Below are 71310 nucleotides of genomic sequence, written 5' to 3' on the forward strand. Positions count from 1 at the left end.
ACTACTAACTGGTTAGTACTACTTGTTGTTGTTGTTTTTTTTAAATAGACCCCATAGCCAGTGTAGGGCTTGAACTCAGAACCCTGAGATCAAGAGTCACATACTCTTGAGACTGAGACAACCAGGCACCCCTCAAAGTTAGTTTTGACTTGGGGCACCTGGTTGGCTCAGTGGGTGGAATATGTGACTCGTTATCTCAGGGTTGTGAGTGCAAGGCCCATGTTAGGCGTAGAGCTTACTTTAAAAAAAAAGAAAAAGAAAAAAAGTAGTTTTGACTTGCTAAATGATTATGAGGCCTCCAAATGGAGATGTCACTCAGCTAGATGGAGTATGAAATCTGGCATGCAGGAAAGAGGTTAGGGCTGGAGATCTGCATGTGGGAGACACATATATGTTATTTAAAAGCATGGAACTGGATGAGATGATTGTGGAAGAGAGCTATAGGTGGAGAAGTGGTCTGAGTTAAGGAAGTAATGACCGCAACTACTGACAATGCTTTCAAGAAGTTTTGTTTAAAGAGGAACAGAGATAACACTATGAATAGCATTGCATGCCAGTTCCCATGTTTGACATTTAAAATATGCTGTTTCCTTTAAAAAAAAATACTCAATTTATTTATTTGAGAGAGAAAGAGAGCAAGCAAGGGGAGCAGTAGAGGGAAAGGGACAATCAGACTTCATGCCAAAGGCAGAGCCTGATGTGGAGCTCGACCTCACGACCTGAGCCGAAATCAAGAGTTGGACACTTAACCAACTGAGCCACTGAGGTGCCCCTAAAATACGATATTTCTAATCTTCATGTCTGTCTTGCCAGGTAAGTATTATTAGGCCCTTTTGTCTCAGATGAGAAAACTGAGGAGTGAAATGACTTATCTAAGTTCACACAGGTAGGAGGAAACCATAAAACTGAGATTCAAACTTTGCTCTATCTAGAGTGACCATGTTTTCTAAACCACAAGTCAGAACTTACAACCAGATGCAAGATTTTTAAAATTTTTATATTTATTTATATGGAAAGATGTGTAAGTTATAACAAAGTTAATTATACGTGGGATAAATCTTTGCCAACATTTTTTAAAATGCAATTAGAATAGTACCATCATTTCTGGGTTGTTTCATATTTATAAGCAGTACAACAGAGAGCTGGGGAAACACTTCTTTTTTAACTTGACAGGCATGTCTTTGTTTTAAATAGATGCTGCTGTTCTCAACAATGTAGCACATACATTTGGCCTAATGGACACGGTGAAGAAGGTATTGGACAACAGAAGGAACCAAGTAGAGCAGGGAGAAGAGCAGTTTCTCTATACTCTAACAGGTGTGTCTGACTTGTTTCCTCTTAGATGATATTATACTAATATCCTTGAGTCTTGCCATTTCTTTGTGGACTTCTTTTGGGACTGGCTTCTTTCCTTCCATCCTATTTTCCTTCCTTCCTTCCTTTCTACCTACCTACCTGCCTCCCTTCCTTCCTCATCATGGTCCTCCTTTCATATCTTGGAGGATTAAGATGTCTGCTCAGTTGCTCCATTTATCCAGTAATATCAGTGCCAGAAGAAACAAATTGGCCTTTGTTTTTGTTACATTATCTATATCGCATCTTTTGATAACTATAAATTTATCACCTTCTCCATTATTTGTGGTATTCAGAAATTATAAGCACACGAATAATTTAACTCTTTTTATCAAGTACTTAATTTATGCTGTCTCTGGAATGACCTGGGTGGCTCAGTCGTTAAGCGTCTGCCTTCCGCTCAGGTCATGATCCCAGGGTCCTGGGATCCAGTCCTGCATCAGGCTCCCCGCTGGCTTCTTCCTCTCCCTCTGCTGTTCCCCCTGCTTGTGTTCCCTTTCTCTCTCGCTGACAAATACATAAATAAAATCTTTAAAAAACAAATTTGCACTGTGTCCAAACTAGGTTGTGGAAATACAATGTTGACTAAGACAGCTTCACTCTCTTCATGGTGTTTAAAGAACTCAAGGGAAAGCAGACATAGAAATAAGTGCAAAAAGTAGTCAGCTTTGTAACTGAGGCATATAATGGGTATGGGGGGAAGAACAAAAGGAGTTGTCACTTATACCCAGAGAGAATCAAGAAAAGGTTTTGGGTAAGGTGGGTGAGAGATACAAAACAAGTCAGAGGTATGGACTATATCAATACCTTTGAATGATGCAGAATATATTACAGTTAGTCCTTAAGCCAAAAGGCAAGATTATTTGGTAAGAGAAGAACAATTTATGGTTTTTTTGTTTGTTTGTTTGTTTGTTAAGATTTTATTTATTTATCCGAGAGAGAGAGAGAGAGAGAGAGCAGGGGGTTGGGGCAGAGGGAGAAGCAGGCTCCCTGTTGAGCAAGGAGCCTGGCATGGGGCTGGATCCCAGTACCCTGGGATCAGGACCTGAGCTGAAAGCAGACACTCAACCAACTGAGCCACCCAGGTGCCCCAATTTATGTTGTCTTAAACTTAACCAGTATATATTTTAAACTCAGTTTACTGAGTACCATGAGACCCTTTTCATTTGATCCTCCTAAGAATGTTAGAAGCTATTATCTCTTTTATAGATGACCCAGTATAGGCACAAAGAGGATAAATATTTGCCTTGGGGCCACATCACTACTTGGCAGTGAAGCCTGAAATAGAACTTGGCTTTCTTACTCCTAATCCAATGCTTTCACCCTGAAACTTCACACCATTCAAAAAAATGGTTTTTGTTAAGAATGTGGGCTTCTGGCTCTTTGCCCATATATATATATATATATATATATATTTTTTTTTTTTTTTTCAGATAGGTTTAATCATAGTACCCATAAAGTTTTGTTTTCTGCTTTTTTCACTGTGACATAATAATATTTTTCCAAGTTGCTACACAGTACTTTACCTAGACATTCTTCTAAGGATGACATTTAAATTTTCAGGTTTTTCTTTAGTAGCTTATTTTGTTGCAGTGAACTTGTATGAATTTAACTTTTTCTTTTTATGTGCTTTTAAACTACTTCCCAGAACTAAGTTTCAAATTAAATGGTATTGAAAATTGTTTTATGGATATTTATGACTTGTTGCCAAATTTCCAAGAAGATTATGTCACCATTTTGAACATACCAACATTGGATGTCGTGATGTATAATAGTCTCTGATTTAACTTTTTAAAAAATTATAGATGTAATTGTTAACTTCTTCAAAGATTTAATTTATGAGAGAGAGAGTGCACAGCATGAGAACATGAGCAGGGGGTGGGGGCAAAAGGTGAAACAGATTCCCAGCTGAGCAGGGAGCCTGATATGGGACTTGATCCCAGAACCCGGGGATCATCACCCGAGCCAAAGGCAGATGCTTAACTGACTGAGCCACCCAGGTGCCCCATGTCATTGTTATCTTGTTGAGGTTTACATTTCTTTGACTACTACTGAAAATGGAAAAAAAAAATGCAGTATTTTGTAACGTATGAGGCAATATTTAAAAATTTTGAGTGAAAAAAAAATTTTTTTAATGTGCTCTTGATCTCTACGTACTCCATTGATTCCCAGCAAGGAATTGATTTGCTCTTGGTGTTCCATAGGAGCAAAGTGCTCTCCAGATGTAACTGATTATTTATTGAATGCTTCTCAGGTACTAAGCAGTAGAAGTAGTTCTGGTGTAGAACCAGACTCACCAGTGGTCACCAGGGTTGGATTGTACATTGGGGGAGGGATAGTGATAGGCATATTGTGATGGAAAAGCCAGCAATTTGGCCATCAGAAGACTTTTGTCTTGGCCCAAGCTCTGAGACTTTAAGTAACTCACTTTACTTCTCTGGGTCCCAGTTAAAAAAATGAATGTGTTAGTACTCTAAGACCTCTTTTAGTGTTTATAATTCTTAGGGACTTCCTCTGTAATTTTCTGTAGACTTCTCTGGGTGCTAATGGTAGACGAAGGCCATTTGGTAAACTAAGGTCACCAGCAAGGTGATCCTGCCTTAAAGGACAGTTTGGGAATCACTGTTTTTTTGGAGCGGCCATTGTAGCTCCTCTGTAGGTCCATGTTAGTTCCAAAAGGATTGTGCAGATATTCCTTATTATCATCTGGAGATCCAGGCAGGGCATCTATAAGCCACAAGATCAACAGCAGGCTTCTTTGGTTTGCATTTTGGTGACAGGTAACAAAATGCCACAGGAGCTTCTAGGGCTGGGCTGTAAGTAGGATCACAGCCTGAAAATGATTCTGAATCGTTGCCCTGCTTATAATCACACAATGAAATGTAGTTGCTGGAGGGATTTTAAAAATCATCCAGTTTGGTTTCTTGTTTTGAAAACAGTGAAGCCATATAGTGGCAAAACCAGGACAAGACCTCAGGTTTCCTGACTCCATTCACTGTTCCCAAGAATATACTTCTCTCCACACAAAGTCTGTCTTTTTTTTTCCAGAGTTGGAACGCCAGCTGGAAGAGCAGAAGAAGCAAGCTCAGGATCACAGGCTGAAATCCCAGACGGTTCAAAATGTGGTACTGATGCCTGTGAGCACTCCTAAGCCTCCAAAAAGGCCCCGGCTCCAGCGGCCAGCTTCCACCACAGTCCTGAGCCCTTCTCCTCCGGTCCAGCAGCCTCAGTTCACAGTCATCTCCCCCATCACCATCACCCCAGTGGGCCAGTCATTTTCCATGGGCAATATTCCAGTGGCCACCCTCAGCCAGGGCTCCAGTCCTGTGACTGTTCACACACTGCCTTCTGGCCCTCAGCTCTTCCGCTATGCCACAGTGGTCTCCTCTGCCAAGAGCAGCTCCCCAGACACAGTGACCATCCACCCTTCGTCTAGCTTGGCACTGCTAAGCTCCACCGCCATGCAGGATGGGAGTACCCTGGGCAACATGACCACTATGGTGAGCCCCGTGGAGCTGGTGGCCATGGAATCCGGCCTCACCTCAGCAATCCAGGCTGTTGAAAGCACCTCGGAGGATGGGCAGACCATCATTGAGATTGACCCAGCCCCAGACCCAGAGGCTGAGGATACTGAGGGCAAAGCAGTCATTTTGGAGACAGAGTTGAGGACTGAGGAGAAAGTTGTGGCTGAGATGGAAGACCACCAGCATCAAGTCCACAATGTGGAGATTGTGGTCTTAGAGGATTAACTGGGGATCTCGGGGCCAGGAGATACGTTTTGGTTTGGAATTTTAATTATTTGTTTATTTTTATCATTGTCCCACTCATTTCCACATAGGATCCTTTTTTTTAAACAAAATACCTTTGTTGTAACTGAAAATGTTGGGTACCTCCCACCCCCTTATTGAATAATGGACAAAAACAAGCTGTCCTTCCAGAAGTTGAGAGTAGGTCACTCAGTGTCCTAATCCTTTTACACCAAGAAAGTTATTTCTTTTAGGGGAGGCATCAGGATAATCAGAAACCCTGTCCAGAAAGCCCTTTCCAGGCTAGTCTGTCTGTGTACGCATGTGGTTTTAGTTTTGTAAAGATGCATTGACCAAACTCTGGAATGCAGATCTGACACTGGAAGGCAACCCACCCACACATGGAAGCAGAAGGATACTTTTTTTGTATCCTGGAAAGGACCCTCAGAGGCCGCTGCAAAACTCTGAAATGAAAGAAAGTTGAACTGTATTTGGAGGGGAAGGTGGCATACCAGCAGCAGCTTAAAAAGGGAAGTGCTTTGGCCAGGATGGGGCAAGGAAATTATCTTAGCTCCAGAAGTGCAACTGATGCCTCTTGATATCTCTAAGGGTTATTACCACGGGTGCCATTTTGAGGAGAGGCCAGAAATAAGTGGAAGGGTACATCTCCATGGACCAAGTGGCATCAGGGGCCCAGGGGCCTGTGGCTTTGCAGAAACAGAAATCCCTGGTTGTCACAGCTGTGCTTTGTGATTGAAGCTCACCTTCCCTCCCTTCCCAACTTTGTCAAAGCACTTAACCCTCCTAAATTAGGATCAGTCCATTCATTTGCAAATATGCGATGTGGTGTAAATTTCTCTGGCTCTTGGACTGTGGCTGTCCTGGGGGTGGGGCTCCAAGGCCATCATTTTTATTGCATGACTCCAGGCGCAGGGAGTTCCTCATCTAGACCAGCTGCCCTTTTTGGTGGGGCCCTTTTTTGGCTTTGGAACCAAAAGCAGCCACTCATTTGGTGCTTCCTCTTGTTCTACCCTCCATCCCTCAATTGTTAATGGCATCTGTCTCCTGGATCCCACGCTTTTCAGCTTTTTGGCTGATTTGGAGAACAGTGACAGGTGCCTGCCTGCCTTCATCCTCTTTTAGATTCATTTATACCATTTATACCACAGATGTTTCTGTGAGATATTAAGCTCATAAAAAAACCTTAGGCTTTGCAGGGAAGACTCAATAGCCCCAGCCTATCCTGAGGCACCGAGTAGATGTCTCCTCCTGAGCAAGCTGGACTCCCTGGGAAAGAAGCATTGTCTGCAACATTATATTATAGGAAATGTACCAGGAATGTCAATAATAATATCTTGGGGGGTTATTATTATTATTTTTTTAATGTTTGTATATTTAGAGCTGGGCCATTTTCCGTGCTGTGATTCCTGCTCTTTGACCATCTTCAGTGTTTGGGGCAAGAGTGGATCCTGGTTTTTATTTCTTTGATTGCATTGTTTACTGCACTAGGACAAATATAGGGAAACTGCAGACAATTTAAAGGAAAACGAGGTCAAAAAAGAAAGCACACACCTTAGTAGTGGGAAGCTTTTTTTTTTTTTTGGTTTTTGGTTTTTAATTAAAAGCAAAACTTTGACCTATAGTTTCCTTTTTTTTTTTTTTCTAAAGAGAAGGCACCCACCTGAAGCCATGCTTCTTCCAACAGATGTTGGAAACCCTATTGTCAAGCAAGTGAAAACTGTTCTGCCATCCCTCAGATGGCTTTAATAGCTAGAGAAGCCCCTCTAACTTGGGAGGGTCAATCTTAACAAGCCTTAAGGGTTAAATTTCTGAACCCCATATAGTTGTGGCTTTGAGCTTTAAAATTGTATGGGGTTTTACTTTTCTCTTCAAAATGTTTAATAGATGTAGCAATCAGCTTAGAACAAACCTTTGGCCCTTTAGTGAGGGAATTGGCTTTTATTATTACTTCTTTAGGTTTTCTGATGGTACATAAACAAACCCAGAGTTTCTATCTAAGCCTAAAACTGCTACTTGAACCTAGAATGGCACATGTCATGTGCTTATCATGGTTTTTAGGGACACTTTTCTCTTTCCCAGAGATGGGAGGTCCAATTCAGGACAGAGGAGGAGCCCTGGAGAACACCCACACACTAGCTCAGGTTCCTTACTTTCCTCCTTCAGCTGTCTGTAGTGTTGTAAAGTAGTGTGAGCATCATGGTTCCAAAGTCAAGAGATCTCCTCCTCCTGAAGACAGAACCTGTTTACTTTCACTATCTGAATATTCTGGCTGGTGGAAATACATGAGCTTTGTTGTTTTCCTGGTCTTCCAATAGCCTGTCGTTATTGCTAGCTGCTGTGTTCCCGGTTGTTGAGTGGGGGTTTCCTCAGAGCCCTGGTCTAAACAGTCTCAGTGTGAGAAATATGCAAGCCGTTGGTATGTGCACAAGCAGTTGCAATGAATCATTCCTCAGGCTGACTTGGCAATAGCCATCTATATTTCTGTTCATTCATTAAATAAACATTTATAAGTACCATCTACGTGCCAGGCTTTGTGCTAGGCACTGGCAGTACAGAGATGAAGACAGAGTTCCTGCACTCAAGGACTTCATACTTCAGAGGTTGTCTGGAGTGAAGAACTATGTTTCAATATAATTGGTTTCTTTTGTAACCCTATGTATTTTATTTCGTGCATTGAAAAACATTCTGAAAATTGTTCCATAGGTTTCAGCAGACTATAAAAGACACAAAAAAGTTAAGCCTTTTCTAGTGAGATACTGAAACATCATACTGGGGTTAGTGCAGCCAGGGAGCTACTGGCTGGGAGCTGAGAGAACAAAGGATCAGGCACCTAACCTGGCTTGGGGAAGGGGGCGTGGGTATGGGAATACTTCCTGGAGAAGGTGTACACTCAGGCTAGTCTAGGAGAGATCATTTTGGCTAGTTTTTTTGGTACTCCATTTTCAAGTAGTGGGGCTTGCTTATGTAAGAGGGGAAAAAAGTCCTTAGTCTCTTGCTGCTTCTGCCTCCAGAGCTAGGCAGAGTCAGCAGCATGGGCAGTCTCCCAAGAGTACCCCACTGGAAAAAGCCAAGTCATGTGTTAGCTTCTCTGAGTTTCCATCAGAGGAATCCAGTGCCCAACTGGAGTTTAGCTGGTAGAAGGTAAATGGCCCCAACCTTCCTGCCATGTGGTTTCCACAAAGGCCCTGGAGTCATCTGTGCAACTGTCTCACTGGTTATGTCCCTGCCTTGTTCTTTCCCTCCTTTCAATTTCCAGACTCCTTCCGTGCTCCCACCCCCAAAACAAAACAACTCCCAGTTATTCTAAAGTAAAAAATGGACAACGTACTTGAATATTCAAGATTCAAAGCCACTTCATGTGAAGTTTCTTTCCTACCTCTGTCTACATTAGGGAAGGAAGACCAATGTTAATACAAATACCTTGGAAATTGATACTCAGGTCAGGTGGTCTGACACTCTTTTTTAGTGGTGGCATTTTATCCCATTTCATGAAAGGCACTAAGGTAAGTGTGGTGGGAAATACTGGTATTGGTAACATCTGATTATAAAGACAGTATAATCAAGCATGAAATATGTAATTACTAGTTCACTGAATTACAACTGGTCCAGGTTTTAGTACTGTTAGGAGGTGGAAAGGATAAACGAAAGGTTGATATCTGAAAATAGGCATGAGGTTGTGATTCACTTTGGGCAATGCTCTTGAGCAAAGAGTCCTCTCCGAGAAGAATGTCACAAACTAGGCTAGTCCCTGCATTTTCAGACAACTTACCTAGTACAGTTCTTCACAGATTTCCTCTCCCTTAGGATACCTCTTGGGGGAAATTCCTGCATGGTCTAATGTATTACAGTACATTAGGCTGTTGCACTAGACAAGGTATCGGTTCTGTTAGATTTAGACTCTGCCCCTGGAATTTCTCTTAGGCAACCCTAATTGAACCCTTTTCAAGATTCCTTCCCAATCCAGGAACAACTTTCTTAGTCCTGATATCTATAATTTGACTTCCTCTAGAAGGTTCTACTTTCCTCTAACTTCCTTACCCATACTCCTCTTCCCTAGTCCTAGGTTTTGGGAGCCAAAGTTGATTTGCCTCCTAAATTCTGCCATGTCAGTGATTCTATCTTTCTACCATGTCAGTAACTCTTGAATCATTTTTGTCAAGGGACCCTCAAGACCCAAAGCTCAGTATACATCCATAGTCCGCAGTCTTCACTACCTAAAACAGTTTCCCCAACTCCATCAATCACCTGAATTGAAGCACCTTTGGGATGTTCTTGTGCAGTGACTATCTAAAACCTGTCTTTTTGGTGGGGGGTGGGGGGGAAGGCACCTGGGTGGCTCAGTAGGTTAAGCATCTGCCTTTGCCTCAGGTCATGATCCAAGAGTCCTGGGATCAAACCCTGCATTGGATTCCCTGCTCAGCAGGGAGCCTCCTCCCTCTCCCTCTGCCCCTCCCCCCAACTCATGCATGTGCTCTCTTTCTCTCTCACTCTCTCAAATAAAATCTTAAAAAAAGATTTTAGTCATTTATTTTTAAAGATTTTATTTATTTATTTGGAAGGGAGAGAATGAGAGAGAGGGCATGAAAGGGGGGAGGGCCAGAGGGAGAAGCAGACTCCCCATTGAACAGGAAACCTGATGCAGGACCAGATCCCAAGACTCCGGGACCATGACCTGAACCAAAGGCAGTTGCTTAACCAACTGAGTCACCCAGGTGCCCCAAGATTTTATTTTTAAGTCCTCTACATCCATCGTGGGTCTTGAACCCACAACCCTGAGATCAAGAGTCACATGCTCCACCAACTAAGCCAACCAGGTGCCCCTAAAGCCTATCTTTCATATCCAACTGATTCTCTACCTATGGGCACGGCCTAGGCTAAGACATCCCTGTTTCCTGGATAGATAATTTCAGTCCAGTATGATTCCTACTGCCTCTTCACAACTACCTGAAATTTCTGTTAGGTTTTATGAGCCTCTCAGCCTATAGGAGACTACAGCCTACTTGGAAATTGCCTCTGGGTTCTCCTCTTGCATCTATGGTTTCCAGTTCTGTACTTTTACTGATAGTTATGGCTAGCGATATGGTATATAGGAATTTGCTTTTCTAGTTTGAGAACAAGAATGAACAATAGTATTGTGTCACATCTAAGGGTAAATGTGAGCTGGGTAATGACCCAGAAGGAAAGACAAGTTCCTCAATGGACTCTATAGGAGCTTCTAAAGAAAGCATATACAGAGAGGGTTTAGTTGCATTCTGAAGTATATGTTTGTTTTTTAAAAACTACTCTGCTGTCTCCTCTAAAGAAATCTATGTATTACAGAGCAAACTGGAAGCCCAGAGCCCTGATTCTCTTGAGACTTTGGCCCACATTTTTGTTTTAACTTTTTATGAAATATAAATGAATACCGGAAAGTGCACAGATGACTGTACAATTCGATAAAGTTAAACTGAACACACCCATTAAATCAGCTACCAGATCAAGAAAAAAAAAAAATAAAAAAACTACAGCGCCTCACCCAACCAGGATAACCACCATTTGCTCTCCAACACCATATCTCGGTGTTACCTGTTTTTGAACTGCTCTGTGACTGGCCTATTCTTTTCTTTTCTTTCTTTTTTCTTTTCTCTCTTTCAGAGAGATAGTGCAGGCACCAGTGCACACATGGGGAAGGGGAGGGGCATAGGGAGAAGAAAAGGGGAAAGAAAATCTAAACCAGGCTCCAGGCCTAGCATGGAGCCTGACATAGGGCTCGACCTCAGGACCCTAAGATCATGACCTGAGCCAAAATCAAGAGTCAGACACTTAAAAGTAACTGAGCCACCCTGGCACTTCTAGCATTTTCTCATTCAATGTTACGTTGTGAGATTCACCCACGATGTTGTGCGAAGTCCTAGCTGGGTCCTTCTCTCGGCTGTGCAGAAACTAACTGTGCCATAGCTGATCCATTCTAATGATGGGCGTTTGGGGGGTTTCCAGTTTGGGGTTATTATAAATAGTGCCTCTGAACATTCTTGTCCACGAATTTGATGAACATACATATGTATTTATGCCTTTCAAACATTAGGACAGTTCACATGAAAAATTCAAGAGACAGTTTTTCTTAAAAAACAAAAACAACCAGGGTGCCTGGGTGGCTCAGGTGTTAAGCATCTGCCTTGGGCTCAGGTCATAATCCCAGGATCCTGGGATCAAACCCCTGCATCAGGCTCCCTGCTCAGCAGGAAGCCTGCTTCTCCCCCTCCCACTCTTCCTGCTTGTGTTCCCTCTTTCACTCTATCTCTGTCAGATAAATAAATAAAATCTTTCAAAAACAAAACAAAACAAAAAACAACCTAGAAGATCTGACAACACTGGGTCCACATTTCCTCATAACAAGCCTTATCTGGAACTCAGTCCTGTCTCTGGTGGAACATGGTGTCGTCACCACGTGACCCTGTCCCTGTCTGTCATTACAGACAGACCCAGACCTCTTCTTTGGGAGAGCCTGTTTTTTTGATTCAGTAATCTCTTAGGACACTCTTCCCCCAGATAACTGCAAAGCTTATTTCCTCACTTCCTTCAAGTCTCTGGTCACATGTTACCTTATCAGAGAGGACTTCCCTGACCACCCAGACCATGAAAAATGGCAACTTCCCCTGCCCTGTGCTTTCTAGTTTTCTTTACCCTCTTTTATTTTCCTCCGTTTTATGTGTCTGATTTTTTTTTTCCTCCCCAGACTAGAATGGAAGCTCCATAGGCAGGGGATCTTTCTTGTCTCTATGTCACTGCTGTAGGCCCTAGAACAGTGCCTGACTTGTAGTAGAAGCTGAATAGGTATTTGATGTATGAATACTAAGTAGCCAGTACTCATTGAAGGGGAGCTATGTATCAAGCATTGTTCCAAGCACTTTACATATGTTAACCCATTTGATCCTCCCAACTATCCTATGTGGTGGATAACATTATTTACTTCATCTACAATAAAGAAACATATTTATATTCTATCCTAAACAACAGATACTTTTTTGAGCCATTGTAACTCATCAAACTATTAAACAGAGTCTTTAAACTACTAGGGAAACTTTATACCTAAAAGGAGCCCTTCAATGAATCATTATATAATGGTGTTTTATTTGATAACATGTTTCATTACCACTTAAGTTAAAATTTTCAGCTTGATCAGGCTGCAGCTTCGATAGGATTGTGGAGATCTGGAGTAGTGGCAGCTGCTAAGATTTTGTGATCGTGCTGGGCAGTAAGTTCTGTTCCCCATCTCTCTAGGGTTCCTGAGAGGAAGTATTGGAGGGAGGGAAAGTTCATTTACTGGATGAAGGATTTTAGAATCCAGATCATCTGTACTTCACAGGAAGTACTGACTTACCACTTTGGTTTTCTTTTTTCTTTTACTTTTAATTTTTTTAAAGTAATCTCTATGCCCGGTATGGGACTCAAACTTACAACCCCAAGACTGAGTGGCACACTCTACTGACTGAGCCAGCCAGGTGCCCCTGATTTATCGCTTTGTTAATGGCCCTGTTTGAAGTGACGCTGGTGTCAGAGTCCTTGTTTAGAGCACCTTCATTTCTTTCTTTTCTTTTCTTTTTTTGAAGATTATCTTTCTTTATTTTTTTTTAAAGATTTTACTTATTTATTTGACAGACAGAGATCACAAGTAGGCAGAGAGACAGGCAGAGAGAGAGAGGAGGAAGCAGGCTCCCTGCTGAGCAGAGAGCCCGATGTAGGGCTCCATCCCAGGACCCTGGGATCATGTCCTGAGCTGAAGGCAGAGGCTTTAACCCACTGAGCCACCCAGGTGCCCCGAAGATTTTATTTCTTTGTCAGAGAGAAAGAGCACAAGCAGGGGAAGCGCAGGGGGAGCGGCAGGCAGAAGGAGAAGCAGGCTCCCTACTGAGCATGGAGCCTGATGCGGGACTCCATCCCAAGACCCTGGGATCATGACCTGAGCCAAAGGCAGATGCTTAACTGACTGAGCCACTCAGGCATCCCAGAACTCCTTCATTTCTTTGTTAGGGTCCTTCTGTGCAGAACCCAAGTCCATGTGCCAGTTGTTACACAGGGACCCTACTCCACAGAACATTAATAGCACTGTAAAGCCTTTGCTAACTGAGCAAAAAGCTAATACTCCTTTACTCTAGGAACTATGGGAACTACTTTGCTACAAAAATGCTAAGTTCACCCTGTCATTGACTGAGACACTGTGGGTAGCCTTTCTGAGCAAACTGAACACAACTTCTCATATATTTGCCTTATATATGTTCTCTGTTCCCATCCAAGAACCAGGGAAGGATTTATCTGTAAAACACTGTCACACATAGGGGCACCTGGGTGGCTCAATTGTTAAGCATTTGTCTTCGGCTCCAGTAATGATCCCAGGGTCCTGGGATTGAGCCCCCCCATCAGGATTCCACTTGCTTCACCTTCTCTCTCTCCCCTGGCTTGTGTTCCCTCTCTCAGTCTCTCTCTCTCTGTGTGTGTCAAATAAATACATAAAATCTTTAAACAAATAAACAAAACATTGTCACAAATAGTTCAGACCCATATTCATTGGTTTAATTATTCTTTCTTGGAAACTTATAATTGAATCAGCCCCTCCGGGGGTTCCCTGGCTTCATTTCCCTTTGGCATTATCTCCAAAAATCCTGTTTGCCCTTCATTTTTCTTTCTGATTGTCTTAGGTTGAGACCTTAAGCTATTCCCTAGCACACTGCTATTTGGACTTTTAGATCTCATGTATCAATAAAAGAAAAAAAAAGTCTTAGGAACCAACATGGGGTTCTCCACATTATATTTTACTGAATAAAGATTTTTAAAATATGGCCAACTCTTACCGGCACCATTTGAAAAGAAAGGGCATTTTTACATCAAAAAGATAGGAAATAATCTCAGAATAAAGAACAGTCCTTTACAGTGAATACATTAAGCTTTATGAAAAGCTCATTACATTATCATTACCTTTCTTACTTCCTGGAGGACTTGGCGAAAATTTCTACTCTTGCCTCTAGACTCTGAGTTGAATCTTCAAGACTCCTTTTGCAGGCCCTTTCTTGGTGCTGTTTTTCTCTGCCCTCCAGGTCTCTAACAGCTGCCTTTGGATTTGCACAGCTGTGAATTGCTAGTGTCCGGAGGCCACCTGGCCCAGCTGCAGGTCTTTTCTTCCTTTAGCCTTGTTCTCACATTGCTCTTTTCATGCTTCCATTCAGACCGTCATAAAACACACCTGCACATTACAAAGCCAATCATCCACCTACCCTGGGATTTCCACAGTGCCTTTCTTTTAACATTCAATTAAGCTAATTAAGTCTCTGTACATTTTTTTTTAAAGTTTATATTTTTAGTAATCTCTACACCAAATGTGGTGCTTGAACTCATGTCCAGGAGAACAAGAGTCACATGCTCTTCTGACCGAGCCAGCCAGATGCCCCCGCACATTTAACTTTTTAACACATATGTTGGCTCCACCAGATTTTCATTAGTAAAATGGGGATTGACAGTACCAGGGAGAATTTTGAAAATGAATGAGAACAAATTAATTCAATGAGTATTTACTTAGCTTGGGAATATAAAAATTCAATGAGTATTTACTTAGCTTTGGAATATAAAGATCAATAATAAAAATGCTCCTTGTCCTATTAAGCAGTCCTAGATTTACTGGAGAAGCAATATCTAAGCCCAAGGCTTGGTTCTCTTGACCTGGGGTCCGTGGGATAGATGGACTTGGGGAAGGGTCTGCTCAATGAGATTATTGGCAAAAACTTGGGTGCATGTACCTTTTTCCAAGGACAAAATTCATTATTCCCATTAGATTCTCAACTGAATCCCAAACTTCCAAAGGAAAAATAAATATTGATGTAAATGGTTTTAATGCACTAAAATGTTACAATAAGGAAATATGGCTAATATTACGGGTGAACAAAGAATAGAGCACCTTTCTGCTTGGGCGAAGAAATAAGGCATCATTTGATGAGGATCTCAAAGACAGATAGGAGCTGGGTAGGCGAGATGACAAGGGCATTTGAAGCAGAAAGAACTGCATGTGCAGAGTTCTGGGTTCCAGAAAAAAACATGTATTTGAGAAACAAGTTCAGCGTGGCTGGGCCACAAGGATATGGTGAGAAATTCACAGGGCTAGGGAGTGGCAAACTTTGTACATTGTATAGACTACAGAGAACCAGCAGAAATCTTTAAAAATAGGGTTTTACACTGTCAGTTATATGAAGGATGTAAACATTTCTCTATTCCTGCCTTACTAAGGGAGGTGACTTGGGCCTTGAGGTCTACTATTCCTGAAGGCTGGAAAGGTTTGAGGACCAGAGCCCAACAACCCAGCCCCAGCCTACAGCATAATTCTGAAGAGTATGCAAAAATCTGTACTCTTTATTACTTCTTTTTCTCTCTCATCCCCACTCCTCATTTCGTGTATCTGGAAGGACTGCTTTGGTTTCTACCCTCCAGAGATCTAAAACAATGGAACCAGAAGGGACCTTAGAATTTATTTTGGTCCAGTGTCCTTCTTTTATAGCCTTGGAAATAGATTCCGAGTGAGGGAATGATTTACTCTCCTTGTCTCCCCTTGTATCTCTCTGGTCTCTCTTTTGGTCCATTTCTAACCATATTCACTGCCACTATGTTAGAGCATGACCTTTTGCCTGGACTTCCTACAATCCTCTTCTAACTCCTCATCTACTGTCTTCTCCCTAGATCTATTTCCCACACTGCAACCAGAAGGAACTCCTTGAAGCATAAACCTGAGGGTGCCTGGGTGGCTCAGTGGGTTAAAGCCTCTGCCTTTGGCTCAGGTCGTGATCCCAGAGTCCTGGGATCAAGCCCCGCATCGCATCGCATCGGGCTCTCTGCTCAGCAGGGAGCCTGCTTCCCCCTCTCTCTCTGCCTGCTTCTCTGCCTACTTGTGATCTCTGTCAAATAAATAAATAAAATCTTAAAAAAAAAAAAAAGAAACATAAACCTGAGAATGCTATACTCCTGTCAACTCTCTCCTTGCTGATCGTCATTTGCAGCTAACGACTAAAGTCCCTGTTTCCCTTCTTTCTCCAGTCTCATCTGCTGCCACCCTCTCTCTCATTATGCGCCAGTCATGCTGGCCTCCTTTCCATTCCTCATCAGTGCCAAGCTCCTTCCCACATAGGGCCTTTGCACATATTGTTCCCACACTTCCCTTCCCTCCCTATCTGGTTAATTTCTGGTCATCCTTCAGGTTTTAGCTGAAGCTTATCACCCAGGGAAAACTTCCTTGCCCTCCCCCACTCCCACCCCCCCTGCATCTGGGCTAGATCCATAGGTGTTTTCTCGTTGCACTTTGCACAACTGTAATTGAATAACTATTTATTTACTGTCGTTTTCCCTGACTGTCTATAAGCTTCAGGGGTAAAGTGAACTCTTAAGGCTTTCTCTCCAGCACATCGCCTAGCCCTCAATACATACTTGTTGAAAGAGATCTCAAGAGCTTTTTCCACCCAGTGGCAGAGACGAAGCTAGAGAGGCCATTTCCAGTATAGTATTCCTTTCTCAAACCATGGCGGGGAGGGGGATTTATCCCGGTAAGATGACACACCACACTCCAGACTTCCTCACCCTTTTCCTGGTGATTAAATTTATTGGTCTTGTGTTTCTCTTCAGGGGTCTGTTACAACCAATCTGGAGAATGAATACAGGTTTAGAGATGACCCTTGCTCCAAGGATATCTGCATTTTAACTCCTGAGAACTTCTGGAGGACAGAAAGTAACCCCAAAGGAGCTACAGTAGTCCCCTTTTGTCCATAGGGCATGTGTTCCAAGATCTCCCAGTGGACGCCTGAAACTGCAGATAGAACTAACCCTATATATAGTTTTTTTTTCTATATATAAATACCCATGATAAAGTTTAATTCATAAAATACACACAAAAAGGGATTAACAACAATAATAAAATAATTATAACAATATATTGTAATAAAAGTTATGTGAAGGTGGCCTCTCAAAAATATCTTATCGTAGCTTTCTGTGCTCACAGTCCTGATGGTGGCAGCAGGCACACCTTGGACATGCAGTAGGACACCAGCAAGTTTGGGGACCTGCACCTGTTGCAGAAATGCTCTGCCTGCTACTGTGTCATTGGTGCTAAGGACCACACGTCCATCCAGATGCATGTGGCTGAGGTTGACAAGGTGACAGGCAGTTTCAAACGGCCAGCTTATTATTTTTTTCTAAAGATTTTATTTTATTTTATTTACTTGAGACAGAGAGAGAGAGAGAGAACATGAGCAGTGGGGAGGAGCAGAGGGAGAGGGAGATGTAGGGCTTCATCCCAAGACCCTGAGATCATGACCTGATCTGGAATCTGTGGTCCAGAGATGTTAGTGGCAGTGAAAGAAATCCATGCAATTTCCTCAGAAGAGAGGGAGAAGAGCAAAAGACCCCATAGCAAAGGCAGGCACCTAACCTACTGAGCTACCCAGGCGCCCCTCAAATGGCTAGTTTAAAACCTCTGCTACCTATGAGGCCATTCACAGGGTAGATGAGTCAGATGACTCCATCCTCTGACTGGCCGAGGCTGATGGCATTGTTTCAAAGAACTTCCAACAGGAGAGGATTATGGATGTGGGATATTTGTCATAAATAAATAGCAAGCCCCCCAAATATTATAATATACTCACCCCTCTTGTGATGATGTGAGATGATAAAATGTCTACGTGTTGAGATGATGTGACGTGAACGATGTAGGCATTGTAACCTGGCATTAGGCTACTGTTGGTCTTCTCACCACATGTCAGCACAATCATCTGATCTAGACCACAGTTGACCATGGGTAACTGAAACATAGAGTGAAACCTCAGATAAGGGGGAACTATTGTAAGAAAAATTTCAGGCACTAGAAATGTCATTGGAAGGAGGGAATTTTCACTATTATCCCTTAATGGGAGTACAGGAAAGGAACCAGCAATGTACCAGACTTGCTTCCGTGTTGTTGTATTTTTAAGCTTTTTCTTCACAACAAACCTGTTAGGTAATTATTTTCCCTTTATCGAATGGGGGGAAATCTCTGAAAGGTTCCAGTAATTTACTTAATGTTACAAATCTGGTGGTGAGGCCAGTATTTAGTCCCTACCCTTCCCAGGACATGATTCTTAGTCAATCCTCTTTTCATCCTATCATGCTGCTTTCAAGGGTAAGTGTAGGCAACTGCTTAGTTTATACAAAAATGTAGGCTAAGGGGTTAACTGGCTATCTTTAAAAAAAAAAAAAGGTTACTAAGTTTCTTTATTCTCTTGCTGGGATCTCTGCTCTGAGACTTGACATTTTACTGTCTTTTCCAGAAGTCCATTACATATCAGTGCCTGATCTTATTCCTTCCAACCATAAATATGATATAAATACGATTATGGGCAGAAAAAAAAATGCTTTCAGCACTTTGAGCAAAATTATAATGCAAAATCCAAGATGCTGTGTTATCATTTATTTTACTACTGAGTTCACCAAAGCCTCCTGTTTCCAGAGAGTGGATGGTATCAGGTTGACCTTTAATAGTGCATTATTTATCTGTTTACTACTATTTGCAATAATAAAAGCTATTAGGAGATGGGCTGTCCTAGGATCAAATATTCCTGCATGAGTTTGGGTGTGTTGCTGATTAAGGATGCTTTTGCCCATATTATGGATCTCCTCTGGATTTTGATTCCTGAATACAGGATTTCTCGTGGGGGTGGAGGGACACTATTATGTTTCTCTTAGTGTCAGGTACACATGACTATTTAATAGCTTTGCAACCTTGGGCACATTGCTTAACCTCTGTTTCCCCAGTTGTCAAACAGAGAGACTGAAGACCATTTGGAAGGTGCTGCTAGCTTTGAAATGTTTGCAAGCACCTATCAACAAAACGTAACTCACAGCAGATATTCAAATAGAGTTAATTTCTCTCCTTCCCCAGATAAGGACATTCTCTCTTCAAGTCCATAGATTTATAGATTCTTGGGAATTGTTGAAAGTACACGGAACATTTTGTGTAGATGTATGTGGTGTGCTTTTCTTGGAAATAAAGGCCACAGTTTAACAGATTCACGGTGGCCAACGACTTCCCTAAAAAAAGAGCTGTAGATTGTCCTCCCTGCAATGTCAAATCTCTTTTGCAGGGTACCGGATTTTTTTGTGGATGTTTTTGTTCTTTGGGCACTCTCTTTGTACTCCAACAGAGGATAACGTGGTCCCTGCTGGTAGTGGTGGTGGTGTGTATTTCTCGGGGGAGGGCCCCCAAGAAGTTTCCCTGGGGGCTGTGACCCCTCTCAGGATACCCCCCTCCATGGGGGTGGGGTGCTATTTGCAGCTTGGAGGCAGGTTTATTCTGAGGTCTCTCGCATTCCGGGGGTCACTTCTTCATTGAGAAAACGGCTTTTGTGGGTTTTCTCCAGCTAAAGCTACTCTCTCCAGGTGTTAGTCAAAACCTCGTGGCGCGACCCTGGCCGCCCCCACCTTCCTATAGGCCCCAATCCCGAGGCGATGGGGGCGGGGAGGCCGCACTCGCCGCTTCCGCTCCTCCAGCCCACCAGAGGGCACTGCGGCCTCGTCCCTTCCTTCCCGGAGTGCTTCGCGCCGGACCCCTTCCGCGTGGGTGAGTGAATGTGAGAGTCAGCGTCGCGCCGCGCGCGCCGTCCGCCTCCGCCGCTCGGCGCCCTTATTTCGGCTGCGAGGGGCGGGCGCGCGCGTAAAGACATAGAGACGGGCGTTGAGCTCTTGGGCTAGAGCGTCGCCGAGTCGGAGCCGGAGCCCGAGCCGCGCGCTGTGTCTCCGCTGCGTCCGCCGAGGCCCCCGAGTGTCAGGGACAAAAGCCGCCACCGCGCCGCCTGCTCCCGCCGCCAAGGCTCATCCGCCGCCGCCGCCGCCCTGACGAGAGTCCACCGCTGTCGCTACCCGCGAGGATCCGAGAGCCATGTCGGCCAGCAGCCTCTTGGAGCAGGTACAGGCCCGGCCCGCATGCCTCGGCCATTGTGTGAGGCGAGAGGGAGCCCGACTAGGCCCGGGCCCGCCGCCCCCGGTCGGGCCGAGCCGAGGCGGCGCCTCTCGCGGGCCAGCTTTCGGGCCTCTCAGGCCGGCCGCGCCCAGCGCCTCGCCCTCCGCCCGCTCTTCCCGCTTCTCTCCGGGCCTCGGAGCCCACCGGCCGCGCCGCCTTCCCTCTTCTCAGCGGGCCTCGTTTTCTTCCTTGTTTCCTTCCCCTTCCTTGAAACGCTAGTCCCCTCGCGTTGTTTCTGGCGCGTCCCCCGCTTTTTCTCCGCGGGCCCCGCCGGCCTGCGCTTTTCCCCGCCTCCCATTTTCAGCCTCCCCCTCACCATCATTCCTGACGCCTCCCTTCAGGCCTGCTCCTTTATTCCCTTCTCTGGCCCGGCTTTAATTTGTCTTTCCTTTTCCATTTCTTCCTCGGACGACTTGCTGCTCGGCGACGTTTTCTTCGCCCGCAGAGACCAAAAGGTCAAGGAAACAAAGGTGAGCCCAGCTCCGCCGGTGGCCCTGGGCCGGGAGGGGGACGCCGAGTAGTGGGGGCGGGGTCTCCGGGAAGCGCCCCAGGGAGAGGACCTTTCGGAAGCCGCTTAGTTCGCAGGTGCCTCACACTTAAGTATTTGACCCTTTCCGTGTGTTCTTGCAGCTGGCGAACAGCTTTTCAGTGAACAAGGAGTAATTCATTAAGGGTGGGGGTGGATTCGGTTTTGAAATGTCCCAGGTCCTTAGTTTCCTGTAGGTCTTAGAAGGCCTTTGTTTTTCATCCTCGTGGATCACACTCTGGAAGTACTCACATGTGATGGGGGAGGGGAAGCCGGAGGGAATTGAAATCTAGAGGAGCCAATAAAATGACCTTTTTAGATCAACTTGCTTCGGGTGGAGGGAGACATTTTCATTGACGAGTATTGCTCCGCGTTCATTCTCCTCTTTATCCGTTTTTCTGAAATTCAGACTTACTTGCTCTGTTTAGTGAGGTTTTTCTCCGGGTTAGAATAGATTTGCTTAATTTGGGAGATAGGTTGTGCGATTGAGACACTTCTAATGTATTTGAATCTTTTCCCCTTCAGTACAAAATGGATCTGTACATCAAAAGGATGGATTAAATGATGATGATTTTGAACCTTACTTGAGTCCACAGGCAAGGCCCGTGAGTAGTTAACCATTTACATGCCTGATCAGAGGGTGTAAAATACCGTATTTTTTCTCTGCCTTATCAATGAATCTCATTTTCAGGGGGTGACTTTCTTAATACCAGTCCGTGTGTTGTAAAAGAAGTTACTGCAGATGTTACAGACTTAAGATTCCCATCGTTGTTGACAGCAAACATATTCTGAGATTGGAAGTGATAGCATTTTATAGTATATGAGCAGCACCTGTTAGTAATTCTCCTTACCAAGAATGTAACAGTGCAAAACTGAAGAATACTTGCCACTTTAAGTATTCTGACTTTTTACCCCCAAACCTTTTTCTTTTAGGAAAATTGGATGCATATGTGATGGGAAAAAACTAATAAAAAATCACCTGAACTTTATTCAGTGCTGTAGAACTGGAATCTTCCTTTTCATCTGGTCACTAGTTAGTGGGTTGTTAGGTTATCCTAACTTTTGGACTTAGGTATTCCTTTTTCAAGTTGAGATGTGTTTATATCTGTAGAAACCAATTTTGTACACCTCCAGTTTCTCACTTGTGGGAGCTATAGAATTTATAAAATGGAATTAAAGGAAGATAAGATACTGTTTAGCACAAATGAAGATCAAAAATGATTGAGGATTTTTGCTTTGTAACCTGTTTTTCTAATTTCTTTTAGGTCTATATAGGTTTATATATTAACATGGTCTGTGTTTGTAGAAACTACTTTCATTTGTCAGTTCTTTTGTATTAATATCCTCGGTCCCAAAGATATAACTCACAAGGTTTTAGCTAATAAATACAAACCCACAGATTTAATAAACCAAAAGGAAAACTTACAGTAACTCACCGAAGATACCCTAAAAAATGAAAAAGCTTATGAGGTATCTATATAAGTTCTGAACAGATGCCATACACTAGATTTGAAAACTTGACATATTGGTGCATGCCCATATTTGGACCTAATTCTTGCATAAAACTTTTAGATCCCCCACGTAAAATTTTCTCCATTGAGAGTGTAGAAACCATTTAAGCAAGTGATTGGGAAAAGTTTTCAGAGAAGTCAACCAGTTAATCAGGAAAAGTAGGAAGGAAGTAGAGGAATGAACTATTTATAGGTTCCTGCTATTGAAGTAGTTTGCTTACATAATCTACAGGGAGAGTGGGAGCATTTGGAAACATAATTCTAGGTAGTTCTTGTGAAACATTGTGTAATTCAGATTTTTGAGCTCAGGGGCATGTGGGAACCTGCCATTCAGGTGTAGGCACTCAGCTATATGATGGCATAACCTGTGATATTAAGCATGTTTTTTTACTTCTCAAGCTAAAGCTTGAATGTCTTTAAAAAATTCCGGGGTGTGGGGGAGTAGAAATCATGGTTGAATAGATGGATAACTTGAGAATCTTTGTTCTTTGTAGTTTATCAAGAGTAATTCATCTGCTTTTTAACCATTATTTATTGCCTTATGTTGGAATAATCCTTAAGGCTTAATCCATTGATGTTAGACTGAATTTCTTATTCCTAATGGATTTGAGTCTTAAAATTTTAACACTATCTTCGAGAAACTGATTTCTCTTAAACCTAAGGGGATGTGTGAAAAGACTTAACTTTTTTTCCCCCTTTTTTTGGTAAGGAAAATATTGGCAGAGAAAAGGACCATTTTTATCAAACCGCATTAGTTGAAACATTTAATTTTCTTTTTTTTTTTTTTTTTAATATTTTATTTATTTGTCAGAGAGAGAGAGAGGGAGAGAGAGCGAGCGAGCACAGGCAGAGGCAGAGGGAGAAGCAGGCTCCCTGCTGAGCAAGGAGCCCGATGTGGGACTCGATCCCAGGACGCTGGGATCATGACCTGAGCCGAAGGCAGCCGCTTAACCAACTGAGCCACCCAGGCGTCCCTGAAACATTTAATTTTCAAGTGCTATGTTTGGCTAGGGAGAATAGTGTTGGCTTTGATAATATAGACTTAAGGCCTGACATACTTATGGTCATCCAGGTTTCTTAAGAACAAAATTCTTTATTCAGTAGTTAACGGGTTTTTATGTACCAGAGCTGCTATTTTAATTCCAGTGCAGTTAATACAGTGTTATATTAGTTTCAGGAGTGCGGTATAGTGATTCAACAATTTCGTGTATTACTCAGTGCTCATCCAGATAAGTGTACGCCTGTACCAGAGCTGTTTTGAAGTTAGGATACTCTATTTTGAGTTGAGCTGTATCCATACCTATATAGACCAATTTTTTATATCTACAGTTTCTCCCTTATGGGACTATTCTGTGAGTTATTGTATTTACTTAGGTCAAGGATGATTGAGGTTTTTGCAGTGCAGTCTTCCAATGTGTTGACTAGTTGAGTATAAGTTTATATTTTTGGTTATTCCTTAGAATAATTCTTAAAGATACAGACTTTCAGTGTTTTTGGAATCCCTAGTTTTAATGGAAAAGTCAGGTGTGCATTTGAAGCCATTAATTTTATAGGTGAAGTAGACCAGATAGCAACATTTTTCAGTTTTAAACTTTGGAAGCTATTGTGCCTTGCCTTTCCAGGTTATAATTAAATAGTGGTGTCTCCTAATGTTCCCAGATGGTTTGCCAAGAGGCTAATGATGTAAACTAGGTGTAATAAACCTTGGTTTATGGTTGAGGAATGGCTGCACAGATTTTTGGGATAGAACTTAAAATTTCCAGTTCTTTCTGTTGTTTTCTTATCTGTTATAGTATGGTTTTGATAGGAAACTCTTAGGAACACTCCTCTGATCTGCCAAAGTTCACACTCCTTGAATCTACAGAGAACTGGTTTTTAATAAAAAGCATCATCTCAACACTTCTATAGAGCGAAGACTTAATACTGTTGATGAGATGCTGGGTTTTCCCTTTCCTCAATTCTAGTACTAAAGTTAAGGCTTATATGTATGTTCTAAACTGTATACTGTTAAAGTTAAGGCTTAAATTGTATGTCAGTTTAACTTGAAATGTTTAAACATTTTAATTATGAAACCAAAATCTCTTTCAGTGTAAGAATTTCAGGAAGTTTAAGGGAAGAGATCACCTGAAATAGTTTCTTTCCTAGTTGAATTTGAATTGGGTGAATAGTTGGAAGAGGAAATGTCCTGATTGTTGTTTTATTAATTTTTGTGTTTAATTTTGATTTGCCTTTTTTTTTTCTTTTCCACAGAATAATGCATATACTGCCATGTCAGATTCCTATTTACCCAGTTACTACAGTCCCTCCATTGGCTTCTCCTATTCTTTGGGTGAAGCTGCTTGGTCTACTGGGGGTGATACAGCCATGCCCTATCTAACTTCTTATGGACAGCTGAGCAACGGAGAGCCTCACTTCCTACCAGATGCAATGTTTGGACAACCAGGAGCCCTGGGTAGCACTCCATTTCTTGGTCAGCATGGTTTTAATTTCTTTCCCAGTGGGATTGACTTCTCAGCTTGGGGAAATAACAGTTCTCAGGGACAGTCTACTCAGAGCTCTGGATATAGTAGCAATTATGCTTATGCACCTAGCTCCTTAGGTGGAGCCATGATTGATGGACAGTCAGCTTTTGCCAGTGAGACCCTCAATAAGGCTCCTGGCATGAATACTATAGACCAAGGGATGGCAGCACTGAAGTTGGGTAGCACAGAAGTGGCAAGCAATGTTCCAAAAGTTGTAGGTTCTGCAGTTGGTAGTGGGTCCATTACTGGTAACATCGTGGCTTCCAGTAGTTTGCCTCCAGCTACCATTGCTCCTCCAAAACCAGCATCTTGGGCTGATATTGCTAGCAAGCCGGCGAAACAGCAACCGAAGTTGAAGACCAAGAATGGCATTGCAGGGTCAAGTCTTCCACCACCCCCAATAAAGCATAACATGGATATTGGAACTTGGGATAATAAGGGTCCTGTGGCAAAAGCCCCCTCGCAGGCTTTGGTTCAGAACATAGGTCAGCAGCCAACCCAGGGGTCTCCCCAGCCTGTAGGTCAGCAGGCTAACAATAGCCCACCAGTGGCTCAGGCATCCGTGGGGCAACAAACACAGCCATTGCCCCCACCTCCACCACAGCCTGCCCAACTCTCAGTCCAGCAACAGGCAACTCAGCCAACCCGCTGGGTAGCACCTCGGAACCGTGGCAGTGGGTTCGGTCATAATGGGGTGGATGGTAATGGAGTAGGACAGTCTCAGGCTGGATCTGGATCTACTCCTTCAGAACCTCACCCAGTGTTGGAGAAGCTGCGGTCCATTAACAACTATAACCCCAAGGATTTTGACTGGAATCTGAAACATGGCCGGGTTTTCATCATTAAGAGCTACTCTGAGGACGATATCCACCGTTCCATTAAGTATAATATCTGGTGCAGCACAGAGCACGGTAACAAGAGACTGGATGCTGCTTATCGCTCCATGAACGGGAAAGGCCCCGTTTACTTACTTTTCAGTGTCAACGGCAGTGGACACTTCTGTGGCGTTGCAGAAATGAAATCCGCTGTGGACTACAACACATGTGCAGGTGTGTGGTCCCAGGACAAATGGAAGGGTCGTTTTGATGTCAGGTGGATTTTTGTGAAGGACGTTCCCAATAGCCAACTGCGACACATTCGCCTAGAGAACAACGAGAATAAACCAGTGACCAACTCCAGGGACACTCAGGAAGTGCCTCTGGAAAAGGCTAAGCAGGTGTTGAAAATCATAGCCAGCTACAAGCACACCACTTCGATTTTTGATGACTTCTCACACTATGAGAAACGCCAAGAGGAAGAAGAAAGTGTTAAAAAGGTAACCAGTTTACCATTCTTAAGAGTTATAAGGAAGGAGAAGGAACTAGAGAGAACAGGAGAGGTATTCTGAATGGTTAATAAAAGCTCTGTAAATAACAAACGTATCACTTAACAGTTTAAGCCTTTATGGAAGTATAATTGATGTTACTGTTTGGCTTAGTGTGTAGAAATGTGAGCTTAAGTTAACGGAAAGCAGAATTTAAATGATGCAAAAGAGGTGAAGAACAAGGCCAGAAGAAATGCAAAGGGAATAATTGAAGTGATAGCACCATGAAAATTCAAGTAGGAAAAGATTGAGGCCTTAATATGGCAGAGAAAAGGTTAAAGTTCTGTTACAATTAACTTTTGGCTTAACTCAGGTAAGGTGGTTAAGTCAGGAGTTGGTGTGCCACCAAGCCCTGACATCGCTTTCTGCTTGCCTTTGATTACTGGAAGTATTAGGGAATGTTTTGGAACTTTTTCCTTGTTTCTGTTCTTCTTAATGTTCTGCTTAGTTACTTTTTCCAAAAGCCTTTTCCCATTTGGAAACATAGTATGTATTATATAAAACTTGGAAATAGATAATCATAAAAAGCTGATCTCTTGCTCTTAAAATTCTGTTGTATTCCTGAAGAGTAACCTCTTGTTCCCCCTCTTTAACAAGTGACAATCTTGGGCAGAGTGATGGGGAATAGGTCCAAACTAAAGAATTGGAATTTATTGGAAAGTGTTGGTAATGCTTGGTCTGTGTCTGTGGAGTGAATGTAAACTTTAAGACCATAGAGAATGGTAAAATACGAGTTGGGGCAGAGCTTATGTTATCTAGGACTTTGACATCTTTAAATGTAGGAAGTAGGTGAAAAGATTATTATGGGTAAGACGACTTTTTTTTTTTAAAGGTACATTAATGATTGAGAGAATCCTAAGTGGTTAGCTTCAAATGTAAAATAAAGTTTATTAAACTTATGTAAATATATTTTTCTTAGTTTGTCATGAATTCATACAGGTTTTATATATTTGATATGCACTTGTTATGCCTCTATAAAAGCTTATTTTTTGAGCAGTAGAAGGAGGAGGGCTGTATGATTAGATTCTCCACCTGGATAACACAAACTCAGAGGTGCATAGTTGTCCAGCTAAAGCAGGATGGTTGCCTTCTAGTGTGGGCAGATGAATAAAAAATGGAGATACGTTTGTCAGTGATGCTAGAAGTATAGAGCCACATTATGAAAAGTTCACTCAGAAAAAACCTTTTCTTCAAATTCCTCTTTTCCCTTCCCCAAAGTTTACCGGTTTAACTTAAAATCTGCCATAATCTTGAGGAAATAGTTTACTGATTATTTTCACCAGACATCTGAAAGGCTCTAAAGATGTTTTAAAAGTCTCCGGTATCTAGAGGAACTCAAGGGGGTGCTTGCGTGGCTCAGTGGGTTAAGCCTTTGCCATCGGCTCAGGTCATGACCTCAGGGTCCTGGGATGGAGCCCTCTGTTCAGCCGCCCCCCCATCTCTATGTCTACTTGTGATCTATCTCTCTCTCTCTCTGTCAAATACATAAATAAAATCTTAAAAAAAAAATAGAGGAACTCAAGGATGGGAGGCCATGACCTTTTAAGCGTCATGTAGTTTCACAGTAGATTGTTAAAGTGTGTGAGGGGCATCCAGGTGCTTAGTTTAACCACTTGAAACATGCGTAATGTCAATCCCATATTATGAATCTGCTTGCTTTCCTCTGCAAAGTTCTGTCCTACATGTTGTGATTAAAAATAGGAAGGCGAAACCAAAATAAAAATAGGGCAAAGACAGGAATGTACAGCATAAATGATAAGATTGACTTGTATGTATTGGAAATAGTGGGGAAACTTGGATTTAAAATGAAGTAGCAGATTTGAGTGCTGTTAATTTATGTAGACTTTTAATCAAGTTTGTACTAAATTCACTGGAGCAGTTCAGTGAATAATAATTCAACTTCATAAGGAGGTGTAAGAGTCATGTTGGAAGTGTAGGTGTGATTGTTTTCATAGTGAGTGGTATAATAATCAAGGTTTTAGGGTCTTTGTTAAGCTAACTAAATGGATCTTCTTAAAACCATTCCATAAAGACTTCTGATGAATGAGTATATGAAATTGTTCTCAGGCTGGTGAACAAATTACCAAAAAAAAAAAAAAAAAAAAAAGAAAACCTTTGACCCATAGTTGTGTCAGATTACTTTTTAGTTTACCTTCTGTTAGAAGAGATTGCTAAGGTTTCAGGAAGGTCCTTGTGATTGCTTCTAAACCCAGTTAACATTTCAGTCAGTATGCCTTACTTGCCTACTGTTACTCTTAACATTCTTACATAACTGATATAAAGCTAATCTTTTTTAGGCTTCCAAGATAAAACAAGTTTCATGAGAGTCAAACAGCTCATTGAGGCAGTAGACTCCTTTAGGTGGGGTGTTTGTATGTGCATTCTTGTGTTATTTACAAGATTCCAAAAAATTGTGCCAAGTGGCATAGTAACTCAAGTGGGAAAATACATAAGCTTCATCCTGAAAATGATGTCACAGCTATTCTAAAGTTCCATGATAGGGTATGTATCTTGGCAGAACACATGGAAGCAGATCTATAGCCATTTTAGCCTACTATTAGCAACTTGTTCTGTTCCGTGTTGTAATTCAGTATCATAGAAGCTTCAAGCATTGGATCTATCTGGCTTGAAACTTCAGCGAATTTTAGGGTTATCTTCCGTATGTGGTTTACTCTGTTGCGTACTTCAGATACTATTTTGTAACCCGCTTTCTGCATTTATTTAGAACCTTTGCCTAATTGTTAAATATCTTCTGTGATGTCACTTTTGATGGCTTCATAGTATTCTTCCATAGATTTGTTATAATTTACCAATCCTTAATTTTTAGATTTGTCATCTGCTTTATGTTTTTTTTCCAGCTGACATAACATTGCAGTGAACATGCATTGATTAAAAATACCTATTCACATCTGTCCTATAGTGTTTTTTTTTTTAAAGGTTTTATTTATTTATTTGACAAAGAGAGATCACATAGGCGGAAAGGCAGGCAGAGAGAGAGGACGAAGCAGGCTTCTGCTGAGCAGAGAGCCGGATTCGGGACTTGATCCCAGGAGGGATTATGACCTGAGCCAAAAGCAGAGGCTTTAACCCACTGAGCCACCCACCAGGTGCCCCCCCCCCACCCTTTTTTAAAAAAGATTTTATTTATGGCGGCTCCTAGGTGGCTCAGTTGGGCGTCTGCCTTCGGCTCGGGTCATGATCCCAGGGTCCTGGGATTGAGCCCCACATTGGGCTCTGTGCTCAGCAGGGAGCCTGCTTCTCCCTCTGTCTGCTGCCCCCTGCTTGTGATGTCTGTCATCATAAATAAAATCTTAAAAAAGATTTTATTCGTAATTTGTATATTTGAGACGGAGAGGGAATACAGCATGGTCCTCATATATCTATATTTATCTTTTTTTTTTTTTAAGATTTTATTTATTAATTTGACAGAGACATAGAGAGGGAACACAAGCAGGGGGAATGGGAGAGGGAGCGACAAGCTTCCCACAGAGCAGGGAGCCTGATGTGGGGCTCAATCTCAGGACCCTGGGGTCATGACCTCACCCGAAGGCAGAACTTAAAGACAGAACCACCCAAGCACCCCGTATTTTTTCTTTGCTGTATGCTAGATACTACTGAGAAATCTGGAGTGTATTGTCAGGGAGTCGTACATTAGTGACAGGTAAGCATACAAAACAAAGCAGTTTCTCAAGATACGTACAGGGTGCCAGTTTGAAAGTGAGGACTGCCTAAACCAGCCGGGGTTGTGGGTGAATTGGTCACAGAAGAAATTCTGAAAGAGGTGATCTTTTGAGCTGAGCCTTGAAAGATGTATAGAAGGTAGCCAGAGGTGTTTGGGGAAAGAATAAACAGATCAGGGCAGTCCACATCTGTGACTATAGATAATTTGGAACAAGAAGTTCTGTACAGTTTAAGAGCAAGTCTAATTGGTATTTGTGGAGTAGGTTTCTCCACAATGGAAGCTTGTTGGAGGTGGGCTTAGGAAAAGGGAGTTGAATGAAATGTTCATGCAGTTAGTTTGATATAGAAGGAAACTGAGAAAGGCACAGAATTGGTTTAAAAAAATTCTAGAGTTTAAAAGAAAGAGGAAGGTTTCATTTGAATCAGGATGGAGGAGCTCCTTGATGTTACCTTTTTTTAAGTTTTTATTTTAATTCTAGTTAACATACAGTGTTATAGTTTCAGGTGTGCGATATAGCAGGGATTAAACAATTCCATAATTCATCCGGTACTCCTTGTCATTACCTTTGCATGGAAAACAGTGAGAAGCTTGTAGAAGTAAAGGTGAACCAGTACATGGTAATTACAGTTACCATTACTGAATACATAACAGCTCACTTCTTCCAGTGATGTGTTTCATACACATTATCTGTTTCTCATCATATCCCTTGTGTTCGTCAGAATGTTTAGCTTAGATGATTTGGAAGAGGAATATGATAGCTGGTATCAAATGCCTTTAAGACTGGTAGGTTTAGGGGGTGTCTGGCTGGCTCAGAACATGTGATGTTCTGATCTCAGGGTCATGAGTTCAACCCCCATGCTGAGCATAGGTTTTACTTAAAAACAAAAGACTAACGGGTTTATTCTCCTTGTCAGAAGATAGCACCAGAACCAATGAATAGAGGTTGTAGGGAGGAAGATTTTTGTAAATAGAAGGGAGAACTTTCCAGAAATGGAGTTCTTAGTCATGGGAGGGTTTCCAAGAAGAGACCAAAAGAACTTTTATTAGATATGTTGTCGAGAAGATTTATACATGGAATAGCCTAGACCCGAGAGATCAAGAATAAGAGGGTTAGCTAGCCCAAGATTAACATTTGAAATTTATGAAAGGAATGTATGCTACTGAACAGGTCTTTTTAGGAAGGTTATTTCTGTTGCGTAATTTCTGACCTATTACATATAAGAAATAAAAGACTTGAGGCTAGAAGGACATGGATGACAGAAAGGACTGATAGAGACCCAGTAAATCTTAGTACAGATAAGATACATGGATTTTTAAAAAATATTTACTGCATTAGTATTAATGAAAAAATGATTACCTAGAACATACTGAAGAGGGGGTCCCTTGAGTGGCTCACTCAGTGCTTGCCTTGGTTCAGGTCATAATCCTGGGATCCAGCCCAGCAACAGGCTCCCTGCTCATCAGAGGGCCTGCTTCTCCCTCTCCACGTGCTCACATGCTTGTGCGCGCGCGCTCTCTCTCTCTCTTTCTCTCATGCTCTCTTCCAAATAAAAGCTTAAAAAATATAAAAATAAAACATATTGAAGATTTATCAGAGGAACATAGAAATGATTATTTAAGAGAAGTGTTGCCTTTTTCTTAAAATCCAGTTTTCCTATGGTGTTGGTGCAAGTAATGTTTCTCTCTCTCTCTCTCTCTTTTTTTTTTTTTTTAAAGAGAAAGCAAGAAGGGACGGGGCAGAGGGAGAGGGAGAATCTCAGGCAGGAGAAATCTCACACACTGGGGTCATGACCTGAGCCGAAATCAAGAACTGGACACTTAACTGCCTGAGCCACCTAGGTGCCCCAGTGTTTCTCTTTATAAGGAGGTTTTGTGGGTTTTTTCGTTTTTTGGTTTTTGTTTTTCCTTTATGACCATCTTCCTAACCCTTTGATTTGGACCTTTAATCCGTTGTTGGGAAATACTTGAAGCTGTCAACCTTGGCTCCATTTTCTTTTTCTTTTTTCTTTGACTAAGTTCTGTGCCCAGTGTGGGGCTTTAACTCGTGAGCCCGAGATCGGGATCGAGTCCCACATCAGGCTCCTTGCTCCCCGCCGAGCAAGGAGCCTGCTTCTCCCTCTGCCTCTGCTGCCACCTCTGCCTGCCTGTTCTCTCTCTCTCTCTCTCTGACAAATAAATAAATAAAATCTTTAAAAAAATTTTTTTAGCAAGCTGGCTGTTAATAAACTTTATTATTTTGACATTAAAATTAAATACATTGTATTCAAGGATGTTTTAAATGCCTTTGTATTTATATTAAATACATTATAAACTAGTTTGTAAGAAAATTACAATTAAACTACATAAACTTATTATTACTACCATTAAACCATAATAAATACTCCAGTTTATCCCTTGAGGTTATTTACATGTGTTTTATCAATGTGTAATACTGTATATAAACTATGTAATTTAATACATAGCTCTGCCATGTTATTTGCACCATGAAAATTGGCAAATGCTGTGACGCCTGGGTGGCCCAGTCAGTTAAAGTCTGTCTTCTGCTCAGGTCACTATCCCAGGGTCCTGGGATTGAGTCCTGCCTTGGGCTCCTTTCTCAGCGGGGAGCCTGCTTCTCCCTCTGCCTGCCACTCCCTCTGCTTGTGCACTAGTGTTCTCTTGCTCTCGAGCTCACTTGTGCATGCATGCTCACCTGCGTGCTCTGTCTCTGACAGATAAATAAAATCTTTTTAAAAAATTGACAAATGCTTTGTATGTAAATCAGGACTTGGTTTTTGTTAATTGTCTACCCTTAAAGTGATAGAGAAAATAATGCAGATTAAGTGTGTCATGTCTGTGGCTCTGCATATTTTGAATAGCACAGAAATCTGAGGAAATAGTCTTCCAGAATTTGAAAATTACCCGGTTTAGCAAAGAAGTTGCTCAAATCATGGATGAAGTAGTGAAGTTCTGACATATGCTTTTTTTCAGTTTTGTCTTGATAAATGATAAATGAAAATATGTTGGAGCTACATCTGAATAGAAACAAGTCTCATTGGCCCCAAAACCCATGGACCATTATATGGAATTTGCCCGGTAGAAAAGTGGGGAGGGCGTTCTAGGAAGGTGAGACAAGACAGAGCGTATTCATAAACATGATCTCGTGAATGATTAGGTTGTTTTCAGAATAATGAGAAGTAGAAAGAATGGTAATTGGTAAAGCTGGAGAGGTTGGTTGGGCCCAGCAGTATATGAACAGTTTTGGTTTTGGTTCCCTCACCACCATTTTTTTTTTTTTCTTAAAGTAGGCTCTGCGCTCAGCGTGGAGCCTGGTCCTGGGCTCCATCTCCTGTCCGTGAGACCATGACCTGAGCCGAAACCGAGAGTCAGATGCTTAATCAACTGAGCCACCCAGGGCCACCCCCCCCCCACCTTCTTACAGTTTTTATAAGATTGTGTTCATTTTACAGTTAGGGAACTACAATTTAGAAGGTATAACTTTCTCAGGATCACTAGCTAAGTTGTAGATGAGCTGGAATTTGTCTTGCCCCAAAGCTGTTTTTGTTCTTAGGCTTTGCTGCATCTTCTCATTTATCTTTTTTTTTTTTTTTTTTTTAAAGATTTTATCTTTAATCTCTGCACCGGTGTGGGCTGTAGCTCACAACCCTGAGGTTGAGTCACATGCTGTACTGACTGAGCCAGCCAGGTGCCCCCACATTTATCATTCAAAACAGTTAACAACAATGTTCTGTTATCTACTGATGCCATTCACCTCTTTGAAGGTATATGAGGAGAGTATAATTAATTGAAAATTTAAACCTTTGTTTAAGCGCTCAGGATATACTTCCCTCATCACAGGCATCAAAATGGAGCTAATTGGATCCACTCTGCCCAACCTTGTGAAAGCTGCTGCTAATGACAGGCAGCAGGAATAAGGGGAAACACAAATGGCTCTGGATGTAATGTACTCTGAAAGGTTCTAAAATTGAGTGGGAAGGTTCTAGTCTATCTCACTCTCATTTTTTACACAAATTTGCAAGATTATTTCTGTTTAGTGGTGAGCCAGAACTAGAACCCAGACAAATTCTTGGGTAATTTCAAATCATTTATAGCAAGTGTTGCTTTACTTGGAATCCATAAGCCTGCAGAGGGATGGGGAGGGGAGCCCGGTGGACCTAGATGAGTGTTTCAGAGTATAAACAAAAAGATGGTAACAATGATATAAAATAAGCTTTGAGTCATCTGGAAAGTATTTACAGAAATGCTGGTAACTTAGGCTCTACACCCAGACTTATTAGTAATTTAGTGAGCTCCAAAGACATTTTTTAATGGGATTACAAGTTGATGGAGAAGTTTCTCAGTTTACATAAGTTACCATCAGTGAATACTTACTGCAGATTCTTGTCCTCTCTCACCTACTCAAGGAGCATCTGTGGAGACAAGGCCTTGGAATCTGCATTTTATCAGCTCTTATCTATAGGTGATTGTCTTGTATTTTTCAAGTTTGATAACTCCTGGATTATATATATCATTAGTAGGTGTTTTGTGTGCCTCTTACCTCAAATTGCTCATGCTTATTTTTCCTGTACATTTGGTTTCTAGTTTCTTTCTTTGTACTGTAGTCCTGTCTTTTCCCCCAAAAGTCTGTTATCTGTTCATCTCAAGACTTCATCTTTAAAAGCAGTGTTAGAATTCACATGTGTTTGATAAACCTGGCAGTACTTTTTAGAATTGTGGTATTTTGAGCAGTTTGCCTATTTTTAATTAGCTGTCAATATTGTGAGTCTCTAATTATTTGCCTGTACTTTTTTTTGTCCATTAAAATGTGGCAGTCTCTTTGGCTAATATCCTGTACCTGTAACTTGATGTTATTTATTTAAGGAAAAAAAAGTTTTAAGTGAAGGGAGGGCCAGAGGGAGATAGAGAATCTTAAGCAGGCTCCATGTCCATTGTGGAACCCAACATGGGTCCGGATCTCATGACTCTGAGATCACGACCTTAGCCGAAATTGAGAGTCAGACACTTAACTGACCAAGCCACCTAGGAGCCCCTGTGGCTTGATGTTATAATCTACTTTTTAAGAGACATTGTGGCTGTTTCTAAGAGACACTAATGTTTTTAAGTTTTACATTATTTAAAGATTGATTTGTTTTAGAGGGGGAGTGAGAGCACAAGTGGAAGGGGCAGAGGGAGAGGGGGAAAGAGTAAGCAGACTCCTCACTGAGCAGAGCCCTATGTGGGGCTTGATCCCAGGACCCTGAGATAATGATTAGCCAAAACCAAGAATCAGATGCTTAACAGACTGCACCACCTAGGCACCTCCGATTCCTCAGAATCTTTACATACTTCTCTGGATCTCTATTTGATCAGGTGCCCGAAGTTTTGCATTATTTAGTTCCTTTTATTGTATCTTCCTTTCTATGAGCATGTTAATTTTTTTAGAGAGTTGTTAATTTTAAGCTGTAATACTTAGTGGCCACTAGCCATCTTGAAGTTGCCCAAGCTAAGATTTTAAAGGCTGATTTTTAAAGGTAATCCATTTTTTGGGGCACCTGGGTGGATCAGTGGGTTAAAGCCTCTGTCTTCGGCTCAGGTCATGATCCCAGGGTCCTGGGTTCAAGCCCCACGTCGGGCTCTCTGCTCAGCGGGGAGCCTGTGTCCACCCCACCCCCCCACCCCCCGCCCCGCCTGCCTCTCTCCCTACTTGTGATCTCTGTCTGCCCAAAAAAAAGTAATCCATTTTTTCAGAGGGGGAAAGGATTCTATAAAGTATGTTACATATGATAGGCCTTAATTTATTATACTGGTTGATAATTATAGAGAGCATGAATTCTAGATTCTGTGGTCTTAACATATCATATTTATAGTAGCAGGAAGTCTAAGCACTCTAGAAAACCTAACATCATATCTACCACTATGACTGATTAGAGCAAGTAAACTTCTTAGAGTTTTAGTAGTTTTTTTTTTTTTTTTAAGATTTTATTTATTTATTTGACACAGAGAGATCACAAGTAGGCAGACAGGCAGGCAGAGAGAGAGGAGGAAGCAGGCTCCGTATTGAGCAGAGAGCCCGATGCGGGGCTCGATCCCAGGACCCTGGGATCACGACCTGAGCCGAAAGCAGAGGCTTTAACCCACTGAGCCACCCAGGTGCCCTGAGTTTTAGTAGTTTCTTTTAAGGTTTTACTTATTTATTTGATACATAGAGATGGAGAAAACATAAGCAGGGGGAGCTGCAGGGAGAGGCAGAAGCAGTCTCTCTGCCAAGCAAGGAGCCCAGTATGGGGCTCAATCCCAGGACTCTCAGATCACGACCTGAGCCAAAGGCAGACGCCTAACCATCTGAGCCACCCAGCCCATCCTGCTTTCGCATTTTTTGTAAATCAGAAAAATACCTTATTGTGGGTATTAGAATTAAGTTACATACAAATTCTTTGCATACTGGTTTCACACAGGTTTTTTATGAATGATTATGATCTACATAAATATGTACTGGTTTATTTTGGATCGTCAGATTCTTCAGTAACTTTTGGCATGGTACTTAAAAGTGCTAATGAGTTTCATTTTGGGGTCCAACCCTTAGAATACACTGAAGAGGGCAAAAGAGTGAAAGGGAGGTCTTTTAAGAGTCTGGCACATTCCCGATGAGAGATGACAGTAGCTTGGACTAGAAAGATATTGAAGGAGTTGTTAATGGTTCTACAAGATATTTTTGGAGTTAGAGCTGGAGAGTATCATCAGATGTCCGGAAAGCTTATTCTAGTGATTACTTCATTCTGAATTTGTCTGTCAAATGCGAAATATGTTTGTACTGGGAATGGAGGGGATTTGAGAAGGTATTAAAAATCTTATTTGTTGAATTATATTCTGCAGTGTTTAGAGAAATTGGTTTTATTGTGAAATTAGTTTTGGTTCAAATGTTTTTACTGGAAAGCCAATCAGTGATTTAGAGAATAGTCAAGACTGTCACACCATTTCATTTGATTTGGAGCTAGTGTTTTCTCATTATCTTAGTTAAGCTAAAAAATGTTAATGTGTGATTTATCTTATCCTTGTTCTTTTTTTAAGATTTTATTTATTTATTTGACAGAGAGATCACAAGTAGGCAGAGAGGCAGGCAGAGAGAGAGGGGGAAGCAGGCTCCCTGCTGAGCAGAGATCCCAATGCGGGGCTCGATCCCAGGACCCTGAGATCATGACCTGAGCCGAAGGTAGAGGCTTTAACCCACTGAGCCACCCAGGTGCCCCTCTTATCCTTGTTCTGTTCATAGATTTATTATTCAGGTACTGAAAATAGTGGATTATTTAGGCTTTTTACTTCTAACCGTTTTGGTAAAATGTGTATAGGAGTTCAGCTTCTAATTAGCAGTCTTGGAAAGAATTTGATGATAGGAAATGTGAATGCATTAACTTTGTCTTGTTGCTCCTACTTCAGTTCCCAGAAATTCATTCAAACTAAGTGTCCATTTCTGCACCTAGAAAAACTTAAAAGGGGATATGAAGGTAGAAGATTTTTTAAAAAGATTTTATTTATTTATTAGAGAACAATGAGCAGGGTGGGGAGGGGCAGAGGGAGAGGGAAAATTGGACCCCTGCTGAGCAGGGAGCCAGACAGGGTATTTGATCTCAGGACCCTGAGATCATGGCCTGAGCTGAAGTCAGACACTTAACTGACTGAGCCACTGAGGCACCCTCAAATATATATGAATATAAATATAAATATATATATATAATTTTTTTAAAGATTTTATTTATTTATTTGACAGAGATCACAAGTAGGCAGAGAGGCAGGCAGAGAGAGGAGTAAGCAGGCTCCCCACTGGGCAGAGAGCCTGATGTGGGGCTCAATCCCAGGATCCTGGGATCATGACCCGAGCCGAAGGCAGAGGCTTTAACCCATTGAGCCACCCAGGCACCTCAAGATATATATTTTTTAAGATATATTTATTTTAGAGAGGGACAGCTAGGGAGGGGCAGAGGGAGAGCGTGAGAGGGTCTTAAGCAGACTCTGTGCTGAGTGGGGAGCCCCACGTGGGGCTCAATCCCGTGACCCTGAGGCGACGACGACTGGAGCCAAAATCAAGAGGTGGACGCCCAACCAACTGAGCCACACAGGTGTCCAAGTACAACATAGTAATTTCACTGGACGAGTTAATATGTTATATTCGGCTCACCACAAATGTAGCTACCAACTCTTGCCATGTTAAGGCTATGTCATAATACAGTACCATTGACTATATTTTGCTGTATGTTTTATCCTCTTACTCATTCCATACCTTGAAGACTATCTCCCACTCTCCTTCACCAATTTGCCTATCCCTCCCACCTCCCCTCTGGCAACCATCAGTTTTTCTCTGTATTTATGAGTTTGTTTCTGCTTTGTTTATTCATATGTATTGTTTTTTAGATTTCACTCTATGAAAGTGATTTTAGTATAATCACATTTTATCATGTTAGCCCATCCACTTCTCTTAACGTTCAGTCAGGGACACTGAAATTTCTGTTTCCTTTCTCTCAAGGCCCCTGGGGACATAGGAAGAATTAGTTGAGGGGTATAGAAGTAAATTTAATTTTAGGGGTGAATATCAGTTTTTAAGGTCAGTAAAATTATAGCCGGAAAATAAATATATGCCTCGGTTGTATTTAAGGGCTTCTTAAAAGTGGAGAGAGTAGGATGGTAGTAGAAACAAGGGGATATTAAGTTTAGAGGAAAAAAATAAATCTGCAGAAAGACAAATATGTATTACAGGAAGAGGTTTCAAATGTGCAGATTTTAGGTAACATTGCCACCTTGTGGTTCTTGGGATATTTCCTAGAGATGAAGTTTTGTATTTTATAATCATGGATATAAACTGGGTAAGGGCTCAGGTGGAATGGATGATTAGTATGGGTATTACCTCTAGTTTTTTAAGTGGCAGACCAGATACTGAAGGCTAGAAACTTTTTCCCTTGGTTTACACTTTCTTAATATCTTTATTTATTTCTTAAAATTTTATTTATTTATTTGACAGAGAGACAGACAGCAAGAGAGGGAACACAAGCAGGGGGAGTGTGAGAGGGAGAAGCAGGCTTCCCAAAGAGCTGGAAGCCTGATGGCTTCCTGGGATGACCCTGGGATCATAAACCTGAGCCAAAGGCAGACACTTAACGACTGAGCTACCCAGGCGCCTATCTCAATGACTTTAAATTTATCTTTATTTCTTAAGATTGTTTCTTTAGACTCGTTATTGTTCTTGTTGAGATTTTGGGTTGATTTAAAGATTAGGATGAATGTGTCCTAATGGGAAATTTGGGGGTGGGGTGTGAATTCAGTAAGATCTTGGCTGTGATTTTCCTCTATTCTTAATTACCAGTACAAGATCCTTAAGCTCTAGGAATGCATGCATCTTCCCTTCTAGCATTTGGTTGTTTTCTGGTTAACTGGGACTTTGTAGTTAATTTTGTGTTTGTTCTTCAGGATCTTATGTTTACCTTATTGCAGACAGCAAATCCATGGCGGGAGCTTAACCTTGACTGACCACTTCAGCCTGTTCTTACCACACATCTCACTGTAACTGTCTGGCCTGTGGCTCTAGATTTTATTTTATTTATTTTATATTACATTATGTTATGTTATTTTATTTTAATTTGACAAGAGAGTGAGAGAGCACAAGCAGGGTGAAAAGTGGGGAGAAAGAGGGGTAGAAGCAGACTCCCTGCCGAGCAGGGAGACGGATGCAGAGCTCAGTCCCAGGACCCTGGAATCATGACCTGAGCTGAAGGCAGATGCCTAAACATCTGAACCACTCAGGTGTCCCATGGAAGCACTAGATTTAAAAAAGGGATGGGCTGGTTCCACATGACAGCACCATGGGAAAAAAAAACTTGATATACCACTTGCCCTGCTATGATGAGTCAGTAGCATCTTCGTGTATAAAAGCTGGAGTGTTCAACAAGACATGAATAAATGTATGTTTTGCTCACGGCAATTCTGTCTGGGACTTGTACCCATTGGAGATCTGATTTTGCTTTTATGTGCTCTTCTGCTCTCTTCCCTTTATTATATATCCATCATCATTCTGGTTCCTCCACCTCCTTACTTTTTGTTTATTAAATATATTTTTTTAAGATTTTATTTGTTTATTTGACAGAGAGATCACAAGTAGGGAGGCAGGCAGAGAGAGGGGGAAGCAGGCTCCCTCCCGAGCAGAGAGCCTGATTTGGGGCTCGATCCTGGGACTCCGGGATCATGACCTGAGCAGAAGGCAGAGGCTTTAACCCACTGAGCCACCCAGGCGTCCTTTGTTTATTAAATATTACTAGGGTAGACTGGTTGCTTAGGAATATCAGCAGATACAGCTGATCTACAGGTGAAGCCCTTTGGCCATAAATTGTCGGAGCATTTAGTGGAATTGTTCTCGGTGGTTATAGGAAGTAGTCACAAAAGTGAAAGAAAGCTGCTGTAAGAAGTCTTTTATAGAACCTTAAAACCTAAAAGGTTTTAATGTTCCAAAGTGTCTAAAAATAATGGCCCTTGTGTTAGAACATTCTCTTTGTCATCTTTTCTCATTCTAAAAGACTTGTAAGGGGTGCCAAGCAGAGAGCCTGCTTCTCCCTCTCTCTCTGCCTGCCTCTCTGCCTACTTGTGATCTCTGTCTGTCAAATAAATAAATAAATCTTAAAAAAAAAAAAAAAGACTTGTAAAAAAAACCCGCTAGGTAACTTTTTAAGAAAATATATATATATATTTTTTAAGATTTTATTTATTTATTTGGCAGAGAGACCCTGAGAGAGGGAACAGGAGTGGGAGAGGGAGAAGCAGACTCCCTGCCTAGCAGGGAGCCCAATGCAGGACTCAATCCCAGCACCCTGGGATCATGACCTGAGCTGAAAGCAGATGCCCAACGACTGAGCCACCCAGGTGGCCCTTTTTAAAATATACTTAAAAATTTTTTTCAAAAAATTTTAAAAGTGTGGGGCTTAAACTCACAACCCAGAGATCAAGAGTTGCACACTCTACCAACCTAGCCAGCCAGGAGCCTCTATTTTCTTTTTTGCTAAAATACTCTATTTGGGGCTCCTGGGTGGCTCAGTTAAGCATCTGCCTTCAGCTTTAGGTCATGATCTCAGGGTCTTGGGTTTGAGCCCTGCATTGAGCTCCCTGCGCAGCCAGGAGCCTGCTTCTCCCTCTCCCCTCTGCTTTTTTGCTCTCTCAAATAAATACATAAAAATCTTAAAAAAAAAAATGCTCTGTGTTTAAGGACTTTTAGTGTAGGTCTGAGGAAATAAACTAATTTCATTATTTTATTTATTTATTTAGAGTGGGAGAAGGGGTAGAGGGAAGAGAATCTTCAGCAGACTCCCTGCTGAGCATGGACTGGATCTCATAACTCTTGAGTTCAAGACCTGAGCCAAAATCAAGAGTCACTTAACTGAGCCACTCAGGTGCCCCAGAAATAAACTCATTTCAAAGTTTTATGATTTGTTGCACAAAAGTTTTAGTGTAGCTAGTATTTGCAGAAGAATTAAATGAAAACTGTAATTTTCTCCCCATTTTTATTAACTTTATTTTGAAATATCAAACTTAAGAGAAATTTCAAGAATAGTTCACAGAATGTATGTATACTTTTCATCCAGATTTGCCACTGTACTGTTTTGCCACATTTATTACTTTATTTTTCTTTTTGGAGATGGGTGATTTTCTGACCATTTGAAAGCAGGTTTCAGATAGGTCCTTTTCTCCTCAATATTTTGCTGTTAATCCCTAAAAATAAGAACATGCACTATAACCACAGTGTAGTTAATCAGCATCAGGAAATTTAACATTGACATACAGAACCGTTATCTACAAATCTTATTTGTTTTTTACCAGTAGGTCTTAATGTCCTTGATAGCCATTTTTTAATAATCCAGGTTCCAGTCCAGGATCTTGTAGTTTTCATGTCTTTTTGGTCTCTTTTAATCTGCAGCATTTTCATATGCATACCACACCCCACCCACCCAGGTGCTTTGTTTATGACATTACCTTTCTGAAGAGTATATGCTGTTTATTTTTGTAGAATGCACCTCAGTTTGTCTAAGGTTTCCTCATTATGTACTTTCTGATTGTGTTTCTCTGGTGGGAATACTATAGAAGCGACTTTGTGTCCTCAGTGCCTCACATTAGGAGGCTGTTTATGCCATTATTGGGAATGTTATTTTGATCACTTATTTAAAGTGTTCACTATGTTCTCCGTTGTAAAGCTATTTTCCTTTCCTACTTAAAAAAATAAAATCTGTTTTTTTTTTTATTGGTGCCAAATCTATTTTACTTTTCAAGATAGTATGGAAGTGCTTAAATACCTTTATACTGAGAAGGTGGATGTTATCTTTATTATTTGTAATTATAGAAGCTTATTTTTTGTGTACACGTCAAAACTATCTGGAAATAGAACAACAGTTAATCGAACTTGCTTAATTGTATCAATGTGATGTTTTCTTGATGTTGATCAGGAGATTAAGACAGCTAATGCCATTTATTTGTATGTAATTTGCGTAATTTAAAATAAACCTATGAGGCGCCTGGCTGGCTCAGTTGGAAGAGCACGCGATGACTCTAGATCTCCTGCTTGTGAGTTCGAACCCCATGTTGGGTGTAGAGACTACTTAAATAAATGAAACTTAAAAAAAAAAAAGGCAAAAAGAACCAGAATTTTATTTAAAAGTCAGTTGTAGCATGTTACCTACATGTAGCTTGTGAGTGAGATTAGTTGAAGACATCATCTTTACTTTCTAAGAGTTTTTTGATTGAGTTGGGACTAACTTTACATATAACAAGATAGTGCAATTTAATTTTTAATTGTGGATGCAAGTTTAAAAAGACATTGAAAGCTGTGGTGTTTAAAGAAGTTTCAAAGAAGGGGTATACCTTGAGGGACAGAAGGCCACATGTTCCTGGCTTAAAGAATAAAAAAAGCATGGGGACACCTGCGTGGCTCAGTGGGTTGAAGCCTCTGCCTTCGGCTCAGGTTATGGTCCCAGGGTCCTGGGATCGAGCCCCACATCGGGCTCTCTGCTCAGCGGGAAGCCTGCTTCCCCCTCTGTCTCTCTGCCTGCCTCTCTGCCTATTTGTGATCTCTGTCAAATAAACAAATAAAATCTTAAAAAAAAAAAAAAAGCATGGGAATGAGATTGAATCAAGAAACACTGAAGAGTCCAGATTTTCTTTAGCCAAGTGTAGGTTATTTCGGTCCTATTAATACAAGAGACGTTAGGTAAATGGTATCCATCCAAAATATGAAAGACAAAACAGGTAGATAGTTTAAAATTGATGAGAAGCAAGGTGCTGTTTAAAGTTTGACTTTGGGGGACGCCTGGGTGGCTCAGTTGGTTAAGCGGCTGCCTTCAGCTCAGGTCATGATCCCAGCGTCCTGGGATCGAGTACCACATCGGGCTCCTTGCTTGGCAGGGAGCCTGCTTCTCCCTCTGCCTCTGCCTACCACTCTGTCTGCATGTGCTCGCTCTCTCTCTCTCTCTCTCTAACAAATAAATAAATTAAAAAAAAAATTTTTAAAGTTTGACTTTGGTCCACTGCAGAAATTTATTTTTTAAATTACAATTTTCCTATTAGAAGCAGGACATTTATTATCAAAACTTTGGAAGAGTATGTAGGAAGGGCAAAAAAGTAAGGAGATTGAAAACTTTTGAGGTCTTTTTTTTTTTTAAAGATTTTTTTATTTTATTTATTTGACAAACAGATCACAAGTAGGCAGAGAGGCAGGCAGAGAGAGAAGGGAGGAAGCAGGCTCCCCGCTGAGCAGCAGAGCCCGATGTGGGGCTCGATCCCAGGACGCTGGGATCATGACCTGAGCCGAAGGCTGCGGCTTTAACCCACTGAGCCACCCAGGCGCCCCTTGATGTCTTTTTTTGAATTTCTTGTTCTTGAGTTTGATTTCAAGAGGTAGGAGTGTATGGTGAGTTATTTCATTAAATTTGAAATTTCAAAATGACTTAATAATATCCCAGATCTTGGTATGTTGGTGAGTTTATCCCTGAATTCCAGATACGTGAAATGGGACATTAGAAAAAGATAACTGCCTGGGTCGCCTGGGTGGCTCCAGCTCTTAGTTTTGGCTCCGCTGGGCTCAGCTCAGCTCGGCTCGGGTCATGACCCTGTTGGTGTCAGGGTTATTATGGATTGAGCCCTTGATGGGGCTCTGGGCTCAGCACAGAGTGCTGGTCCTTCTCCCTCCCCCTCTGTTCCTTCTCCCACTCACGAGTGTGTCTGTACTTTCTCTCAAATAAATAAAATCTTTAAAAAAGGAGTACTGTTTTTATATCTATGGATTAATTTAGCCATAGGGGTAGTCAGTTCATTACAGTTTTACTTTGTTGACTTTTACATAAGCATTTGTAATAACATGGTATTGAGAAAGAGCCTATATATGGCCCTAGGTTTGAATCCTGATTTTTTTTTTTTTTAAGATTTTTAAAATTTATTTGACAGATCACAAGTAGGTAGAGAGGCAGGCAAAGAGATAGGGGAAGCAGGCTCCCCGCTGAGCAGAGAGCCCGACAACTCGGGGCTCGATCCCAGGACCCTGAGATCATGACCTGAGCCGAAGGCAGAGGCCCAACCCACTGAGCCACCCAGGCGCCACTGAATCCTGATTCTTATTAGGTAATACTGGTCAAGGAAATTTTTTGAGCTTTAGTTTTCTTAGGAATAATACAGTCTGTGCAGCGTGGTTATGAAGATCATTATTATGTACAGTGTCTGGAACATGGAAACCCATAAATGGTAGTTGCTCTTCTTTTTAGTAGGAATCATATTTTACCATGGATAAATGAGAGCAGATGACTCTACTCAAGCAGATTGATGAATCAAGTCTAAGTTCAGGCCTGTGTGCTCCTAACCACTTAATGTTTTTGCTTTTATTTATTTATTTTTAAAAGATTTTATTTATTTATTTGACAGGGAGCACAAGCAGGGGGGGAACAGGAAAGGGAGAACCAATTTCCCTGCTGAGCAGGGAGCTCAGTGCGGGGCTTGATCCCAGGACCCTGAGATCATGACCTGAGCCAAAGGCAGAGGCTTTAACCAACTGAGCTACCCAGGCTTTTGCTTTTATTTTATTTATTTACTGTTTTAAACGATTTTATTTACTTGAGAGAGACAGAGATAGTGAGAGAGCACAAATGGGGAGAAGAGGGAGAAGCAGTCTCCCCGCCAAGAAAGGAGCTAGATGCAGGGCTCGATCCTAGGATCCCAGGATTACGATCTGAGCTGAAGGCAGGCAGACGCACAGCCTACTGAGCCACCCAGGCACCCCCTCTCCCAATGTTTTTGTTTTTAAAAGACATGGGGCGTCTGGGTGGCTTAGTTAAGTAGCTGACTCTTGATTTTGGCTCAGGTCATGATTTCAGGGTGGTTAAGTGGAACCCTCTGATTCCCTCTCCCTCTGCCCCCTTAACTCCCTCCCTCTCAAAAAAAACAACAAAAAGACATGTAGATTGAGTCACAGTTTAAAAGATTCTAAGGGTATTTAGGATAAACTTACGAAAGGTACATGAAGAATGATTTTTACTAAGAAATGAGCATTTAGATTTATTTCAGGGAAAACTTAAGTATGGAAGTCAGTTTTCAAAATGCATGTTTACGTGGATTTTAAACTGTCCCTAGGAGAAGAGGATAATTTTCTTTTTTGCTGTGGATTAAGAGCTTTCTATATGTCAGCCCATTAATTCTCACACAGCTCTGTGAGTTGTGTTTCCTCACTTTACAAAAAAGGGAAATTTGAGGCCTATGAGTATGCCTAAGGCCTTAGGACTAGTATGGGATGACTCTAGTACTATGAGAGGTTTTTTTTTTTTTTTCTTTTTAAAGATTTTATTTATTTATTTGACAGAGCACAAGCAGGGGGAGAGGCTGAGGGAGAGGGAGAAGCAGGCTCCCTACAGAGCAGGGGAAGAAGCCCCATATGGGACTCAATCCCAGGACTCTGGGATCATGACCTGAGCTAAAGGCAGTGGCTTAACCAGCTGAGCCACCCAGATGCCCCTTAAGAGTTTTTTTTTTAGTATACTTTATATGCTGCTTCCCTTCCTTAGGCTTTTGATGAATTGTTTGAGTTACTTCCATTAGGCCCATATTTGGGAGGATTGACAAGTATTAACCTAAGCCAACTGTAATTGGAAAACAGATCTGTTTAAGTCATGCAAGAAATTTTAAAGTCAAGGAAAAACAATTTTGTATTAATTGGGATGATTGTTTACTACTTTGGTTTAAAATACAGGAAGTAAAAGTTTTTATTTGTGAGGTATATTCTATTCAGCACAAAGAACTAAATTTTTATTGAGTTATTTATAAAGTTTTAATTCTTAAGCATGTTCAGATAAGTTTTAACTAACCATTTCAATTTTTTTTGTTTTTTAACCTCTGTAGGAACGTCAAGGTCGTGGCAAATAAAAAGCAGTTCTGCACAGACTGCAGCAACGGTTGCATCTGCATATCCTAAGAGGAAAAAAATGACCTTCAAGAGAATTAGGACTTTTTTCTTAATTTCATTGACTTCAGAGACGATTGCAGACTTGCAGTTTAAGTATTGGAATTTCACAAAAGACATAGGACTTAACTGGAAAATGAAAAAAAAAAGAAAAAGAAAAAACTAAACAAAAAATCCCTCTAGGTAGTTTAGGTGAAAAATGTCCCTTTTATTTTGGCTTTGGTTGTGATTTCAGAGCATAATGCTTTGTTTTTTTGTCTTTTTACTATGTTTTTCGGATTTTAAAGTCCGTAAGTGCATACAGTTTTCTCTAATTTTTAAACCCTTTCCTCTCCCCATTTTGACATTTGCACTTGGAGAACACTTGAGTTTCGAAGATTTTGGGCCTCCACCCCAGAAAGTGGGAATTTGGTTTTTCCCTTCCGAACTGGAAGAACATTTTTATGAAGAATTTTTGTCTTGGAGAATTTAACAGTGTTACCCAAGGTTGTGTCTTTAAGGGTGGTTCATTTTCTCTGACCCTTTGTTACTCAAAGTAAAGTACTAGGAGTCCTAAGAAATTTTCTGTTCTTGTACATTATACTGATTAAGTCAGGATTAATTTGATTTCAAAGCTAAGAACAGTCGTAAAAACTTGTTTACAGAAATGCATTTTGGAAGAGAAAAATATTGTAAAACGTGTAGTGAATGTTTCTTCAGTTTATTGTTCAGCCAATGAGGAAAGGGCATTGCCTTTCTTTTTACCATTAATCACTTCTCAATAAACGTGAGATCCTGTTGAGCATCACTTCTAGTGCTATTTATTAGTACGATTTGAATCTTCTGTGTTTTATGAAAGATTTGGAGTGTAAGGAGTTGTATGAGGTGAGATGACAACTGGTTTTAGAAAGTTTGCTGGAATGAGATAGTTCAGGCTTGCTTTTGTATCCAGGGCCCGACAACCATGACCTCTGTAAAGAAAAAGGTGGGCCGGAATTCATAATGCTTCCCAGAGAAGGTTGAGCCACTGTTAAATCATTCAGCAGATATTTGATTATCAGTGCTTATTAGGTGCCAGGCACTGTGCTAACCCTTTAGAAACCTGGCCAAATAGTGCATAATTTTATTTGCAAAGAAGGTAGAGCCCAATATCAGGGATGTAAGTGTTTAATTTGAAATGCCACTTATTTAGAGAGTATTCCATGTGGGTGCAGATCTAAGAATAAATTCCAGTGGGGCTTGGATCTTTGTGAACCATATAACCATAACAATATTTGATCTACCCTTGTTTATTTCTCAAGGTTTGGGGCTTCTCTGCCTTAAAGATTTTTAGCCCATGGGGTTCCTGGCTGGCTTAGTCCATAGAGCATGGGACTCCTACTTTTTTTTTTTTTTTTTTAAGGTTGGGGAGGAGAGTGATGGGGAGAGGGAAAGAGAGACTCTTAAGCAGGCTCCACACCCAGCATGTAACCTGCTGGGCTCAGTCTCAACCCTGCGATCATGACCTGAATCAAAATCACGAGTCCAGTCCCAACTGATTGAGCCACCCAGGTTCTCCAAGCCTGGGACTCTGGATCTCAAGGTTGTGAGTTTGAACCCCATGTTGGGTGTAGAGATTACTTAAAGATTTTTAGTTCTTAAGATGCCCCAAATTTGTAAAGTTGGTCAAATGAGTGAAAACTTTATAAGAAAGGGTTTTGAAAATGGTTTTTTTTTTCTTCAATATTTTATTTATTTGACAGAAATCACAACTAGGCAGAGAGGCAGGCAGAGAGAGAGGAGGAAGCAGGCTCCCTGCGGAGCAGAGAGCCCCATGCGGGACTTGATCCCAGGACCCTGAGATCATGACCTGAGCTGAAGGCAGAGGCTTTAACCCACTGAGCCACCCAGGTGTCCCTTGAAAATGGGTTTTAATGATGTTTTTGTCCTCAGATGACTATTCATTTGGCCAGTCTACGTAGCCCAGGCTACTGAATCAAATAATGCTGATTTGTAATTAACATTGTAGTCTTCCCTTTGAGTTGAGAACTTTTCTCTGCCTGAGGCACAGTACAATATACCTAGATACTCCTCTGTTTGCCAAGCTCATTTTGAAATACTTTCCCCCGCAAATTGGGAGTCCTTTGCTTCATCAGTTTGAAGATGCTCAGGTTCTGAATTAGAAATGTGACATTCACCGTTTTTAGTATTAGTGGAACTTCTGTGATTTGTAGAGAATTCCCATGAGCTTAGTTGTCCAGTATTTCACCTTCAAAAGGGAAAACGTACTGAGATAAGCTAATTCAAAAGCAATTTTTCCTAGACTTTTCCACATGTATTCAAGTTGGATATGAGATTATTCAAGATGCTTTTTTTGCGATTTGAAATGTTAGTTTAGTTTAAGCCAGTGCTTCCCAGTTTTTTCTTTTCACATCACAGAAAATACTGGTATGGCTTTGGGGGCAGATTGAAAGGAATTTGGAGCCCCTAACAAGGCTGTTCACCTAGCTCTTCCTGAGTGTTGGGGTCAGGATGTTGGAGTTCTGTGTTATTTTTTAAAGATTTTATTTATTTGGTAGAGAAAGGGAGAGAACACAAGTGGGAGTGGGGGTGACAGGCAGAGGGAGATGGAAAGACAGGCTCCCACTGAGGTTGAGGGGGGGCTCCATCCCAGGACCCTGGGATCATGACCTGAACCTAAGGCAGCCGCTTAACCGACTGAGCTAGCCAGGCACCCCACGATTTCTGTGTTAAAAATACACAGAGGCATTTTTGTAGTATAAAAAATTAGATTATGTTCTAAGAGTTTGGTCCAAAATTTGGTTTGGTGAAGATCTCCTAATGCAGCTAAAATTAGTTTTATTTGCCAGTGACTGCTTTGCCAGTAGAAATTGTTGACTTGATTATTTGCCCTCCATACTTCTGTTGTTTCTGAATGTAAGATTTTGGATAGCCATGTTTGTGTGCTTTTTTCCTTTGTTGAGGGGAAACTGAACACTCTGACTACATATCATCAGTGTCAATTCAAAGCATTCTAAAACTTTAAGATGGATAAAATGTATAAATCTTAAATTCACTCTATTTAATTTTAGTCACATTTGATTGGCTGTTGTCCCCTAACATGTTTCTTCCTTTCCTTTCCTGTCCTGTCCTGTCCTGTCCTTTCCTGTCCTGTCCTTTCCTGTCCTGTCCTTTCCTGTCCTTTCCTTTCCTGTCCTGTCCTGTCCTGTCCTGTCCTTTCCTTTCCTTTCCTTTCCTGTCCTGTCCTTTCCTGTCCTGTCCTGTCCTGTCCTTTCCTGTCCTGTCCTGTCCTGTCCTTTCCTGTCCTTTCCTTTCCTTTCCTGTCCTCCCTCCCTCCCTTCCTTCCTTCCTTCCTTCCTTCCTTTCTTTCTTTCTTTCTACATGTTTCATTTTTTAAAAACTTATATTGGAATAATTTTAGACTTTTGTGAAAATAGTAGAGTTTTCATATACTGGTTCACTTTGCTTTCCTCAAATGTCAACATTTTATATAACCATAGTACGATTATCAAAAACACTAAATATTGGGGCGCCTGGGTGGCTCAGTGGGTTAAAGCCTCTGCCTTTGGCTCAGGTCATGATCTCAGGGTTCTGGGATCGAGCCCCACATTGGGCTCTCTGCTCAGTGGGGAGCTTGCTCTGTCCTCTCTCTCTGCCTGCCTCTCTGCCTACTTGTGATCTCTCTCTCTCTATCAAATAAAATCTTTATTTTAAAAACCCCACTAAATATTGATACAGTACCATTAATCTGTGGATTGTGCCAGTTGTTCCAGGAATATCCTTTTTTCTCTGGCTCTGCCTCCAGTCCAGGATCCCATATTGCATTTAGTTGTCTTTAGGCCTCTAGCCTGTGAGTTCTTCAGTCTTCGTTTTTTATGATTAACACTTTGGGAGAATATTGGCCAAGTATTTTATAGAATGCTTCTTGAATTTTATTTGTCTCCTATTTTCTCACTGTTAGATTGAGATTACCAATCTCTTTGAATACCAAAGAGTCCAGGGCCCTTCTCAGTGCATTGTATAAGGATACATAATGTCCATATGTCTTAAGTACTGGTGATGTGGACTTTGATCACGTGGTGTTAAGGTAGTGTTTGCCAGATTTCTCCATTGTATAGTTACTTTGCTGATTTTCCCTTTGTAAATAATAAGTAACTCGTGCAGGGGTATACTTTCACACTATCAGTCTTCAGTTCATTAATTTTGACATCTGGATTGTTAGTGCCTATGACAAATACTACTATGACGTTTGCCAAATGTTTATTTGCTAGGTCTATTCTATATTTATGCTAATTAGAGTCCTGTAAGGAGGAGCTGTGCCTTCTCCCCATTTTTTAACATTTGTGTCAGTGTGGACTCAGGGATATTTAATTCCTTGGGTCAGTGTTATCATTTATTTTTTGTTGCTCAAATTGTCCCAGCTCTGGCAATTGGGAACTCCTTTAAGTTGGCTCTTGTGTTTTTTTGACATGTCCTCAAGGGTTTTTTGGAGCCTTTCCTTAATTTCTGGCACGATATACCTAGGTAGATGTTCCCAGCTTGTCTTGTATTTTCTCTGCCCCAGCCCCATTTTTCCAAGGAATAAAGGTTCCTTTTATTGGAGAATATTTAGAAACCTCTCTTGATTTTTTTTAAAGCAATTCTTTATTTTTAAATATTTTATTTCTTTATTTGAGAGAGAGTGAGTAAGCACAAGCAGGGGAAGCAGTGGGCAGAGGGAGAGGGAGAACTGCGCTCCCCACTGAGCAGAGAGCCTGAGGTGGGGCTTGATATCAGGACCCTGGGATCATGACCTGAACTGAAGGCAGGTGCTTGACTTAGCCAACAATGTGCCCCTAAAAGCAATTCTTTAAATTGCACAAGATTATTAAAGTCAAGTTTTTCTTACTGATGTAGGTGGAGAATGATTTAGTCTAACCAAACACCTAACCATTCATTTCTTCTACTCTTGTCTCAAAGCACTATATATGAATCTTCTGGAGTTACGGAGAGGTCCAATGAATGGGTTGGCTTGTGCCTTTCCATAATTTCTTCTTTTAGTCTTATAGAGACCCAAAATGTTAGAAGATCTGGTTTTCACCCCAGCTAAACTACTTTTGGGGTTCAGAGGTTTTTCTACCTGTAAGAAAATAAATGGTCATAAACTGAAGTTTTCAGTTTTTCATTAGAGTTAATATGGCACTTGGATATTGTTGATTATTTTGACTTTTTATTTGAAAAAATGATTTACAGGCAGTCCTGATTTACGATGGTTGGGCTTAAGATTTTTCAACTTTATGATGGTGCGGAAATGATATGCATTCAGTAGAAACTGAACTTTGAATTTTGATCTTTTCCCAGGCTAGCGATATGCCTGAAGATATTTTCTCATAATGCTTGGGCAGGGCTGTGGCGACTGCCAGCCCCATCACATTATCAGAAGGGTAAACAACAGATACACTTACAACCATTTAGTGCCCACACAACCATTTCGTTTTTCACTTTCAGTAAGGTATTCAATAAATTGTATGCGGTCTCCATCACTTTATTATATAATAGGCTTTATGTTGGATGGTTTTGCCCAACTGTAGGCTAATGTAAGTGTTCTGAGCACATTTAAGATAGGCAAGGCAAGATGATGGTGGTTGGTAGGTTTTGTGTACACACACACACACACACACACACACACACATATTTTTAAGTTATCTCCACACCCAAGGTGGGGCTTAAACTCAATCCCAAGATCAAGAGTTGCATGCTACACAGCCTGAGCCAGCCAGATGCCCCAGGTTATGTGTATTAAATGCATTTTCAACTTAAGGATTTTTTTAAAGACTTTATTTATTTACTCCACAGAGATCACAAGTAGGCAGAGAGCCAGGCAGAGAGAGTGAGAGGGAAGCAGGCTCCCTGCTGAGCAGAGAGCCCGATGCAGGACTCGATCCCAGGATCCTGAGATCATGACCTGAGCCAAAGGCAGAGGCTTTAACCCACTGAGCCACCCAGGAGCCCCTCAACTTAAGGATATTTTTAACTTAACAATGGATTTATCAGGACCCAACTCCATCTTACCTTTTTTTTTTTTTTAAATTTTTATTTATTTGAGAGGACACAAGCAGGAAGGAGGGGAAGAAGCTGACTCCTTTCTGAGGAGGGAGCCTGGTGGGCTCCATCCCAGGATTCTGAGATCATGACCTGAGCCAAAGGCAGACACTCAACTGACTGAGCCACCCAGGCATCGCATGGACCCAAACCCATCTTAAATTAAAGTTTGTCTATTTGAAATGTGGTTTGTATCATGAGTGTAGGACCCTTGAGTAATAGTGTTGGTAGGATTTTTTTTTTTTTTTTAAACAACTTGATTGTTTATCCCTCCCCTCCCCCGGCCCCCGCTCTGGAAGTAATGCCACATACAACAGTGTGCCTTATTCTTACCTCTGAGAAGCCTTTCTTAAGAACTGTAATATTTATTACATCTGCTGGGCTTTTGCATATGGAGGCCAGACTGTGGTTGTGGGTAGGATATCCACAGCGAGATGAAGTGGATTGGAGAAGGTCTCAAAAACCTGCATGGCTCTGCTCCCAGGTGTCCTGGGCTGGCTCTGCTGCCAGGCCTGGGCGGGGAGCTGAGCACCAGACTTCATGGCCCATGGGAGGCCAACCTAGGTCCTAATAGCCTGATTCTCATATTCCGGTGACCTGGCTTACTCTAGCCCCCTGCAGCTGCTCTGCATAACCTCGTTTTTGTACGCTCTTCCCCTTGCCCTGATGGAAGAGCTATTTTACTGCCAGAAACTGGGTTTGAGATGGTGTCTGTCCCCCTGAGCTAAATCCCTTCCTTTCACAGATGAGCTAGGTAGCCTGAAGGACGGGGAAATGGTATTTCGTGCTACCCTGCTAACAGCGCAAAGATGACCTTAGTGTCACATAGTTTATTGTTTCCTTTTACCTTTTAAAATAATGCTCAAACGTATGGCTGGCTAGCTGAAGGTTGGAAAGCTGTTACTCTGGACCCACCTGCTGGCCGTAAGAGCTGTTCCCCTGATCAAAAAAGAAAAAAGCTAAAAATTGCTCTCCCCAAAAAATTGCCCTTTAAGGGAAGCTCCTTGAAGAAACTATCAATTTTGCTGCTTTGTCCAGTTTTTTGCCTGAGTGTACTCTGTTTTTTCCATCTATTCAGCCTGTTTTTTGTGAGCCCCTCTGGGATGCTATTGTTGGGTATTGGGAAGGGGAAATGAGTAAGATTCTTGTCCTCACAGAATTCAGTTTAAGGATTACGCTGTAGTATTGTTTGGAGTTGTGGGAGATACAGGGTTCTCCAAGAAGAGAAGAGCCAGCATCTACCCAGAAGATTGCCCTTTCTGTATTGGATTTTCCTGCTTTCCTTTTTCTTACTTGGTGGAAACCACAGGAGCCCTTTTCCTCTTCATCTTGCTTTACAGTGGCAGCTCTCACTCACTCCTAGCTAGGCAGTCTCCTCCAACATTAGTGCTCTGGGATATTTGGCAAGTCAGCGAATTGCTCTGCACACATTTCCTCATTGGAAAGAGGAAGCTTGTTGATACATGATTTCTGCAGAGATTTAAATTCATTTTAACTAGTAGTGCTTTTCTGATGAAAGAAACAAAATAAACCAGATAGTTACATATATAGCATAAAAAGGTGTATATGTTGGTGTAGTAGTTTCCTGTTTACCCTTCTAAACATCTAAAAAATTTTGCTTTATGACATATAAAGACTCAATATATATGTAGAATGTGTATATCCTTAAGTATATATAATCCCCGTAATTTTAACTTATTTTACAAAAATGGAATAATATCAAATCATCTGCAGTGTCCTCCTTTAACCCCTGCCCATCACATTTCCATGGATTTTCTATTTTGGTCTGCTAAAGAAGGACACAGGTCTTCTATGACAATCCAATTTGAATGGCTTCTAGCATCCTGGGATGAGCAGCAGCCCAAGGGCCTACATCTGTGTCATCAAAAGCAACTTGGGGGGCGCCTGGGTGGCTCCCTGGGTTAAAGCCTCTGCCTTCAGCTCAGGTCATGATCCCAGGGTCCTGGGATCGAGCCCACATCAGGCTCTCTGCTTAGTGGGGGGCCTGCTTCCTTCCGTCCTCTGCCTGCCTCTCTGCCTACGTGTGATCTCTCTGTGTCAAATAAATAAATAAAATCTTAAAAAAAAAAAAAAGCAACTTGGCAGAAGCCTGTTCTAAACTTGTTTTTCTGGAATCCAAATTTTTCCAGATTTCTTCTCCCCTAAAGCCTTTCAACCTGAAGAGTTAGGCATTCCATTTTTAGATGACAGCATTCTAAATCAAGGGAAGTATAGGGCATGATCTGGTCAGGTGGGTGAAGAGGAAGCCGCCCAGGGCTGGATAAGGGGGGTAGTGTGGGGAGGGCTGGCACTTGGGGGGGCAGCAGAAAATGAAAAGCTCCTGCCTTCAGTGGGACTCCAGTTCTGGTGCAGAGACAAATTCGTCATGCATTGATGAGTGCTCCAGAGAACAGAACACAAGATAAGCGTCTGAGGCTGGAAGAGCACCCAGCAAAAGTCCAGAGAAGTGAGGAGGAAAAACAGGTTGGGTAAGACTTTGAGAAGAAAGCAACCACTTTGGACAAAAGTGTATCCACTTTTCATTTTACCTCACCTTGCCTCATGTCTCTCCTATCCCATGCTTGGCCATAATCCGCCTCCACCTTGTAGTCACCATCAACTCCCTGCCCCTTTCTCTCATCGCATCCATTTTAACTGACAAACCGCAATCCGGGTTACATACAACTCTTTACTACCTACCTGCTCCTGTGCCGTTTAGAGTGGTTGGGGAGAAACACGCAACTTGGGTCCTATTTTCAATTCACGATCATCAGTCTCAGGAGGGGAATCACCAACATTTTCCCGCTATTCACTTTCCCACTCATGAGATTAATCATTTCATACCTTTTTCTCCCTTTCCTGAAACCTCCAGCACCTCAGATCCCACATTTACTCTCAGTTAAGACTTTACTTCCCGGGGTGCCTGGGTGGCTCCGTTGTTACACGTCTGCCTTCAGCTTGGGTCATGATCCCAGGGTCCTTGGATAGAGCCCCACATCGGGCTCCTTGCTCAGAAGCAGGCTTTCTCCCTCTCCCACTCTCCCTGCTTGTGTTCCCTCTCTCACTGTCTCAGTCTCTGTCAAATAAATAAAATCTTTTTAAAAAAAAAAAAAGAAGCCTTCCTACTGGACTGAGGAAGTTGAAGCAATAGAATGAAACACCACAGACTCCCTTCACTACATCTACTCACACATTGTAGATCAGTGTTTCCCGAAGCCTGGTCTGTGGGCCAGCAGCATCAGCACCATTGGGAGCTTGTCAGAGTGGGCCCCACCTCAGACCTACTGAATCGCAAGTTCAGGGGGTAGGGCCCAGTATGCTGTGCTTTAATCCGTGCTCCCGGTGATTCTGATGAACCTTCTAGTTCATGCATGCTTCTGCCCTAGAAAAATCCCTTCAGCCCTACGACAGAACTTCCACCTCTCACCAACCCAACAACATGGCTCCATCCAATCTCCCCTCTTCCATATGCCAACCTCACTTCTTTCTATTAGATCATTCCTGTCAGAATACAAACATGCTGTTGTTTCTCCTCTTTCTTCCGTCAGTTACCACCCATTTCTCTATTCTTTGCAACAAAACCCCAAAGAGGAAGCTGTTCCCCACTAGCTCCATTTCTTCTTCCATTCTCTCTAATCCCCTCCAGTCAGGCTTTCATCCTCTTCATCCCAGTGAACTGGTCTCGTCAAGGTCATGAATGACCTCACGTTGTTAATTTTCAGTCCTCATGACCTATAAACAGCATGTGGCGTTGTTTCCTCCTTGACACACTTTCTTCACTTGGATTCTAGCACAGCGGACCTCCTTTGATTTTCCTCCTGTTTCATTGTGTGTTCCTGACTTAGTCTCCTTGACTGGTTCCTTTTCTGCTTTTTGTCCTCTCCATACCAGAGTGACCCAGAGCTTAGTGCCTGGCCCTCTGCACTCACTAGATTTCACCCAGTCCTGTGGCCCTGAACACCAGGCATCAGTTCAAACGTGTCTCCTGAACTCTGGTATATTCGACTGCCAGCTCAGCCTCTCCACTGGTGATGTCTCACCAGCAGTTCAAACCCAACACTTCCAAACCCAAACCCCTTCCTTCCTCATCTGTCCCAACTCCTTTAGTAACAAATTCATCTCTTCCGTTTCTTGGACCAAATCCTGGGAGTAATGTTTGACTCCCTTTCTCACATCCTGTATCATGTTTGTCAGCAAGTCTTATTGGTTGACCACTTCTTGTCACATCTACGGGCCAAGTCTCTATCCTCTCCCACCTTGATTGCCACCATCTTGAAGCGGGTCTCACTTCCACTTTTGCTTCCCACAGTCTGTCCTCCACATGGCAGCTCAGAGCTCCTGTGAACATGCACGTCAGATCATCTCACCTCTCAGCTTACACCCTCTCATGGCTCCCATCTCAGAGTAAAGGCCAGAGCCTTCTGTGGCTCACAAAGCCTATGCCATCTGACCTCCATTCCCACATTCATCTCACCATTCTCCAGGCCTGCATCTGCACTCTTCTCCTCTGTTCCGCTCACCTTGGCCTCCCCGAGACCCTTAAAACATGCCAGGTTCCTGTCAGAGGGGCTTCACCCAGCTGTGTCTTCCACCTGGAACACCTTTCCTCATACATCTGCAAGGCCCACTCACTCCTTCACCTCCTTTGGGTTTCTCAGCAGGGTTGTCTTATTGGCGAGGTCTCTCCTGACTACCCTGGTTACCTTCGCTGTCCCCGTCCCCACACTGCCTGTCCCCCTTGCTCTAGGCTTGCAGTAGGCAGTGGTGGGCCTGAAATGATCTTCATCCCAAATCTGTCTCTTGCCATTCTGGGGTGGAGAGTCAAGAAAGCTAACAGAAAGAAAGAAAGAAAAGAAAAGAAAGGAAAGAATGAAACAGAAAGAAAGGAAGAAAGAAACAGAGAAAGGAAAAAAGAAGAAAAGAAGGAAGGAAGGAGGAGAAGAAAGGGGAAAAGACAAGCTAATAAAAAATTGTCAAGCAGTTTTTTTTTTTTTAAAGATTTTATTTATTTATTTATTTATTTGACAGAGATCACAAGTAGGCAGAGAGGCAGGCGGGGGGGGGGGGGGGAAGCAGGCTCCCCGCCGAGCAGAGAGCCCGATGCGGGGCTTGATCCCAGACCACGACCCAAGCGAAGGCAGAGGCCCAACCCACCAAGCCACCCAGGTGCCCCATCAAGCAGTTTTTTTTTTTTTTAAGATTTTATTTATTTATTTGACAGAGAGAGAGAGATCACAGTAGGCAGGCAGAAAGAGAAGGGGAAGCAGGCTCTCCGCTGAGCAGAGAGCCCGATGCGGGGCTTGATCCCAGGACCCCGAGATCATGACCTGAGCCAAAGGCAGAGGCTCAACCCACTGAGCCACCCAGGCGCCCCTCATCAAGCAGTTTTAAAAACTGAATGTGTCACTAATTTCTGGTTAACAGAAATTTAAAGATAAAATTTCTATCCTTAAATTTTAAAGATTTTATTTATTTATTTGTCAGAGAGAGAGAGAGAGCGAGCACTGGCAGACGGAGGAAGAGGGAGAAGCAGGCTTCCTGCCGAGCAAGGAGCCCGATGTGGGACTCGATCCCAGGATGCTGGGATCATGACCTGAGCCGAAGGCAGCTGCTTAACCAACTGAGCCACCCAGGTGTCCCTCTATCCTTAAATTTTAAAATTATCCCCTAAAATATCCCTAAATTTCTATCCAACTCCTGCTTTCCTAGAGTGATAGGAGCACTGACCTGGGAGCCAGAAACCTTGGATTCTCAGCCTGGACCTGTCACTAAGGAGCTCTGTGACCTGTGGCCAGCCAGGCATTAGGCTTGGTCAGCTTGGAAAAGGAGGGAGCTGGGCACAGTGACTTAGGAGGTCCACCCACCCACGTCCAATCCCCTGAACCCTACGCCAAGATAAGGCCAGCGCTATCAGTGTTTCTCATGCCCTCCCCTCTCTCCAGGCTGTTGCTCTCCCCTGCTCACTCTTGCCTTTGAATCCCTCCCTTTCACATAGCTGCCTAAGTGAAGTATTTTTACAAATATAAATGCCCATTTCTTTCTTGAGCCCTCCACTTGCTTCCTGTTGCGCTTGGAATCCCTCCCCCACCCCATGCTCCTTACCCTGGTTTACCGTCCCCCCCCCCTCCCTGGTTCTGTGCTTCCTCTAGCTCAGCTGGTTGTGGTCACAGTGGTTTCCAGCCACTCCAATAACCAAGCTCTCTGCTGCCTCTATAATCCTCTGTTTTGTGTGCACGTTCCTCTACCTCCCACCTGGTCCCCTGGTGGATTCCCTCTTATATTTAAGGACTCAGCATCAATGTCATTTCCTAAGTGCGAACTTCCTTTCCTGACTAACTTCTCTAAAGCCAGATCTCCCTTATTACTTTAAAATTCAGCTCACTACTTATTTTCTGTTTGCATCTTAACATTTATCACCATGTAATGTTATTTTCAGTCATGCGATACTCACAGTGGGATCCTATACCACTGTAAAAGAGATGGAAATCTGTGTATTGATATAGAATGGTGTCTTAAGATAAATTGTTAAGTGAAAAAATCCCAAGGCACAGTACAGAGAGTGTCGGAAACCACCATTTGTATAATAAAGGCGGGGGGAGAATATATTTGCTTGTATACACATATGTTATCTCTGGATGGGTGCAGAAGGAACTGATAAACATTGCTTGCCTCTGTGGAGGGGACTAGGTGGCTAGAGGAGGAATGGGAGGCTTTTCATTGTGCATCTTTTTGTATTTTGAGTCACACTAAAGACTACCTATTAAAACTGAGCATTTAAAAGTTGTGTACTTGCTTGTTTCCTGTCTCCTTAAGGAGAATATAAACGTCATGAGAGTCTATACCATGATCTTTCGTGTTCCTTATTATGTTCTCAGCACTTAAAACCATGCCTGGCACCTACTAATACTCAGTAAGTATTTACAGATGAATGAATGAATGAAAGAATGAAGGTCTCTCCCAGTTTTAACATTGTGGTTCCAATTTTAGGGCCTCAAGAATATAAGACATGGATTCCAGGACCCAGCCATACAGAGGCACCAAGAGAGACACTGGTTTGTTCTGGTTTGACACTGGTTTGTGGTGTGGTGTACTGTTTTTCTTCGTTGTGATCAATAAGCTTAAAAAAAAAAAATGTGACCAGGAGTGTGTGGAGGGTGGGATGTGGAGGACCTGCCTGGCACAGATGTGCTCTTAAGTGAGAACCCAGGTAGCCAAGAGGGCAATGTTCTGCTTAGATCATGCCCCAGTCTTGGCCTCTGGGGTTGGCAGCCTTAGGAACAGGCAGAACAGACCCCTTCCTGCCTCCTCAAAACATTCAGGATCACAGCTCCTAGCACACTCCAGTTATGAGACTGTTTTCTGCATTAGATTCTAAACTCCCGAGCTCAGGAACTGACTTTGTCTTGCTCACCAGTATAGTCAGAGCCTGGCATAGAATGAACGAAAGAATGAATGAATGAATGAAAGAATAAAAGTTGAACGAGAGGACTCCAAGAACAAGGAGAGAAAGCCTGGATCAGGAGCTGTCCTACCTCATGTAGCCAGCAGGTGGCACTAAGGGAACGTTTTTGAGTTGGCTCAGCCTGAGACTTTCTTTTCTTTCTTTCTTCCTTTCTTTCCTTCTTTTTTTCCCCCTTTCTTTTTAAAAAATAGTTTATTTGTCAGAGAGAGAGAGAGAGAGAGAGAGAACACAAGCAGAGGGAACGGCAGGCAGAGGGAGAAGCAGGCTCTCCGTGGAGCAAGGAGCCCCATGCAGGAATCAAGATCCTGGGACCATGACCCCAGCCAAAGGCAGATTCTTTTTTTTTTTTTTTTTTTTTTTTTAAGATTTTATTTATTTATTTGACAGTCAGAAATCACAAGTAGGCAGAGAAGCAGGCAGAGAGAGAGAGAGGAGGAAGCAGGCTCCCTGCTGAGCAGAGAGCCCGACATGGGGCTCGATCCCAAGACCCTGGGATCATGACCTGAGCCGAAGGCAGAGGCTTTAACCCGCTGAGCCACCCAGGCGCCCCAAAGGCAGATTCTTAATAGACTGAGCCACTCAGGCGTCCCTCTTTGTTTCTTGTTAAAAGAAATTTAAAAATTTATTTTAGAAAGAGAGAGAGAGAGAGCATGAGCGGGGAGGGCAGAGGGAGAAGGAGAGATCCCAAGCAGGCTCCACCCTCAGACCCGGAGATCACCACTCCAGCCAAAAACCGACAGCTGGGCTGAGCCACTCAGGTCCTCCCTCCTGAGCCTTCCAGTGTGGAACACACAGCCCTGTTTTGACCTAGAGCGGCGGTAGCTGATTTTTGACAAATTTACTAAGTGCTCCAGTCGGCACCAGGGAGTGTAAGAAGATTCACAGAAGGAACAGGGAGAGAGAAGCTCCACACAGAAACCAACACTACATAGGAAGTCAAAGGCTATTCTGACCCTTAGGAGTCCTGAGAAGGAGGTTTTAAATTTGTTTGAGGCATTTGGGGAAAGTTCACCGAGGAAGGGACATCTGAACTGGGCCTTGAACGTGAAGAGTATTGGGGCACCTGGGTGGCTCAGTCTGTTAACTGCTACCTTCCCCTCGGGTCATGGTAACCCCATCCCGGGACGAGCCCTGCAAAGGGCTGGGCTCGCTGTTCAGCGGGGAGCCTGTTTCTCCTTCTCCCACTGCCGCTCCCTCTGCTTGTGCGCTCACGTGCTCTCTCTCTCTCTATCAAATAAAGAAATAAAATCTTGGGGTGCCTGGGTGGCTCAGTGGGTTAAAGTCTCTGCCTTCGGCTCAGGTCATGATCCCAGGGTCCTGGGATCGAGCCCCATATCTGGCTTTCTGCTCAGCAGGGAGCCTGCTTCCTCCTCTCTCTGTTGGCCTCTCTGCCTACTTGTGATCTCTGTCAAAAAATAAATAAAATCTTGGGGCGCCTGGGTGGCTCAGTGGGTTAAAGTCTCTGCCTTTGGCTCAGGTCATGATCCCAGGGTCCTGGGATCGAGCCCCGCATCGGGCTCTCTGCTCAGCAGGGAGCCTGCTTCCTTCTCTCTCTCTGCCTGCCTCTCTGCCTGCTTGTGATCTCTATCTGTCAAATAAATAAATAAAACCTTTAAAAATAAATAAATAAATAAATAAATAAAATCTTAAAAAAAAAGAAATAAAATCTTAAAAAAAAAAAGGAAAGAAAGTGAGGAGGATTTATGCAGTTGAAGGACATTCTAAGTGAAGGGAATAGACTCAAGAGAAACTGGGAGAATGGCGAATTGACAAGGATGGCTGGGTTTTCCCAGTTTGCTGGGCGATAAAGGGTAAAGAAAAACTACAGCTCTGAGAGTTTACTTTTTTTTTTTTTAAGTAAACTCTATGTCCTATGTAGGGCTTGAACTCTTGGCCCAGAAATCAAGAGTCACATGCTCTACTGACTGAGCCAAGCAGGAGTCCCAAGAGTTTACATTTTTAAACAACAAAAGACTTAAGAGATTAACTAATGCAATGCATACAGTAGGAGCTCAAGAAATAGTCAGTGGACTGAGGTCTATGGGTCAGGTATATAGCAGAGGCTCAATAAACACGTTGAATAAATGAATCATGGAAATCTGGGTGGTTTCTTTGCTGAATCACATGTTCTTGCTGATGCTTTAAGAGCTCGTTTTCCAAGACTCTTTCCCTCTGTGTCCAAAACTCTTCACAGGCAACTTCCTTTCTGCCAAAGAGAAGAAATCCTGACCCCAAGGGGAAAGGTTTGCAATAACCTATGAGCTCCCTGGCATCCACAGCCTTATAGAGGATTCCCCAGTCCTGTCCCTAGAACATAGTCTCTTTCCTTCGGACTAGATAAGAGTAATTGTCAATTATATTTTTACAGCAGATGTTATCTCTCACTTCAGTGTTGCTAAATCAGCTGGACACATTCCCATCCTCGTTTTACATAATTCGGAGGATGGTTTCTTTCTCCGGACACTGTCCTTCCTACCTGTGTGACCTGTGCTCTCCAGTTTGCTACCTGCCTCGCTCCTCTTCTTGGTTTCATCTGCCAGCTTCTCGGGCTCCTGTCTGTAGCCAGTGAAGGTTGAGTTCTGGGCCTCAGCCCCCTCTGCTTTATCCTCTCCCTGGATGAGCTCATTCTTCCCGAGGTTTCAATTACCATCTAGATGTCAACAGTCCTCAGAGCTCTCTCCAGAGCCCTCTCTTGGAGCATCAGCCCACACATCCCAACAGCCAACTTGACTTTTTCACTTGGGTGTTTCTTAGGCATCTGAATCCCAACTTGCATAAAACCCCCTCATCTTCCCCACCTGCTCCCCCTCCAGGGTCCCCGTCATGGCGCACGCCCGCATCATGCAGCCCATGCCCGCATCCAGAAGCCTGTGTGAGTCATCCTTGACTCCAGTCCTGAGCCTCCCACCCCCTCAATATCCCTTGAGACCTTCCACTGCTCTCCATCCCCACCAGCCATTATCTTGGGTTGTCCCTTCTGGGGGCCATTCTCTCCTCAGTCACCAAGGTGACTTTTTAGAAATGCAGTGGGATCGTGTTAGGTATCAAAATTCTTCGAATACCCTCCCATTTTGCTTATACAAAATCCAGGTCTTTTAACCATGACCTTCAAGACCCTGTATGATCTGGCTGATGCCCACCTTTCAGGCTCCATCTCATGCTGCTCTTTTCTCCACGCTACTTCAACCAGTTTGAACTTCACTTAAGCATTCATTCATTCATTCATTCATTCAGGTAACTGGGTATTTATACTTTTATTTAAGTATTCATTCATTCAATCATTCATTCAGGCAACCAATATTTGTGCCAGATGTGGTCCTAGGTACTTGGGTGTGAACAAGGTCAATGGCTTTGTCCTCATGGAGCATCTGTGTTTTCTCTTCCTGCTTCAGGCTCTTCTCACAGGTGGCTTCTCCAACATACACACTTTACTCCCCTTAACCTTCTAGCTCTCATTATTCAGGCCAAAATTAAGTGTCATTTTCTCTCCGTAGCTTTCCTGGACCTCTCCGGCTCTGTCAGGAACCCCTGTTGTAGATTCCCGTGACCCTGAACTTGTCCTTCATTACTTGTGTCTGTTTTCCCTGCAGCAGCAGAGGCTCCAAGAGACGGAGAACCAGTCCTACTGCCTTCGCTGGTGCCTGGCACTATGCTGGGCTCCTATCACGAGCTCAGTACATTTGCTTGAATGAGAGCCCATGTCCTTTTCCTTTGGATCTGCCTTTTCAAAATATTTGAGGATGACAAATGTTGCCACAAACACAGCCCCTCTACTCATCCTTATACATCCCGTCCGCCATGTTCCAAATGCTGTGCTTTGAAGAAGACCATTGATCCCAACATCTCCCTGGGTCAAGAAAGCAAACACCCAGCCCACACAGAGATTTGCCACTCAGTCAGCTTGTCCCACGGAAAGGCAGCTCATGGATGTCCAAGAACACAGGCTTCACCTTGAGAGAGATTCTCATCTCCAGCTTTGGCCACTTGCTAATGATATGAGCAGGTCATTCAACGTTTCTGACCCTCAGTCTTCCTCCCTGTGAAGATGGGCATAATAATTCGGGCATTGTTGGGCTGATGGGAGGGGACCATTCTGGTTAGCTCTTCTCCCAACCACAAGGCAGTGCAGGTTCATGGTTAGCCATCTGGCTACTGGGTCAGAGACACCGGGGTCTGGGTCTTTGCTCCATCACCTCATAGTAAGCTGGCTATGTGGGAAGCAACATAACATCTGAGCCTCAGTTTTCTAATGTAGGAAATGGGCACAGAGTCTCACCTGTATCTAGGGGTGTGGTGGGCTCTTATAGGAAGTCAGTGTGTCTAGAGGATTTGGGCCAGAGACACATGGTAAATACCCAATGCATGTGCATATCGTCATGGCAAAAATGTGAGGGGGACAGAGAAATGGAGTCTGTGGTTTTGATCTTCACCGGGGAATTAGTTTGGGAACGATTTATCATCTGATTTGTCCAGGCTCCTGAAGGAGATGCCATTGGACATGGATCTCACTCCCAAGTCTAGTGGAGGAGAGAAAAGATGTTTATGAATAAGGAGGGTTTCATGTGCCAAGGATACATTTTATTTTAAAAAAAAAAAAAAGCCAGAAGACTCAAAAGCTTATTGAATGAAAGAAGCTAGAAGTAAAGGAGTATATATTACATGATTCCATTTTTAAAAAAGATTTAATTTATCTATTTGACAGAGAGAGAGATCACAAGTAGGCAGAGAGGCAGGCAGAGAGAGAGTGGGAAGCAGGCTCTCTGCTGAGCAGAGAGCCCGATGTGGGGCTCCATTCCGGGACCCTGAGATCATGACCTGAGCCGAAGGCAGAGGCTTAACCCACTGAGCCACTCAGGCGCTCCCATGATTCCATTTTTATGAAGCTCTAGAATTGGCAAAACCATCTATGGTGATGGAGGTCAAAAGAGGAGTTCCTACTAGGATACTGTCTGGAAAGGAAGCATGAGGGAACTTTCTAGAAATGTTCTGTGTCTACACCGGGGTAGTAGAACCCTGGGCATATGCAAAATATGTAAAAATTCAACCAAAGGTGCACTTAAGATTTGTGCACTTTACAATATATAAATGATACTTGAAAAAAATTGTGCCAGAGGAGTTTAGAAAAGGGACTGATTTCTTCTAGCTTAAGTGGTCAGTGAAAGCTGCACGGCCTGGAGAAGGAACTGCAGGGGGGGAAGTGGCCCCTCTCTCTCTCTCAGTGGCTCAGTCACAGAGGATCTAAACAAAGCACTTAAACTTACCTTAATGGAGTCAGGAATCATCAGTAAGTGGTTTTGGATATTTTTTGCTGTTTACAATGCAAAAAAAAAAAAGGTAGAAGTTTAGGATTATATAATTGCAAAAGGCATATTCAGGGAGGTAATTATCAAGTGTAACATGAGTGTTCTATTTTTGGGTTTCATTGCTAGCTCTTCTGGTCCTTCATTCCCTTTGGCTAATGTGATTGCGAGTTGTTTTTCTGGGTCTCTTCTGTCGGAGGCAGCTGGATGATGGGAGGCCACGGATGGGGAATGCAGAGTGGGATGATCAATCACGGTTCTGCCGGGCTTTCCTCTTCACAGAGCACCTGTGTACACAGCATCTCGCTGGATAGCAATCCGGGAGGGAGACAGGGGTATCAGTCATGATTATTGATGGCAAGCAACAGAAACCAACCCTGAATGGCTTAAGCAGAGAAGGAATGTACTGGGAGGTTATCAAACAGCTCAGAGAATCAGAAGAAAAACTGGAGAACGAGAGTGAGGAAACAGGCAGGAATCAGGGAGGGCTTACTCGTGAACCCCTGTGTTTTAGGGAGCTTTTGTGTCAGCTGCTTGGCTGTTACAGTTACATGTGGGAATGTTCAAGACAGATTTTCCAGAAAGCAGGAGCACCGACAGGGATGACTGAAGGTTATTTGATCAGCAGAGAAAGGAGAGTCCGGGGGGAATCACTGCATGTCAAAGACAGGGAGGTAGGAAAGGATGGTGGGAGTGGGCTTGTGAGAAGGAGCGGGGAGGGGTGAAGCTGGGAGGGCAGGTGGAGGTGTGCTGGAGAGCTCTTTGTGACTGGGTGACGGGTTTGTACTTAGACTAGTGGGCAAAAGGACCCACTGGTCTAAGTAGGTTTGCAAGCAAGGGGATGAGATTTTCTATTTGTCCTTCGGGAATAATAACCTGGTACCCACAAGGGGACCGTGTGAAGCAGGAAGCCTGGAGCATGGCAGCAGACACAGTGAGCCCCAGTGTTAACGGCTCCTGAGAGACTGCGGAGGAGGACCAAGAAAGGGCTTTGGGCCTGGGTCGCTGGCAAGCCGGAGGAAAGCAGTTTCCAGAGCGCTCTGGGGCCAGGCTGGATCGCAGAGAGCTGGGGACTCGGGGTGGGGGGGGGCACGGCATGGCGTTTCAGGTGGATGAGGACCAGGGGCTCCAGTCCAAGCTCTCCACCTCCTGCCCTGGCCTGTCACCACCCTCAGCTGCTTCTGGGCTCTCCATCCCCTTCCTCAGCTACCCCCTGCCTCAGAGCTGAGCTTTGTCTCTGGAACTCTCTCCTCCCTTCTGTTCCTCCAGCAGGACATAGCATCTTAGCCTCGGAGGAGACCTCACATGGGAAGGGGGCTACTGGGGAAGGGGCAGGGCCTGCCAGGGACACGGCCGGGAAGTGGCAGAGCCAACAGCGAAAGTCCGCCTCATCTGCCTGACCCGGGCTCTTCTCTCCCACCCTGTCTCTTGCCAGAATCCATCTCTGACTGAGCCCCTTTCATCGGTTTGCTTGGTAGCCCCATGGTTCGCATGAGCCCAGTTTGTATTGCATCGGGACTTGAAAGTCTTCATTTGGGGTTGCCTTCCAATGAGACCTATTGCCTTGTCTTTGGCATCTCTTCCAGAACCGAATCCAGGGCTCTGCACGAGGCTGCCTCATGCAGGTCAGGAGTCCAGGGCTCTCCACCTGGCTCTGCCTCTCGACCTGCAGAGAGGGCCGAGCGCAGTCCCAGCCCCAGAGGCAGTGCTGGCAGGAATCCAGGGAGATAGGGAGGAAGGACCCAGACAGAGGGCACTGAGCCGGCTTGTTGCTCCTTGGAAGCTCCTAGGGAATTCCTTCACCTCTGAGGAGAATTCAAGCAGTGCCCCCGGGCTCTACAGGCCTGGCTCAAACAGGGGCTTCTCCGGACCAAGCTTGCAGTCTGGGAAACGTGTTATGTTCTCTCTTCAGTTGTGATGCAAGACCTGTGAGTGGTCCAAACTTGAGCTTGGATTATAAATCCCCCAGGACATACCCATCCTCCCACTCCAACTCAGGCTGAGATGTGCAAGTGTCCTGTTTCCCTCATTTGCTCCTTCACTGAGGGGATTGTCCTTTGAGGGTCCTGGTTCATTGGAGGGTTCCAGTTCTTTCTCCTTACCCTATACTGCCAGGACCTGGACCCACCACCTCTTTGCCATCTCCTGACTCATCCCCCCACCCCGGGAATCTTCCCTTGCTTCTTTTCTTTTCTTTCTTTTTTTTTTTTTTTTTAAAGATTTTGTTTATTCATTTGACAGAGAGAGAGAGATCACAAGTAGGCAGAGAGAGAGGAGGAAGCAGGCTCCCCTCCGAGCAGAGAGCCCGATGCGGGACCCGATTCCAGGACCCCGAGATCACGACCCGAGCCGAAGGCAGAGGCTCAACCCACTGAGCCACCCAGGCGCCCTATTTTCTTTTTTAAAGTAAGCTCTATCGCCCAACGTAGGGCTCAAACTCACGACCCTGAGATCAAGAGTCCCATGCTCTAGCGACTGAGCCAGCCAGGCGCCCCCCTGCTCCTCCCACACCCCCTGCTTTTCTTCACCCTCACACTAGATGAATCTTAGTAAAACGAGGCTCTGATCATGCTCAAGAAACTTTAGTGGCTCCCCATGGATAAAAATGTAGCGTTTCAGGCCTTGACAGCAGGGCTTCAACCCAACTTTGCAGTCTCCTTCCTGACCACTCTTAACAGGGAGGCCACTGGGCAGGCAGGCAGTGACTCAGGGGACCCCAGGGGGGAAGCGCAAATCACCTGCTGGACACTTGGGGCACCTTGCCTGGCAAAATGTTAACCCCTTCCCACCCTGTCACTCATGTTTTCTCAGACTTCATTTACACATTTTATTCATAACATCGCAGTGAAGAAAAAGAAATGCTATTTTATTTATTGACTTATTTTTAAGCCGGTTCCATGCCCAACGTGGAATCCAACTCAGAGACGGAACCCACAACCCTGAGACCGAGACCAGAGCAGAAATCAAGAGTCCACTGCCCAACTGACCCAGTTACCCAGGTGCCCTGAAAAAAAGCTATTTAAAAAAATTTTTTTTAAGATTTTATTTATTTATTCGACAGAGAGAAATCACAAGTAGGCAGAGAGGCAGGCAGAGAGAGAGGAGGAAGCAGGCTCCCTGTTGAGCAGAGAGCCCGATGCGAGGCTCGATCCCAGGACGCTGAGATCATGACCTGAGCCGAAGGCAGAGGATTTAACCCACTGAGCCACCCAGGCGCCCCGAAAAAAAGCTATTTTAAAAAGCAGCTTAGAGGGTCACCTGTGTGGCTCAGTCGGTTAAGCGTCTGCCTTCACCTCAGGTCATGATCCCAGGGTCCTGGGATCGAGCCCCACAATGGGCTCCCTGCTCAGCTGGGAGCCTGCTTCTCCCTCTGCCTGCTGCTCTCCCCTGCTTGTGCTCTTTCTCGCAAATAAATAAAAAAAATCTTGGGGGAAAAAAAAAAAGCTGCTTGGAATGGTAAATTTTGTTATGTATATTCAAGGACCAAAAAAAAAAAAAAAAAAAAAAGAGCTGCTTGGCAGCATTTTCTAGACTAAGCCAGACTTCATCCTGGTAGAAGACTGCCTTTTTTGGGACAACATACCTACTTGGCCTTTCAGTTATGCAAAGCAGGTTTTGCAATGAATGTGGAGGGAGAAGCTGAGACCAAAGAGACAGCTGAGCTCTGTGCACCCTGAGATTGGGGGCTGGGGGGAGGTGGTTAGGCTGTTGCTTCTGTTTGGTCATTAATGCTATTCTACTTCCTTGGAGGATCCAGGAAATGGGTTTGGACACAGAGAAGATAGGGCAGGGACAGAAGACTTCGATCTGAGCTGGGAAGGCCCCATTAACTTGGCAGGGAGTGGGGTGGGGGGCTGGGGGCTGGGGAGGAACTTTAGGATGTCCTTTCTTTCTTCCTTTTTTTTTTTTTTTTTTTTTTTAGTAAGCTCTATGCCCAACATGGGGCTTGAACTCATGAACCCAACATCAAGGGTCTCATGCTCAGGTGCCTGGGTGGCTCAGTCAGTGAAGTGTCTGACTTTGGCTCAGGTCATGATCTTTGTGTCCTGGGATCAAGCCCTGGCAGGCTCTGCTCTGTGCTCAGCGGGGAGTCTGCTTCTCTCCCTCTCCCTTGGCCCCTCCCCCTGCTCCCTGCTCATTCTCTCTCTCAAATAAATAAATAAAATCTTAAAAAAAAAAAAAAAGAGTTGTATGCTGTACTGAATGAGCCAGCAAGGGGCTCCCCCCAAATTTGCCCTTTGTAACCAAATTTTACCTGGACCATCATTTGAGGAGGAGGCTGGTCCTGTGGCCGAAGGTGAGGAGGAATCTTAGGTAACCTGGGCTGTGGGAGGAAGGGGACTGTCGCCAGGGTCAGGGTGGAGTCCCCAGGGGGGAGGTGGAAGGTACGAGGCCCGTGGCTCTCTCTGACTTCAGGGCCTAGGGGCAGCAATGTTCTGGGAGCCTTCAGGAAGGTGCTGGAGGCTTTCTCTGGAACCCAGGCCTGGCTACAGAACTGAAAAATAATGGAAACGAACTCCCACCTCGTTTACTTGCCTGGTCTTGGGGGCTAGGGGGAGGCAGCTTGGCCTTGCAGGCAAAAGGCCAGGAGTTAGCTCTCTGGAGAGAAGAGCAGGTTCGTTGGGTTCCTCTCACTCTCCCTGTGGAAAGAGAGGAGAGAGAGAGGAGCAATTTGCAAGTCTCCCTCAGAGCTCTTTCCACTTTCATAGGAGCCTGAAGAGTGGGATGAGTCATGTTTCCAAATGTAGTGGAGAAGGAGCCCCAGCCTCCCTCCAGGTCCCGACCCGCTGTCTCGTCCGCTTGGGCGGGACTGGCAGCAGGAGGAGATCTATTAATTTGTAGAAAAATGAAGATAGCTTTCGGAATTTTCTGCTAATCGTAAAAGGTTTAGGAAGTTGCACATACATAACAAAATCACGTCATTCCATCCCCCAGAGATAGATCCTGTTAGCATCTGGGGTCAAGCTTCCCACGCTTTGTTTTCTTATGCTTTCGTGACCCAGAAGTCAGCCAGGCTCTTAAGATTGAGATAAGATGGGCTTGAACCCTTTATTCTGTACCCAGTGGAAATTCCACTCCTTCCTCAAAACTGGGCTTCTTCAGGGGCATAAATGGGCACAGTCGCTTCTGGCTCCTGTCTGCTAACTGCTGAATTCTTAATCTCTGCAGCCTTTTGGGCTGTCCTGGTGCCTAACTCCTGGGGCAACCCGGCAATTGAGACCAGGATCCTAGCACTTTTCTTCCATTTCCAGAAAAATCCCTATTCCCAAGAAGCCATGTGTGTATTACAAACATTCTTAATGTCTGAGGGACCAAGAGTGAGGTTACGTCGCAGGAATACAAACCACCTAAAACTGAGGTTGAGGTTGAGGGGGGCCTAAGTGGCTCAGTCAGTTAAGCCTCTGCCTTCAGCTCAGGTCATGATCCCCGGGTCCTGGGATTGAGCCCAGAGTCAGGCTCCCCACTCAGCATGGAGCCTGCTTCTCCCCTTCCCTCTGTCACTCCTCCACTTGTGCTCTCTCAAATAAATAAATAAAACATGTATATATACACACATATATATTTTTATATATATGTACAAATTTATATACATATATATTTATATATATTATATATATACATATATATTTTATATATATATATATTTTAAAGATTTTATTTATTCATTTGCCAGAGAGAGAGAGAGCACAAGCAGAGGGAGCAGCAGGCCAAGGGAGATGCAGGCTCTCCACCAAGCAAGGAGCCCGATGCAGGACTCGATCCTGGGACCCTGGGATTACGACCTGAGCCAAAGGCAGATGCTTAACTGACTGAGCCACACAGGCATCCCAATAAAAATAATACTTTTAAAAAATTAAATAAAAGTGAAGTTGACCTGGGGTGCCTGGCTTGCTCAGTCATTGGAGCATATGAACTCTTGATCTCAGGGTTGTGAGTTCAAGCCCCACGTTGGGTGTGGAAATTACTTAAATAAATAAAACTTCACATAAAAAAAGAAAACAAAATTGAGGTTGACCTGCTGTTGGGAAAAGTCCTCAGGTCCTCTGTCAGGGCCTGTGCCACCACCCTCCTTTCTCTGTGTGCCTCCTTGCAGCTCCCACATGTGGTTGCTGGTGTACGTCTCTTCTAGGCTGGGCCGAGAGCAGGTGCACTTGGGTGCACAGGACTTCCCCCTCGAGTGGTTTATTGAAGTGTTATCCTAAGGAAAGACAATTCTTTCTCTAAGGAGCCTGCTGCCATCTGCTAAGGCGACAATTCCTTCTCTCCTGCTAGACGTGTCTTTTTTTTTTTTTTAAACAAAAATGAGCTCATTCTAAACATTCTC

The 71310-nt window shown here is 43.1% G+C and overlaps 2 protein-coding genes across 3 annotated transcripts in view; both read left to right on the forward strand.

Annotated features, from left to right (window-relative positions):
- Positions 1-7635, forward strand: part of GMEB1 (glucocorticoid modulatory element binding protein 1) — a gene marked incomplete at its 5' end in the record, with an annotated part of 19834 nt that extends 12199 nt beyond the window's left edge. The window contains 2 exons of the mRNA XM_080831664.1: positions 1195-1317; positions 4402-7635. Of these exons, the coding sequence (XP_080687790.1) occupies positions 1195-1317; positions 4402-5102 (824 nt within the window). The remainder of the gene's footprint in view (positions 1-1194; positions 1318-4401) is intronic.
- Positions 7636-19709: 12074 nt separating this feature from the next.
- On the forward strand, positions 19710-46951 carry YTHDF2 (YTH N6-methyladenosine RNA binding protein F2). Of its 2 annotated transcripts, none has more exons than XM_080831662.1 (5): positions 19710-20064; positions 20564-20588; positions 21170-21249; positions 24406-25992; positions 46103-46951. In XM_080831662.1, the coding sequence occupies exons 1-5, from the start codon at positions 20038-20040 to the stop codon at positions 46124-46126; spliced, it is 1743 nt and encodes a 580-aa protein (XP_080687788.1). In that variant the 5' UTR covers positions 19710-20037; the 3' UTR covers positions 46127-46951. The 2 variants fall into 2 exon arrangements, with proteins under 2 accessions (XP_080687788.1, XP_080687789.1); XM_080831663.1 differs by having other exon boundaries at positions 19844-20064; positions 21170-21240; positions 46103-46949.
- The last annotated feature ends 24359 nt before the right edge of the window (positions 46952-71310 follow it).

This window comes from Martes martes (assembly GCF_963455335.1).
Source record: "Martes martes genome assembly, contig: scaffold_220, whole genome shotgun sequence".
Taxonomy (NCBI): domain Eukaryota; kingdom Metazoa; phylum Chordata; class Mammalia; order Carnivora; family Mustelidae; genus Martes; species Martes martes.

What these genes read in the sequence shown, in the direction of transcription:
- YTHDF2 (XM_080831662.1), top strand. Translation starts at nt 20,038, where the DNA reads ATGTCGGCCAGCAGCCTCTTGGAGCAG. An exon ending in TGAGTCCACAGGCAAGGCCC is followed by an intron (nt 21,250 to 24,405) that starts GTGAGTAGTTAA and finishes TCTTTTCCACAG; the next exon opens with AATAATGCATATACTGCCAT. An exon ending in AAGAAGAAAGTGTTAAAAAG is followed by an intron (nt 25,993 to 46,102) that starts GTAACCAGTTTA and finishes TAACCTCTGTAG; the next exon opens with GAACGTCAAGGTCGTGGCAA.